A 60,948-nucleotide genomic window follows, 5' to 3' on the forward strand; every position below is an offset into this window, starting at 1 on the left:
AAAGAGATTTGATCGAAGAGAAATAAAGATAAGAAAAGAAATAGAGATAAGTAAAAATAAAAAAGAAATAATATTCTATGGGTCTCATCATTTTTAATACGCATTTTTTCCTTTTCTTTTTTTAGTATAATTTTTTTTTGTTTAGTATCTTTACACTTTTTTATATCAGTATCTTCACACTTTTTTAATTTGACATAAAATGACATAAATAGGCCCTCCCGAATTTTGAACCTTTATCTTTCCAAATAACATTTTTAATAAAGCCAAATATCAATTCTGATATTTTGATCAACTTAACTTTTTGAACAGCTTAATTTTTTGAACTTGTCGTCACTCTGTTGATAAATGATAGTAAAGTTAGGATTGGGAAGACCACAGACAGATGTAGATACCAGGCAAACGTGAGTGATACACTTCTTTGAAATTCTTTTACTAATAGTAAAAAATTTGTGAATCTCACTAATTATTATTATATGAATTTGTTTATAATTTTGTAATTTTAATAAAAGATAAAGATTTTATTAGAATGAAGTGTTAAAAAATGTGTTATGAAATATCATGACCACATACTCTCTAACACACATTTTTTAAGAAATTATCTGTTAGTTTTTTTTACTGAATCTATTATTAGTTAAACTATGAAAAAAAAATTGTAGATGCTACTAATTATGAATTGTGAATCATTCACCAAAAAAAAAATTATGAATTATGAATACATAAATTTGGAGGCTTTTTGAGTAAAACAATAACAATATTAATTATTTTCTGTGAAATTAATTTCATGAATCAATTCTTCCACAAATCATAGAGATTGTGCAGGAGTCTAAACGAAAAAGAAAACACCATGTAATATTTCAAAACATCTCTAGTAGCAAGATATTACCCTAATCGGAAATCATGAGATTAATTCTTGGAATCGTATAAATCACCAAAATGAATTTTGCTTCTTCTGAACAGATTTTTTTTTCCAAACATCTCATATTAATATAAAGAATATAACCTAACTTAAACAAATATAAAACTAAAAATAATAATAGGTCACCTTAGACAAAGCCTAACCAACCTCTGTTACAACTTAAATCTAAATCAAAACATAATGATTCCACTTTGTTTCTTTGGATCCTGATGTGATTCTAATTTTCAAAAAACAAAGTCGGTGCAATTAAACCTCTTAGCTAGCCAGATCAACCAAGTTAGAATTAAAAAAAAAAAGAAAATTAAATTATTTTCTCCTGGACTTATTGGGCCCAGTCGAGTACGACTTGCCTTCAGAAAGGAGAGGTTGCGGTGGAAAATGGCCATAAGTATTAAGACTTGCATGACTGTATGGTCTGTATACCAAAAAGTGGGGAACTCTTTGTCGTTCCCTTTAATTTTATTAAGCACCTCTTCAGAATCTTTGTACCACAATATCTTTTTCTGAGTAATCATAATGAGTGTTGTGCTCGTGTCTAAGCTTTTCTGAATATATGCATCTATCTTCAAAATCATATAATTAACTCTGGAATCATTTCATTCAGTTCTTAAGTTCAAAGACATTACAATTAATCAAGGATTGGTCTAGTAAAATAAGACAGAGTCTCACATGATAAATCACAAGTTTGAACCATTTTTCATCTTTTTGGAGTAAAATAACTATAATTATATCTGTTAGTGTTCTTTTAAGTGTGGAGATTTTTCTTGTCTTGGATTGAGACACCATCTCATTTCCTAAATCTTTTGTAAAGCAAAAAAAGGACATTACAACTTGTTAAGCAAAATACCTAATTATGGTAAAATCAAATGCGCTATGTTTATTTTTATTTTTTGGGTCAACAATGCACCATGTAAAAAGGATGAGTATCATTTTCGGTCAAAGATTGGTCCTGATTACCTTTTAGCCATTTTTAAGATATCACCAATTATAAGCAAATTGTGCTACTAGCTGAAAATATATTCTTTTACCCTCAGCCTTTTGTAATGAGTAATTCTGTGGGTGACAATTGTGCTAGAAATTTTGTTAGGAATGATGGATATGTGGAAGGCGATCCGCAAAAGTTGGCCACGAGAAGGAGCACAAGGGCTCGCAGGGAGAACGTGCATTTAAGAGGTTATGCTCATTGAGGAAGGGCATGCTGTTGGTATGATTCTCTCTCTTCTGCACCCATCTTCTTCCTGAGCTCATCTCCTTTCTCTGACCCTTCTGTAATTCTAATTATTCTTCTTCTCCTTGAACCAGGTTGATTCGAGTGAGCTGTCAGTGACTTGCTTCAAAATTCTAGTTTCCATATTTTTATTTCTGTCTCAATATCACAAAACAATCCCACAAACAATCGTTACACTGTATTGTCCTTAGTTCATACTAGATATATTACATCATTTCTCGGTTACATTGGTGCTTTCATTGTCATCAATGGCGAACAACAACAACGATCGTACAAGGCTTCAACATATGCAGACTCAGATTAATACCTTGAATTTGTGGATGGAAGAGCAACGCAAGCGCGACATAGAAAATCAGGATCATTTTGAGAAGCTGCATAAATCTATGGATCTGTTACTTCAGCACCGATCTCTATCCATTGGTGGTTCGAACTCAGGCAGTTCTTCTTCAAGTGGTATTCCGGTAACTCCAATTTCTTCATCTGCGCCTGTCAAAGACATTTCTCTATGATTTCCCCATTTTGATGGCCATACACCTGTTCTGGAATGGATTTTCAAAGTTGAAAAGTTCTTCAATTATCATCATACTCCTGACTCTAATAGAGTGGAGATTCCTGCGATTCATTTTGAGAAGGATGTCATACTATGGTTTCAAATGCTGCAGCGCATGGAGTCGGTGAATTCCTGGTCCGATCTAACTCGTGCTTTGGAGTCTAAGTTTGGACTATCTCCTTTTGATTGTCCTATGGGTGAATTGTTCAAACTTCAACAAACTGGTACAATTTCTGACTACTATTTGAAATTCATGGCTCTAGCTAATAGATCTGAAGGGTTGTCTAATGAAGTTGTTTTAAATTGTTTATTGAGTGGGTTGAATGCTGATATTCGTAGAGATGTGATTGCTCAGAGGCCTACGACATTAATTTGAGCTATGTCCTTAGCCAAATTATATGAGGAAAAGTATCAACCAGTAAACTCTAATCGGGCCCACAATTATTCTTATAGATATTTCCCCATTTCTGCTCACACTGTTAATTTCAATTCTGCTCCTTCTAATGCTGCTAAAAATACTATCAAAACATATTTGCCCCCATTGTTGCCTACTCCTAATACTCCCCCTCTTAGAAATAATTCTGTTAAGAAAATTTCTCTTGTTGAGATGCAATTATGGCGTGAAAAAGGGTTATGCTACTTTTGTGATGATAAGTTCACATTTAATCATAAGTGCCCCGACAGGCAGATGTTAATGTTACAACTTGAGGATGATGAAGGTGAAGCTGAGATGAGTTTTGATGTTGTGTCCAGAGATAATAATAGTATTGTCGAAACTGGGATTAACAATCCTCACCATCTTTCCTTGAATGCCTTGAAAGGAGGTCTTGGTGTTGGCACTATTAGATTTGTAGCTCATATCAATACCTTACCCGTGAGGGTACTTGTTGATGGTGGTAGTTCAAACAATTTTCTCCAGCCAAGAGTGGCCAAAATTTTGAAACTACCTATAGAACCATCACCCTTGTTTAAAGTTATGGTTGGTAATGGTAATTACATGACTGTTGTAGGCATGATCAAAGAACTTAACATTCAAGCTCAAGGCAACAGGTTTCAGTTACCTGTATTCTTGCTGCCAATTTCTGGTGTTGACTTGATATTAGGAGCTAACTGGTTGAAAACACTTGGTTCTCACATTGCGGATTATGATTCCTTGCAAATTAAGTTCTTACATGATGGGAAATTTATAACCCTACAGGGTGACGATGATGGTACTCCTACTCAGGCTCAATTACATCATATTAGGAGAATGATTTCTACTGATTCTATTGCTGAAGTTTTCAGTATGCAACTTATTGAACCTTTCAATTTTCAATTTCCTTTATCTGAATTACCTGCTGATTTAGAATCGGAGTTGGCACTTCTTTTGCATACATATGAATCTGTTTTTTAGACTCCCACATCCTTACCACCTCCAAGGTCTCATGATCATGCTATACCCTTGTTGGAGGGATCAAAACCGGTTAAAGTCAAGCCTTACCACTATTTACATAGTCAAAAAGATGAAATTGAGAAATTGTTGCAAGGAATGCTTGAGGAAGGCATCATTCAGCCGAGTAAGAGCCCATTTTCTTCTCCAATTATTTTGGTTAAGAAGAGGGATGGTTCTTGGAGGGTGTGCACTGACTATAGAGCATTGAATTCTATTACGGTTAAAGATACATTTCCTATTCCAACAGTTGATGAATTGATTGATGAGCTGTTTGGAGCTGAATTTTTCTCCAAGTTGGACTTAAGGTCTGGTTATCACCAGATTTTGTTGAAACCTGAGGATAGGTATAAAATAGCTTTCAGGACTCACCATGGACATTATGAATGACTAGTTATGCCATTTAGGCTCACTAATGCCTCTGCTACATTCCAAAGTCTTATGAATGACATATTAAGGGGAGTCTTGAGGAAGTTTGTATTGGTTTTTTTTTTTAATGACATTCTGATATATAGTTCTATATGAAATTATCACCTCTCTCATTTGGAATTTGTGCTAAAAACCTTACAATAGCATAAGCTTTATGCTAGATTTTCTAAATGCTCTTTTGGTGTTAGACAAATCGATTACTTGGGTCATGTTTTGTCAAGTGTAGGAGTGACTATGGAAACCACTAAGCTGGAAGCCATTACTGATTGGCCACAACCAACTATTATAAAACAATTGAAAGGATTTCTAGGACTCACTGGTTATTATAGAAGAGTTGTAAAAAATTATGCTTCTATTGTTGAGCCACTCACTGATTTATTGAAGAAGAACTCCTTTCAGTAGTCTGATTCTGCTTCTCAAGCATTTGTGCAGCTCAAGAAAGCTATGACTTCAGCTCCAGTGTTAGCAATTCCTAATTTTAGAGAATCATTTGTACTTGAGATTGATGCTTTTGGTTCGGGTATTGGAGCAGTACTGAGTCAATCTCAACATCCTATTGCTTATTTCTCTAAGAAGTTGTCCCCTAGAATGTAAAAGCAATCTACTTATACTAGGGAATTCTATGCTATCACTGAAGCCATGGCCAAATTTAGACATTATTTGTTAGGCCATAAGTTCATTATTAGAACTGATCAGAAAAGCCTTAAGGACTTGTTAGAGCAAACATTGCAAACTCCGGAACAACACAATGGTTACCAAAATTCCTTGGTTATGATTTCACCATACAGTATAAACCAGGTAGGGAAAATATTCCTGCTGATGCATTGTCTAGAAGGTTGTTCATAGCTTGGTCAGAGCCTACTAATCATTGGTTAGCAAAAGTTGCATCAATTACTAAGGAGGATAAGTTACTAAGTGAATTGATCAGTCACTATGCTCATGGGGGAACCATTGATCCTATGTATGATGTAAAGGATGGATTAACATTTAGATTGATGATTCCTGAAAATTCAGCTTTAAGAAACTAGATTTTACAAGAAATTCATGACACTAAAATAGAGGGCCATGCTGGAAGGACTAAAACCATTGCTAGAATTCGTAGTCAATTTTATTGGCCTAAAATGCAAGAAGATATTAAGTCCTATATCAGATGTTGCAGTATCTGTCAACAGGCTAAGGTGGATCAAGCAGAACCTGCAGGATTGTTGCAGCCATCACCCATTCCACAACAAATCTGGGAGGACATTGCTATGGACTTCATCACTAATTTACTATTTTCTCATGGCTATTTGACTATTATGGTCATAGTTGACAGGCTTTCTAAATTTGGCCATTATATTGCTTTAAAAGCTGAGTTTAATAGCAAGTTGGTGGCAAATGCATTTATCAATAATGTGGCAAAGATACATGGATTTCCTAAGTCTATTGTGTCTGATCGTGATATAGTCTTCATCAATTCTTTTTGGTAGCAGTTGTTTAAAGCTCAAGGAACCACTTTAGCTATGAGTTCATCTTACCATCTTTAAAGTGATGGCCAGATGGAGATCCTTAATAAGACTCTTGAAATGTACTTAAGGTGCTTTGTGTTTGATAATCCTAAGCCGTGGTACCCTATGCTAGCTTGGGCACAATATTGGTACAACTCTTCTTATCATCACAATTTAGGTATGAGGCCATTTAAAACTGTATTTGGCAGAGAACCACCTGCAATTGTTCCTTATCAAGTCCATCCTAAGGATCCTGTATCTCTCCAGGAAACTCTTGTTAACAGAGACAAACTTCTATAGAAGCTCAAGGGGAACTTGGCTGGAGCACAAAATTACACGAAAATTCAAGCAGACAAGAAGAGACGAGACTTTTAGTTGGAGGTGGGAGATTTGGCTTTGGTGAAATTAAAACCATATAGGCAACACTCTGTTGCTCTTAGAAAGAATCAGAAGCTAGGAATGTGTTTTTTTGGACCCTTTAAAGTGGTGGAACGCGTGGGACATGTTGCTTATAAGTTGAAATTACCTGAGGCTACACGCATACATCCAATTTTTCACATTTCATTACTTAAGAAGTTTCAAGGAAGTCAGTCACAACAGTACTTACCAATGTCACTTACAACAACAAAATTTGGCCCAATCATTCAACCTGAACATGTTTTGGATACAAGAATTTTTAAGACGAATGGTATTGAAATTTAGCAAGTCCTGATTCAGTGGGAGTCATTTGATGCTAGTGAGGCTTCGTGGGTGGATTTGGCAGCTATTAAACAATCTTATCCTCGATTCAAACTTGAGGACAAGGTTGATTGCAAAGGGAAGGGTATTGTAATGAGTAATTCCATGGGTGACAATTATGCTAGAAATTTTGTTAGGAATGATGGACACGTGGAAGACGATCCACAAAACTTGGCCAGGAGAAGGAGCACAAGGGCCCGTAGGGAGAACATGCATTTAAGAGGTTATGCTCATTGAGGAAGGGCATGTTGTTGGTATGATTCTCTCTCTTCTGCACCCATCTTCTTCCTGAGCTCATCTCCTTTCTATGACCCTTCTGTAATTCTGATTATTCTTCTTCTCCTTAAACCAGGTTGATTCGAGTGAGCTGTCAGTGACTTTCTTTCAGAATTCCAGTTTCCATATTTTTATTTCTATCTCAATATCACAAAACAATCCCACAAACAATCGCTACATTGTATTGTCCTTAGTTCATATTATATATATTACATTGTTTCCCAGTTACACCTTTTTACCCTTTTATTTGTTGAGCAAAGGTGTAGGGAAAGATTCGTGTGTTCTCTTAGAAGAAAAAATAAATATTTTTCTTTTGATTGTGTATATCATATAATAGGACTTGCATAATTAGTGGGACCTTCACCTCCCCGAACAAAATATTGAGTTATGTGTTTTTTTGGAGGCGAAAGAGGAGAAACGAATATTTCGAAATAAAGTGGTTCTAGTAAACCTAGCATTGGATCAAAATGGAATCAATGTTTATTGAGAGAGAATTTCTTTCCATTTTAGGAAGGAAAAAATAGGATATTTAATTTGATTTACTGAGAAGCATCTTTCATTCACGGTTATGGGTATGTTTCTGACTTAAACCCCTTTTAAAATCATAAGTATAAATAGATGATTTAGTGATTGTTTTGGGATGTTGAAATCTCAGAGAAAGTTTTGCCAGAGAAAAATAATAATTGGTTTATGAGTCAATGTGATGGATGACACATATGTTTGAATCCATCATTGGCAGAAGACCCTAACTAGTTAGATTTCAAATTCATTTGCATGTGTATACTTTTTTTTCGGGTATGAATATAATTGAAGACATATATAAAGGATTTATAATAATTTATACATGGTTTTTAACCAATTAAGATAGACCTTTTTAATATATTTGGTATTTATGCTAACAACATGTGTAGTTCAAGTTTGATATCATATTTTGATTATTAATGTATACTTGGTATTTATGTCTAGCAAAGGAGGCACAAGATGTTCCAATAATCATTTGTTAAAATTGGATCGATTGATTCAAGAAAGGCATGAAAGGTGAAGAAAAAAATATACAGTTCGTGTTTTTGGGTACAAAATATCATAAAGGAAGGCATGGAAGGCGAAGCAAAAAGATATAATTCATTTTTTTGGAAGCTAATGCCTAATGTGTCGGGTTATCGTTACCAATTGTGTCATGATTAATTTGTGGTTGGTAATTATGTTCATTGCCGATTTTAAGCGAAGGGCAGATAAGAATCAATTGCAGAAAAGTAACTTCCTTCGAGTGTTTTAAACATTTACGTTGTGTTGCAATGCTTCATAATATTGAAAGCCACTAATACAAACTGATGACACACATTTACATGGGAAGTATTAGGGTATTATATTAATTGCTACCACGTAAGATGAAAATAGTAGTATTCTCCCTCTTGCATTTGTTGTTGTTCATGGTGAGATGCCTGACACTATGTCATGGTTCCCAGCAAATCTATGTTTACATGTGAGTGTGTGACAAATAGATAAGGTATATGTCTGGTTTTTGTTTTTTTATCACCGTTATAGCATAAAATCTATCATGGAAAAAGAAGTACTAGACTCACAACCCCTACATGTGTATCATGTAAATTGCATTTGTTATATAGCAAGCAATTTGAACCATATCACCATATAAAAGGAGAAACTGTTGGAATTTTAGTCTTTATTCTTTATGTGAAAGCTAAAAATTCACAAGTCTATAATTTAGGACAATTCACCAAAAGTCTTACGATCTACAACATGTTTGATTCTTAAGAATTAAATAAAATACCTGTATGCGTAGTTAATTTTTAATCTAAGTGATATTTGACATTTATTGTAAGATCTTTGTGGTTATCCATCACAATCACAAACAAAGGCATTATGGTTCTTCCTCAACTGGAATCTCTTTACTCCTAAATGGAACATTCGTATCTCTTCAGATTGGAAGAAGAGAAACTATATGTGACGACACGGTATATTGAGGACCATAGTCTTTTATAGTGTGTTAACCTAATAGGGTTCTCATTATCCCCTAATGAGTCAGCACTGACATATGTTCATTTAAGTTCATATCATCTTATTTAGTTGTCTAATGGGATTACTTAATTTGAGTACATAAAATAAACCCATTAATGATAAAGGGATAATATAATTGTCTTATAATATTAGCCCAAATTAATTATTGGAATAGAAAATTACAACAATCTTCCACTTGGGCTACATAGTGTAACAATTATATCAAAAATCCTTAGATGCGCATCTATACACTATTTACATTTAGACTTTCACCTTAACAATCTGGTTCATCTCATGTATCAATAATGAAATCATTGTGGCTTTCGTCACTACAACAAATGTGACTAGACCCCATTAGCCATCACATCAATACAGTCAATGACGTAGGTCAATATGGATAAACAACATGAAAATTACATGCAATGTGATCTCAATCATATCTATTTTCAATTGGTCCAACTTAAGTCTTTAGCGAGATCAATCTTAAGTCCTTAAGTACAATTTAAATATTGCACTTAAACGAACAAGTTTCATAATAAACTTATAAGTTGTAATCTTTATTTATGTAAAAAATCAAATACATGAATTTTGAATCCAAACATAGAACATAAAGACTCCTACTAAACCAAGGCAACAACTGAAACATCATCATACGAGCAACATATATGCTCACATTTTAAGAGTCAACCATTAATTAGTAGGTCAGCTAGCATACTATCTTTTCCTATATGTTCTACAAATATCTTTATTTTTCTTAATTCTTTCTTAAACAACCATAAACTTTATGTCAATAACCTCTGACCTGGTTGAACTCCTCTTATTGTTAGAGTATAATACTATTGAGTTATTGTCACAATAAATACTTAATGGCCTCTTAATGTTTGTAACAACAGGAAAACCAATGAAAAAAATTATAAATTATATCACATGGTTTGATGTCTCAAAACAAGATATTAACTCCATCATCATGTTTAAAGATGCATCCTAATAATGTGGAGTCTCTTCTAGTTAGACATCCCACAAAATCGGAATAAGAATACCTTATGATTTCTAAACTTCTAGACTTCCGATCTGTAAGCATGTAGTTTCTTATTTTCTTTAAATAGCACATCATGCACTTGACTAATTTCTAGTGTTGCATACCATGATTACTCACATATCTCCCTAGGACTCCCACTAAAAAAAAGTTATTTAGGATGAAAACAAACTTAAACATACATAAGACTCCCTACAGCTAAAGCACAAGAAATCATTTGAATCTATTCTTTTTCAAGATTACTAATGGGGCATTGTTTAAGACTAACTTGTCTCCTTTACCAACATGTGTATCTTTTGGTTTATTATCTTTCATGTTGAATATATCCAAAACTGTATTATGATTAGAAAGTTTTCATCAACATATATAATATCAAAAAGACACTTTTACTCCCATTGAAATTTTGGTATATGCAACCATCAATTGAAATTGCCTCAAAACCATAAGAGGTAATAACTTGATGAAATTTGTAATACCATTGACGGGAAACCTATTTAAAGTAGATGAATTCTGTTAGTTTGCACACCATAAACTTTAAATCACCTTAACAAAGTTTTCTAGTTGCACCTTATTGTTTCATCAATGTTGTTATTTAGAAACATAGTCTTTACATTCATCTAATGCAACTCTAAATCAAAATGAGTTATGAATGTCATTATAGTCTTAAGAGAATCTTTCTATGAAACTAGGAAAAAGTCTCTTTATATTCATTACCTTCCTTTTAAGTAAAGTCTTTGGCAATAAGACGAGTTTTATATATCTCAATATTACCCTTTGAATCCCTTTAAATTATAGATATTTTTTTACAACTTATAGGATTCGCACCTTCAGGTAATTTGACAATATGCTAGAAAGTCATTGTTAACCATTAATTTTATCACATAACTAATAGCAATATTCCATTTTTTAAGGGTTAGAGCATCCTATGACTTGACTAAAGATTATTAGATCTTCCTCAATCAACCTAATGTCATATTCATGTTCTTAAAGAGATGCCCCATAATAATCCAAAGTTGCATTTCTCCTTTTTTCTAGTGGATCATCTAAATGACACTTCTTAAGGCTATTGAGTTTGAACTAAGGTGGTGCTTGTAGAGGAACCTTAGTGTTGTCTTATCCTTGAATGATGTCAAGAATAACATCATTATTAATTATTATATATGTTTCTTGAACAATGGTAAGTACAAAAACTTATCCATTGTCAATAACAGGTTATTCTTTAAGGACAACACTCCTTATGTTTTCTTCCCCTCCAAACTCAATTTCCTCAAGGAATTTTGCATTTCCGTCTCAAAGAAGGATTTTTAGCGGGATTGTAAAACTTACACTCGCAAGAGCGTTTAATGTAACCAACAAAGTAGTAATTATATCTTTAAGTCTAGCTTACCTTAATGCGACCTATAAGGCCTTGCTTCGGCTAGACATTCCCAAATGTGCATGTGCCTAATGATCGACTTATTCCCAGTCCATAGCTCATTAGGGACTTTAGCAACTACTTTAATTGGTACCTTGTTGAGGATATAAACTGTGATCTTTAATGCCTTTTTCCCAAAGTGACATTGGTAGAGAAAAATCATATTTCTTATCATATCCTTAAGAGTCCAGTTTTTTCATTTTGCAACTTTGTTCATGCTAGGTTTATCAAACATTTTATATTGCATAACAATTTCCCTTATTGAAGAAAGAGAAAAAAATGTGAAGAGTTCTAGACGTTGCTCACCTTATTTGTCATATCTACCGTAGTATTCACTGTCACAATCAGATTTGACAACCTTAATTTTCTTTCCTAATTTAAGTTCAACTTCAACTTTGAAAGACTTGAAAACATCTATTGACTGAGACTTCTCATCAATTAAAGAAAAATTAATTGTCTATGAACATAATAAAATACATTTGTCCATTCTATGTGTCAGACCCTAATTTCATCCGGGGACTATTATTCACTAATGTTTTGGTTATCGCTAGTCGAACTGCGTTGTTCGACACCAGTTACCACACAAGACGAAAGATCATTCAATTTTTTGATCAAGAATAAGAAAGATACCAAAAACGAGGGGCAAAAGGATCTTTTTATTGAGTTTCCTAGACCCCAACTCCCTCAGGCTAGCCTTTGGCTCGCCTGGGCCCTCAAATGACTTCAGGCTGAAGGAACTAGCTCGCCTGGGTGAGCCAGTTACTTCAGGAGTAAGTCTCAGCTCGCTTGGGCGAGCTCCCATGGTCCCAAGTGCCTTTGTTTCTATAAATAGGTGTGAAATGGAGCTGAGGAAGGGGTTCCAGCATTGAGGAGTGATGGAAGTTGAGAGAAATAAGGGAGAAGAAGAAGAAAGAAGAGGAAACAAAGTCGAGGCACTATCAAATCGTGACTGTGATCAATCTCTACATCATTCTTGGTTCGGTGGTCTTCGTACGACCATCAGTTAGTTTTGTTATTTTAAGATTTGAATGTGATCTATGCACCTTAAGGGGTCCCCTTTGTTGTTTTGTGCATATTCATCTCATCCTTCAATCATCCGTAATCTTTTTTCTTTTGTAAAGTTTAATCTTAACCGATCATTAGCACCGTAAAGTTGTCTTTTAAAGTCATTGGAAGTTAATAAAACCAACGCATAACTGATTTTATCTCCATCAAAGTCAGTTGAAATTGTTCAAGGTCCAACGCCTTAACAACCCTCTTTTTTTCTTATTAATTAAAAAATAATCTTTCAAAAGCATAAAAAAAATTTGACACATAAACTTTCTCATTTTAAAGAACTACGTAGGTCTGAATTCCTTATCGCACCTAAGGATACGTAGGAGCAAGGACAACACCCTTGTCGACCAAAAAAAAAGAAAAAATATAAAAAGTAAAAATACACAATTTTGAAGTCATGTTTTGCATACTCGATCAAAGGTTGTCGTCCCTTGTGACGGGCATGTGAGGTGCTAATACCTTTCCCATGCGTAAACAACTCTCAAACCCTTATTTTCAAAATTCGCAGACCTTCTTTTTGCTTTTTTCTAACATTTTCCTCGAATAAATATTGGTGGCGACTCCTACGCATTTTCCTTGGTTGAAGACGCACCTTTGGCATTTCACCTCGCTCTCCCGCCGAAGGGTAGGCTGCAACACATGTTATGTTGCCTTTGTCTATGCAATGTTCTGTTACTTGTGGTAGTATGAATAGACCTTTGTGGTGAGAGAAATCTTTGACGTCATAGGAAGCAATACCTTGTCGATGTGGAGGCAAGATGTTGGTGGTCTTGTGCGAAGTAGGGAAGTAGATAAAAGCATCTCAGGTTTGATTTCAACCCGATTAAAGGTTTTGACACTCATGTAGTGGTGCTTCTTTGTGGAGCTTCTCCTCTTATGCTTATGAGGAGTTAGTGTGATTTGCACCTGGTTGAAGGTCTTTTCAACCAGTCTGGTGATAAGTCGTCTTGGCCTATAGAGCTTCTCCCTTGATGATTGTGAGGAGTTGGTATGACTTTCCCTCAATTGAAGGTCTTGTCAACCATTATGGTGGTAGTTAGTCCTCTGGAACTTGGACTTTTAACTGTGGTTGTCGTGGTTCATAAGGAGTAAGTTGACCAATGGGGTGTCTTGGGTTTTGAAAGAGTGCTTACCAAGGGTGAACCTTGGGTTTTTTATGTTCTTGTATTCCTGCACAGATAAGAGTTAAGAATAGGAAAGATTGCCATGGGTAGACCTTGTGTACCTTGAGTTCCTGTGGAGATGGAACTTAGCAAAAGAAGGGCTTACCAAGGATGAACCTTAGGTTTAACAAGCCTTGGACCGGGGACATGTTTGCCTTGGGTTTTGAAAAGCCTGTAGAGTTGCGTTGAGGCTTACCAAGGACGGGCCTTGAGTTTTGTCAACTTGTGAAACTCACCAAGGGTGGACCTTGGTTTTGGCAAACCTTTGGAAAATCGACCAATGACGTGTCCATCCTGGATTTTGGCAAGACTCACCAAGGGCGGATCTTGGGTTTTCAAGCCCTTGGAGAACCGAGACTCACCAAGGACAAACCTTGAGTTTGACGAGCCTGGTGTATGTAGCGCATGCGCTGTGCTCTTGCATACGTGTCACTTTATGGAGTGACATGTACTGGAGACGTGGTGTCATTCTCTTGCATACGGTTACTCGTGGAGTGACACGTACTGGAGACGTAGAGTCATGCTATTGCATACGTGTCACTCGTGGAGTGACACGTATTGGAGACGTGGTGTCATTCTCTTGCTACGTGTCACTCGTGGAGTGACACGTATTGGAGACGTGGAGCCGTGCTACGAGTGACATGTACTAGAGACGTGGAGACGTGGAGTCGTGGAGTAACACGTACTGGAGACACATACTCAAGACATAATGCCATGCTCTTTCATATATGTTACTCGTGGAGTACACGTACTGGAGACATATTTTGTGCTCTTACATGCATGTCACTCATGGAGAGACACATACTGAAGATGTAATGTCATGTTCTTGCATATGTGTTACTCGTGAAATGATACATACTAAAAACGTAATGTTGTGCTCTTGAATACGTGTCATTTATGGAGTGACACGTACTGAAGAAGACGTAATAGTATTCTCTTACATTCACCAATGCTCTTACCATTCTAACATTGACTTTTATAAATCCTATTTTTGCAACCCAAAAAAAAAGTATCGTGTAGGTACGATGTAATGACTTAAGGAATTTGCTCATTATGACCATTACGTGTTGGGAGGACTTGCCTCACCTATAATTTTCGACCCAGCACACTGTTTCAAGTATGTTGGAAACATCTTTCTGTTGAATCCACGACAAATCTTCTTGGTTTAGAATGAATGTTATGTGAGCCAAAAGGTGACAAGGATGCCATTTTCGCCGATATACGTAAATAATACTACATATATGACCATAATAAATTATTGATAAGTGAATAAACAATAACAAGATCCCAACAAAGAAATAAAAATTACAAGCATAAATAAATGATAAATATTGCCATAGTAAATAAACACCATAATCGAAACACTATAATTTCACAACATTCATACCATAAATGTAAATAACGCTATGCTTCAAGTGCTCGTGAATTTTCAAATAGATATTTTTAATTTAATTTCACAACAATCATACAATTCAATCAAGAAATTGAATCTCTCCCAATATACTTAAAAAAGTTCTGTCATCTATCAATTATGATGGATCTATAAACTAAACAAATCATGTTACTTATAATCTTCCTATTTATGTGATACGAAAAGAGAGCCATAGTAAGAGCTTAACATAAAGCATAGGCATCACGTATGGTATGTAGATTAGTTGGAGGCGTCAAGTGATATCCAGTGATTAAAAAAATAGTATGTGTTTAATACGGTTTTCGTCAAGAAAATAATTCTTATGGGATAGTAATAACAATAGTTAGTATGGATGTTTAGAATCGACCCAATCCGAGCATAAAATAAAAAATTGATTCAAAAATAAAAAACGATGTTTGTTTGGTTTGATTTTTTTAAATTTTTTAAATCATGTAATTTGATTTGGTTTGTGATTTGACAGGTAAAAATCAAATCAAGTTAAAGTGATTCCATTAATATATTATAGGTTCATACAACCGCGGTCATGTTAAACGACAAATACTCAGAACTAAAAGTCTAACACGCTCAACTCAATGAAAAAAAATTGAATGTTGTTATATTATTTTTTAAAAGTTTATTCATTTAAACTTATTAAGTTAAATGATTTTATTATTTAAGTTAAATAATTACTTTTAAGTTAAATTATTATTATTAAAAGGAGAGGGTTGTGTTAGGCTTTCGATAGCCAACGTTAAACTTTGTCGAATCTCTATGACATGGATCAATTACGTAATAATGTGAATGTTAGGTCGTTGCCCGGAAGCAACGCGCTGTATGGCTCGAGTACAGTGTTAAAAGAGCAAGGGCCGCTGCATCGCCGCCCGGATGTAGTGAAAAGTAAGCAAGGGTTCCCACATTTTCGTGAAGGGGTGTGGGTAAAGAAGCTAGTTCATGACAGGAGGATTCGCTTTGGTACATGGAATATAGGCACACTTACTGGAAAATCTATGGAAATAGTGGATGTTATGGTGAGGAGGAAGATCAATTTTATGTGCCTATAAGAAACTAAGTGGACAGGTGAAAAAGCGAAAGAATTAGACAACTCGGGATTTAAGCTGTGGTATACGGGAAAAATCAGATCAAGAAATGGGGTAGGGATTATTGTGGACAAGGAGTGGAAGAAGGATGTCGTGGATGTAAGAAGAGTAGGAGATCGTATCATAGTCTTAAAATTGGTAGTGGGACAGGACACCTTTAATGTTATTAGTGGGTACGCACCTCAGGTTGGGTTAGCAGAACACTTTAAGGTAAAATTTTGGGAGGATCTAGAAGGGGTACTTCAGGATATACCCCAAGGAGAGAAAGTTTTCCTAGGAGGGGATCTCAATGGACATGTAGGTAGCGTGGCTAGAGGTTTTGAGGGGGTGCATGGGGGTTTTGGCCTAGGGGAGATGAATGGGGAGGGTAAATCCATCTTGGAGTTTTCGGAGGCTTTGGATCTTTCTATAGCCAATACATGGTTTAAGAAAAGAGAGGAACATCTTATCACTTACAAAAGTGGAGGGACATGTTCTCAGATAGATTTCTTCCTTATCAGGAAGTATGATAGGAAGTATTGCTTGAACTGTAAAGTTATCCCGGGAGAGAGCTTGACTACCCAACATAGAGTTTTGGTTATGGATGTAAGAATTAGAGATAGGGCAAAGAGAAGAAGTCCTCTGGTAGCACCAAGGATCAAATGGTGGCACTTGAAGGGGGAGAAACAAGGAATCTTCCAACAAAAGATATGGGAGGGTTGGTGTGGACAATCACAAGGAAGTGCAAATGATATGTGGAACAAGATGTCCCAAGAGATTATTAAAGTGGCTAAAGAGACGTTGGGTGAATCTAGAGGTTTTGGACCTAGGGGTAAAGAATCGTGGTGGTGGAATGAAAATGTTCAGAGCAAAGTTAGAGTAAAAAAGGAGTGTTTCAAGGAGTGGTCTAGGTGTAGAAATTCTGAAACTTGGGATAAGTATAAGATAGCTAGAAATGAAACCAAAAAGGCGGTGAGTGAGGCAAGAGCCCAAGCTTTTGACGGACTATACCAAGCTCTAGGAACCAGGGACGGAGAAAGATCTATATATAGGCTTGCTAAGGGTAGAGAGAGGAAGACTAGAGATTTGGATCAAGTAAAGTGTGTTAAGGATGAAGAAGGCAAAGTCTTAGTGCATGAAAAAGATATCAAGGAAAGGTGGAAGGTGTATTTCCACAACTTATTTAATGATGGATATGGATATGACTCTAGCAGTCTAGACACAAGAGAAGAGGACCGGAACTATAAGTACTATCGTCGGATTCAGAAACAGGAAGTAAAGGAAGCGTTGAAAAGAATGAGTAATGGTAAGGCGGTGGGGCCAGACAACATACCTATTGAAGTGTGGAAAACTCTTGGAGATAGAGGTCTTGAGTGGCTCACCGAACTCTTTAACGAAATTATGAGGTCAAAACGCATGCCGGAGGAATGGAGGAGAAGCACGTTAGTGCCAATCTATAAGAACAAGGGGGATATACAAAATTGTGCAAATTATAGGGGAATCAAGCTCATGAGTCATACCATGAAATTATGGGAAAGAGTGATCGAACGGAGATTAAGAAAGGAGACTCAAGTTACTGAGAATCAATTTGGTTTCATGCCGGGAAGGTCGACCATGGAAGCGATTTATTTATTACGGCGGGTGATGGAGCAATATCGCATGGCCCAACAAGACTTGCACTTGATTTTTATTGACTTGGAGAAAGCGTATGATAGAGTGCCTAGAGAGATTTTGTGGAAAGCTCTAGAGAAGAAAGGGGTTAGGGTTGCATATATTCGAGCTATCCAAGATATGTATGATAGGGTATCGACTAGTGTTAGGACACAGGGTGGAGAGTCAGACGATTTTCCCATCACAATTGGTTTACATCAAGGGTCAACCCTTAGCCCCTACCTTTTTACCTTAATTCTGGATGTCCTCACGGAACAAATCCAAGAGATAGCGCCGAGATGCATGCTTTTTGCAGATGACATAGTCCTCCTTGGAGAGTCGAGGGAGGAGTTGAATGAGAGGTTAGAAACTTGGAGACGAGCTCTAGAAACACATGGCTTTCGCCTAAGCAGAAGCAAATCGGAGTATATGGAATGTAAGTTCAACAAAAGAAGGAGGGTTTCTAACTCAGAGGTGAAAATAGGAGACCATATTATCCCTCAAGTCACACGGTTTAAATATCTTGGGTCTGTAATACAGGATGATGGGGAAATTGAAGGGGATGTGAATCATTGCATTCAAGCAGGATGGATGAAATGGAGAAAAGCATCGGGAGTGTTATGTGATGCAAAGGTACCGATCAAGCTAAAGGGAAAGTTTTATCGGACTGCGGTAAGACCGGCGATTTTGTACGGAACAGAATGTTGGGCGGTCAAGAGCCAACATGAGAATAAAGTAGGTGTAGTGGAGATGAGGATGTTGCGGTGGATGTGTGGTAAGACTCGACAGGATAAAATTAGAAACGAAGCTATTAGAGAGAGGGTTGGAGTAGCGCCTATTGTAGAGAAGATGGTGGAAAATAGACTTAGGTGGTTTGGGCATGTAGAGAGAAGACCGGTAGACTCTGTAGTGAGGAGAGTAGACCAGATGGAGAGAAGACAAACAATTCGAGGCAGAGAAAGACCCAAAAAGACTATAAGAGAGGTTATAAAAAAGGATCTCGAAATTAATGGTTTGGATAGAAGTATGGTACTTGATAGAACATTATGGCGGAAGTTGATCCATGTAGCCGACCCCACCTAGTGGGATAAGGCGTTGTTGTTGTTGTTGTATTATTATTAAACTTAAAAATAATAATTATTTTATTTTAAGTTCAATTGATGAAATTTTTACTATTCATTTATATCGTTAATGATTAAATTAGTTATAATTTAAGTTTTATTCAATTAATAATATTTTTTAATACTTACTAACACAATTTTTTAAATTATAAAAATCAATTAAAAAAAATATTTGATTTGATTAAAATTTCATAAATAATTTAATTCAAACCACACCAACTAATTTGTTGTTTGATTGAAAGTAATTTTAATCTAAGGTTGAGTAAGGTTGGGGAGAGGTGACCGGTGATGCGCACGCAGGCAGAGTCGCCAATGAAACATAGTTACGTGGCGAAATGTCACGTCGAAGTGAAAATGAGTGACTGACGTCTACAAATACGGCCTATACATGACTACTGTTATTATGAGCACACCTTAACCTTGTCAAATCCATTCAGAGCACTTGCCATTTACACGCACACAACTCTCTTTCACTCTTCCCTCTCTCCTTTCCCCCACCTTTTATTGGAAAAGAAAAAACAAGCTCTAGTCGCTTTCTCTCCCCCTTCTGCCTCATCAACCCTTCCTTCTCAGTTCTCAGTTCACAGTTCAGAGTTCTGCTTACACCAAATCTTCTTCTTGTTGGATTCTTCAAAAGAAACCTGCATGGTTTGCACTCTATCTGTGCTAGATCTTCTTTTTTTTTTCTTTTGTTTCAGTGGAGAGCATATATATATATATACAGCTAGCTACGGATGGAGGATATTTACAAGATGAATCCTCTTCTTTCATGTTCCGGCGGGGATGTTGTTAGGGAAGTTAACGTTAATTCCGCTACTGGTGCTTCTGAATTGAATCTTGGACTGGTGGCTAACAACTTCTTTTCGGATATTTCGGATCGGTTCATCAAGTCCCAGATCGCCACTCACCCTCTCTATCCAAATCTAGTATCCGCTTACATAGAATGCCGAAAGGTTTTGGTTTTGCCGCACCAGCTGCCATATTAATTATTTTTTGTTAGTTTGTTAGTTTTTGTTAGCTGGAATTCCAACACCTATCCCTTCCTCCTTTCACCCGCTGACATAATATTACCTTTTGTTGTTTTTTTTTTAATTAATTGGCTTTCTTCTCTTCTATTTATGCATTTTTTTATTATTATTGGAAGGTTGGAGCACCACCAGAACTGGCTTCACTTCTTGAAGAAATAGCCCGTGAAAGCTACCCAACGGATGCTCTTCGTGAGATAGGAGATGATCCTGAACTTGACGAATTCATGGTATTCCTTTGTTTTTTAATCTGAAACTGTTTTGCTTAAATTGAATAAGATTGATAGACTTGTATGTAGATATTTGAAATGAATATTTTAATTGTTGTAATGCTCGCATGTCAGGAGTCATACTGCGAAGTTCTTCATAGATACAAGCAGGAGTTGTCGAAGCCATTCAACGAAGCGACCTTGTTTTTGTGCAGTATCGAATCACAACTCAGCAATCTTTGCAAGGGAACACTGACAATGCCATTGGATAACAACCACTCAGGTAAAAGACTTGATTTCGTAAACAACTCAAGATTCATGTTTATTCTGCGAAGCTCGACTCGTCGTGTAAAAATGGCGTTGTGCCTTAAGGATCTGGGATATGGACTTTTTCCTTTATTATTTTGTTTTTAGGTGAGGACGAAACAATTGCCCTCTTTTGTACGTTGAAGATGGAAACGGGTTTTGTCTTATTTAATCAATTTTAAATAAATTAATAAATTAAATATTTACAATGAAGCCCACGTTACGACCATCTGACTTCTGTTAAATTGGATTCTCCCAATACACGTTCCAAAAATAAATAATAGTTAATTTACGGCAGTGTGCTTTTTTTTTTTTCTTCAGCTTAGTGTGTATTGGTCATGTGTGGAGTGTGCTTGCGTGTATAAATGACTAAGTTACTTATAAGAATAAGAAAATATGTACATACATGCAATTGCACACTCAAAAAAGAAAGGAAAAATGGAAATTTTTTGCTGCTGAATTTAGAATTGGGATATGGAAAGAAAGAGAGAAATGATGAAGAGGAAAAAGTGATATATGTGATGTGAAGAAAGTTAAGAAGAAAATGTGATAAAAATTGATATAGAACAGAAAAGGAGTGCATGGATATAATATAAATAATACTAATAAAAAAATAATGAGGTTCATTGATGTCTTCATAACTTTTAACAGTAGTCTAATGTTCAAGTGTCAGTCTCTATCTTGCTTTTGTTAGTAACCTGGATTCAGTAATTAAAATCTTGTGATTATCTGGATTCAGTATTAAGTCTTGTGATAGTCAAAGTCGTCTCTAGCATTTACTTACTAGTAGTTTCAATGCACTACCATCTTGATTTAGTTCACGGAGGTGGCCCTAGTATTTGACTGTGTGTGTATTTCAACATTAGATAGGGAAGAAGTTTATAGATTGTTATTTTGTTACTTGCAAATTGCAATGCTGCTGCTGTTAGGTTTGAACAGATGTCCATTATGTGGTTTTAAATCAATGTTGACTGTTTTATAGTATATCAGGAATTTATAAATGCTCCAAATAATCCCTTGCCCAGTTGTTAACATTTACTGCTTATCTTTGCTGCATCCTAGCATTAAATCATTTAGTTGAGGTGATAATAATTTCTCGAATAATTCTAGATTACTGTACTAATATCTTCTACTTACTTATTAGATAAAGAAAATATTGAATGTTTTAAGTTTGTAAGACTTGGAATATGGATGCATTTACTTTTACTTTTACTTTTTCTTTTAATAGTTTGGTCGCAAAGTATTATGAAAATTTGTAGGAGGATATACTCTAGCTCTTTTTAGTTTCCTGTCCATGTCTAAGCTGCATTATCTTTTCAATTTCAATATTGAATTTGTGGAAAATAGAAGTTGTTTGATTGGCTTCGGGAGCCCTGGCATATATGTTATGAAATGGAAATGTTTTAAGTTTTTGGGTGGTGCAATATGTTGGCATAGTTACCTGAAAATCTAAGGTGAACTTTACATCTTGTTTGTATATATAGAGTATAAGGCCATCAGCATTGCGCTTTTTCGTACGTGAAAGCGAAAGTGTCATGTTGGATCTTTTGCTATAAATGAGAAGAGTCAGTCTCCAATTGAAAATATTGAAGTGGGGGACCATTTTGATCCGATATCATGAAAGGATGAAAAAAAAGCAACAGAATATGTTCAGAAAGGCCTGACTTCGGCTTTTAATAATTGGTGTATAATTTCTAGTACTGCCACTCAATGATTATAGCAAATTTTTCATGTCATCTTCAAGTTTTCAGTGCAAGCTTTGGTTTTCACCATCAATATTCTTCCTCTGCACTAACCTTGTTTCCCTCCTGTTCTACTTCCCTCCTACTTGACCATTATGAAACATACTATCAACTTTCCATTCAATTAAGCCAGCCTCCTTAAAAACTAGAGAGTTGTTGCTAGTATTTCTCTTTAGGATGAGTGCAAACAATACTCTCCAACACATTCTCTCTTATGGGTTATAATTTTTTTAAAACTACTAAATCATGAGTGAGATTCATTAAATATGGAGTGTGAGTCACATTCTTGTAATATCCATTAAGTTTTAGTCAATAAGAGTATGTGTTAATTAGAAAGAGTGTTGCTAGCACTCTTAAACTAAACCACCCAAGCATATATTGCTTTTTGACTCCCGCGGGTGGCTTAGTGTCCACATTTAATGTTAAACTATGACTCGAACAAGATTTTCTTCGAAGGAGAATACTTTGGGAAGCCAGAAGAAAGAATTATATATTGCTTTTTGACATTACTTACGTTTTCTATGTATGTTTCATGTGCTTTAATTAGTCCCTCGTTTTCCATTTTATGATCCTTTTGTTTTGTGCACAAATTCAAGAAAGACTGCTAAAGTAATTTTAAATTAACATGCTGTTTGGTCAGTCATTCACTAATCACTATCTCTTAAACTGAAAAGTTAGACCATTTGTGTCCTGGAATGTTTAGAACCCTGGTAGTGCTTATTCAGTTATTTGTGGGAAGCATTTTGATTCTCTTTTTTTGCATTTTTGTCAGATGAGGCCGCTGGAACATCAGAGGATGAATTGAGTTGGGAGAAGGTGGAAGCAGTTGAAGGTCACGAATCTTCTGGCCCACGTCCAGGTGATCAAGAGCTTAAAGAAATGCTCCTTCGTAAGTATGGTGGTTATCTTAGCAGCTTGAAAAAGGAATTTCTTAAGAAAAGGAAAAAGGGTAAGCTACCAAAGGATGCAAGGATGGTACTCATGGACTGGTGGAACACCCACTATCGGTGGCCTTATCCTACGGTAATTGAAATTAATATCATCAAGTATATATCTACATAGCTATATAGCATACCTTATATGGTGTATTGTTAACATTATGTGATCTTATTTGAAATATGCCAAAATCAAGCCACGGCCTTGAATATATTTATATATATATGCCCATCAGCAATGATTTGAAATCCATTTTTTTATTATGGTCAAGTAGTGTGTTTGTTATGTTAACACTGCCCAAAACATTCAAATTGCTTATTCCTGAAAATTTGAAACTTGGTAAATTTTGTGGCTGATCTGTATGTTGTAGTGATAGTGATTTTCTTCTGAAGGTAGTCCATCACTGGAGAACTCATGCCTGACATATTTGTACTGCATTCCCCATGCCTTTCCAAAGGGAAAAATGTGTTTTTAATCCCTATATTTTCACTTAAACTTGGTTTTGTTCTTGTACTTCTAAACTCATGAATTTAGTCTTCCAACTTTTGAAAATATATCAATTTAGTCCCTTTTCATGTTTAAACATAACATTCAGTAACCGTTTTTGACTGCTACAAAGTTGGAGGAAACTAATTTCACATATTTTCTTAAGTTATATGACTAAATCAATTTACAAGTATAGGGACCAAAACTAAGTTCGACCGAAACTACAAGGATCAAAAACATTTCTTCCTTTTATATATTTCCTAGTAGAGGATGAACTCTACAAAGTTTTGTATGAACTTCTAAATTTAATGTGCGGTCATGAGTAATTTGATTTGTTAGTAGCAGAAAATGTGGATGAAATTGGGTAATTTAAGTATGCCTACTTCAATTTGCCCATGCAACTTACCATGAGCACTTGTGGCCAATTAATTAATCAAGCACAGTTTCCATTTAAACATTTATTGCTAAATCTTATATAAATGCCTTGCAACAAATCTTTTGTTAGGAGGAGGAGAAAGTGCAGCTATCAGAAATGACTGGACTTGATCAAAAGCAGATCAATAATTGGTTCATCAATCAAAGAAAACGGCATTGGAAACCATCAGAGGACATGCGATTTGCCATTATGGATGGTGTAAGTGGCAGTGGCTTTGGAGGACCTATCTAATATATTTCTGGAGATGGACCGTGTTGATTCCTGCTACTTGTACCTTCCTGCTCGTGTGATGTGTGTATACGTTCTTTTCCACGAGATATGTATTAATTTTTTGAACCTGCATTTGTATGCTAAGTAAATAGGTCCTTCAGCTTATATATATATGCAAGAGTGTAAAAAACCTGTAGCTAATATACGCGACAGTGATAATCGATCAATGCTACTGAATCATTATTTCATGACAATTTACATTATAGTAGTACTATTGCTTATTTTTTTAAATTCGATAATCATTATAATATTAAGACACGGATGGTAATATAGTTATTTTATATTTGCTACTAAAATACGCTTGGAAGTTTTTACTTTCATCTTATCCGTGCATGTTGTTGAACTTTGTATAGCTGTTCCAAATTGATGTTGCGGATGAACATGCAAATGCAATGAAGTGAAAATAATCATCAATGATTTTAGCAACTTGCCAACTTGACCTATTATGGGTGATGTTTCTGCCTGAGGCACAAATGCTCAATTAGTCCTGTCAATTTGTCTTGTCTTATAGTGATATTGATGATAGTGAAAAATTATTTTGTTATAAGATGTTTTTATTTGGAGAAAATCTTGAAGAAAACTTTTACATAGGTATATTGGAATAGAATTTTAAAAGATTATTTTAGTATAAAAAGTCTTATGAAATTTAAAGATTATGTATCAATATTATGAATTATCATATTAATTTAAAAAAATGAAAAAAATATATTGGGGAGGAGTATACATAACATATTTTTATTTCAAAAAAACAAAAAAAAAACATATATGACACACATTTTGAAAAATATTGAAAAGAGAAGAGAGTATATATGATGAGAGAGAGAAAAGAAAGTTTGATAACCAATAGAAAAGAAAAAAAATTCTAGCAAAATCTTAAGGATTTGAATGTGATTGTTTGATAGATATTTTATATTAAAAAGTCTGATAAAATTTATCAAAATCTTTCTTAAAAAATAATCCGTTGAAATTTTTTATATTTTTGGATATCAAAAGAATTTTTATAAGTTAATAAAAAACATCCTAATTCAATACACCCCCTAAGACTTTTAAGATTTTTTAAGGAAGACAACAAAATTCGATGGTATTCAATTAGGATTTTTTCATAACTTATAAAAAGTATGTTGGTATTAAAAAATATACAAATTTCGATAAATTATTTTTTGAGAAGGATTTGATGGATTTCATCAAACATTCTAGTATAAAACATCTATCAAACAATCATACCTAAACCCTTAAAATTTTGTCAGACTTGTTTTTTTATTATTGGTTACTATACTTTCTTTACTCTCTTTAGACACACTCTCATTTATTTAATATTTTTCAAGATGCGCGTGTCATATATATTTTCCTATTCTTTTGAAATAAAAAATGTCAAATATACTCTTCCCCTCGATACTTCTTTTTTGTTTTTAAAATTAAATTAATGTTTATCTTATCTGTTAAAATTAATCATGTTTTTCTTATACTGACTATGTCTATCATTTGTTCAACATAATATTTTCATAATTTTCACTCTTAATTTCATCATTCAGATAACCCAGTAATCCCATACCAATTTTTCACCCTCACTATCCCTTTATAGCATATGTTTATTATTACATCACATTTAAATATGTCATTAGATTCATCATGAAATAATTGTAGTAATTAAAGAAAATCATAAAACCAACATATAATTTAAAATCTATTATTCAAATCCAAAAGTGACAATAAAAAGATGTTATTGCAAGAAATATTAGTATATGAAGATATATAAGTTATAATCAATATAACTATTAAAAGATTAAAAAAATTATATTGGTTTTACTTTTTTTTTATCCAAACATCAACATTTTTTTTTGTTAACTCTTATAATTTTGAATGTGTTTTTAAAAATTCACAAAATCCTTTCAAATCTTATAAATTTATAAAATCCTTTCAAATCCTTTAAATTCTTATAATATAAATTCATTAAAAATCAAACTATCATAAAAGTCTTGTAAAAAAATATGATAAGTCATAATATTCTTACATAATTTTTAAAATTCGCAATACTTTTTTATACTAAAATAGTCTTTTAAAATATTAATCCAATATACCCCCTTAATTAAATATCACGAAACTTATTTGTACCATTTAAAAATCCTGATTGAATATCACAAAATTTTTTTATAAAAAAAATCTTTTAAAATTGGTTGAAATCCTAGTCCAATACACATGTCTTATTTTTCATTCTAAGATATATATTTTTATTGAGACTTTAAATCAAATAATCAATTGTGGGTTCAAGTACTGAGTACCCAGTTGTGTTAAATGCTTGGAGTGAGGATTCTATTGCCCGACCCAGAATGATTTTACCCGGCTCAATGATTGTCTCTAGGTGAAGGATACATGTATTTTAAAAAAATCAATTGTGGGTACTTTTTAATTAATTTGATAGTATTTAACTTTCAATTGAATGACATAGAATTTAGTTAATTTAATTAACCTTTGAAATGTGAGCAAGTTTAGAATTCGATTTGTCAATATCAAATTTGATAGTAATCTTAACATTGCGATTTTGAACAATTATATTAACTTGTACACAACGTTTAACTTTTTCTTTGCCGTGGATGTCAATCGAAATACAAATCCAAAGTACGAGGATTTCTAAGTTATGAATCTAATTTGAATAAGTTCTTAAAGAAACTTTATTTAATTGAACTCTTTGAAACAAGATTAAATGGAAAGCTAATTCCAATGCAAAGAAATTAATTTAGATGAAAGTAAAAGAACTTCAGGTAAAAATGTATAAATTTGAAAGAAAAAATAAAAGTACAAATTGAGTATGATAAATCTCAAACCCAATGCTATAATTGTAAAAAGATTGTCCATTATGCTTTAGAATGTAGATTTACCAAGAATAGAGTTGAGGAGGAGAGTAACTATATGGAGCAAAAAGATGAGAAGTTTGAAACAGTGCTCCTAGCACGTGGAGGCAATGAAGGTAGCCAAGAAAACACATGGTACCTTGACACTGGTGCAAGCAACCATATGTGCGAAAAAAGAAGCATGTTCGTGGATCTTGACGAATCAATAAGTGGCAATGTCTCATTTGGTGATAATTCTAAGACTCATGTAAAAGGCAAAGGTAAGATCTTAATTCGTTTGAAAGATGGAGGACATGAATTCATATCAAATGTTTACTACGTCCCAAATATGAAGAACAATATTTTGAGTTTAGGACAATTACTCAAAAAAAGCTATGATATTCACATGAAAGATTCAAGTCTTTCCATCAGAGATGGGAGAAACAACCTAATCACTAAGGTGTCAATGTCAAGAAATAGGATGTTCTTGTTGAATATCCAGAACGATGTTGCAAAATGTCTTAAAGCTTGCTACATTGATGCATCCTAGCTATGACATCTTCAATTTGGGCACTTAAATTTTGGAGGCTTAAGTTTCCTATTAAAGGAGAAGATGGTAAGAGGACTACCCTCTATTAACTACCCTGATCAACTCTATGAAGGATGTTTACTTGGAAAGCAATTTAGAACGAGTTTTCCAAAGGAGTCAAACTCAAGAGCTAAGAAGCCACTCGAGCTAATACATGCTGACGTCTATGGGCCAATCAAGCCAAGCTTACTAGGTAAAAATAACTATTTCCTTCTTTTCATTGATGATTTTTTAAAGAAAAACATGGGTCTATTTCTTAAAACAAAAATCAGAAGTCTTTTTCACCTTCAAGAAGTTCAAAGCTGTAGTAGAGAAAGAAAGTGGTCGAGAGATCAAAGCCATGAGAACTAACCGAGGAGGAGAATTCACTTCCAAAGAGTTCTGAGAGTTCTGCGAAGAGAATGGTATCAGACGTCCCCTAACTGTTCCAAGACACCCCATAAGAATGGTGTGGCGGAAATAAAAAATAGAACAATCCTTGATGTGGCTCGAAGCATGCTCAAAAGTAAGAAACTGCTAAAAGAATTTTGGGTAGAAGTTGTGGCGTGTGTAGTTTATCTGTCCAATCGATCTCCGACAAGAAGTGTATGGGGAAAGACACCACAAGAAGCATGGAGTGGAAGAAAGCCTTGTATCTCTCACTTAAGGATCTTAGGGAGTATAGCTCATGTTCATGTCTCAGACGAGAGAAGAACAAATTAAACTTAATGACAAGAGTGAGAGATTCATCTTCATCGATTATGATTCAAGTGCAAAAGGGTAGAAGTTGTACAACCCCAACAACAAGAAGATGGTAATCAGTCGAGATGCGGTGTTTGACGAAGAAGGGCAATGGGACTTTGAGACTCATGAAAAGGAATACAACTTTTTTTCCTCAACTTAAAGAAGAGAAGACACCTCAACATGTTCAACAAGAGCTCACCCCATCAACATCAACCACTCACGAAGACACTTTGCCATCTCCTAAGAGTGAAAGGGTTGTGTCACGCACAAGAACCGTCCAAGATCTTTATGATCAAACTGAGAGATTGGATAATATCACACTATTTTGTCTCTTTGCAGACTGTGAACCAGTGGACTTTGAAGAAGTTGTGCAAGATAAAAGAAGGAGAGATGCAATGGACAAAGAAAATAATCCATCAAGAAGAAGAACACATGGGAACTCATCTCCCTTCCAAAAGGGCACAAGGCTATCGGTGTCAAGTGAGTGTATAAAACAAAGAAGAATGTCAAGGGAGAAATTGAAAGATACAAGGCAAGGCTAGTTGCAAAAGGTTACGGTCAAAAGGTTGGGATTAATTATAATGAGGTGTTTGCTCCGGTCGCTCACCTGGAGACCATAAGACTAATACTCTCTCTTACAGCTCAACACAAATGGAGAATTCATCAAATGGACGTGAAGTCTGCCTTCTTAAATGGAGTCCTCGAGGAAGAAGTGTACATCAAGCAACCGTTGAGATACAAGGTGAAAGAAGAAGAAGACAAAGTTATCAAGCTAAAGATGGCGCTTTATGGACTAAAACAAGTTGCTCAAGCAAGAAGACTTTATCAAGTTAAGAAGCTTACTTGGAATGATAAATCAAGTTTAAGAGGGGATGTTGAATAATATAAACTTGACTTAGCTCATTAATCAAGTGTTAGGCCCATTAGTTTGTGCTACTACTCTAAAGAAACTTCTAGAGAAGTGTAAAAATAAGTAAAAGTAATATTTAAGTAAAGAAGTGTGTAAAACTAAGTAGTTGGGAGAAGTGTGTATAACTCTCCCTTGAAATATGTGGAAACTTTCTTGATGTATCTAGAACTTTTCCTCTTAAAAGGGGGAGAGGTTGTCATTTGTAAGGGGATCAAAAGAACCAACGAAGCCAAAACAAAAATATTTCTCAAGAAATAAAAATTAACCTTCTTTCAAATATTCTCTCTTCCTCCATTTCTCTCAAATATTTTGTATAACATTCTCCTTTCCAACAATTGAATCATATCAGAAGATATACAGTAGTATCCAGAATCCTATGGACTCCTTTTATTCTAGATTCCAACTCCTTCTTCCGCCTGAAAATGTTGCCAAAGGTGTCCTTCTTGAACTGGATTGCTTTTTCCTTAACCCCCTTTAATTTGCTGAGAGTATCCCCCTAAACTAGGCCCCAAGTCTGGGATACAAGGTTCCTAATTAAAGTCAGGGTGAGTTGTCCAAGCTGCCTGAAAATGAAAGTTTCCTATCAGTCTGGGATATAATTGACGAATATGTCGTTTCCCATCACGTCCCAACTTGCCTCGTATGTTCCATGCAAGAATATAAATACTATTGAAGCTATTCATAGGAAACAAAACGAGAGTTGGTGAAAAAAAGGGGTAACCCCCCTTACGTGACCATTGCCGAAGTGGACCCCTCCTCGGTCTTTGATGGTGCAACACTTTCTATCATCATATCATTCCCTGATGGTGCATGGGTTATAGTTGCATGTTCGTCAACTAGTGGCATCTTATAATGTGTGTTGGAAATAGGAACAAGTGGGATAGAGGACTTGGTACCATTTTCAAGGTCAAACACATTTTTTTGAGGTTGAATGGAGCTAACCTAGTCAGGTGATGGTGGAGTATCTCCATGTGGGGCCTTCCCTTTAGAGTTAGCACCACGAGTTGATAAAGGGAGCATACTTGAAGAATTTGTTGACCTTGGCCTCTTATTTTGAGAGGAGTAATTACTTGGCCCACTTTTACTAGCAGCACCAAAAGTGATCCCACTCTTAGCAATATTCTTTTTACGATTTTTATGCCTAACCACCATCCAATCACCATGTAACGGCTGTGTATCATCATCATCAGTGCTTTTTTTGGGTAACCGAATTGGTATGATTGACTCTCCATTATTGCATGATTCCATATTAATTGTGTTATCCGAATCAGTTATGGGATTTGCGTAAGGTGATCGACCGTAGCAGCCACATGTAGAACATATACGGTGAAATCCCTCGTACGTACTCAACCTTGTACCAGAAGCCTCTCAGCTAAACACGTCCAACAACCGGCTTTGTTAGATCAATTTCCACATGCTCTCATCTTAATAGAACAAATTCAAGCCCGAGAATCGAATCCACACCATCGTTCTCTCTATCTTCGCCGTCAAGTAGTGATCAAACACCATCCACGATCGAATTTGACCATATAGTAGTCATTGTCAATGTCCAACATGTCATAACCTGCTTTAAGCTTCCACTGCCTCGTCAATCTTTCCTTCGGGATGGGAAAAGTCACCCTTGATCACAAGAGCGTCCAGCCAAGGTGCGCAGATATCTTCGAAGACAGAGTCGTCAATATGCACCATCGTCCGGTGGTTCATTGCTGGAGCCATTGCCATTCATAAAACCCGTAGTGAACTCGTAGCCCTGCGTTGAAGCCATTATTCACTTGGAAATAAATTAAACCTCTTTCGATTAGTGGTGGAGGTTTTAATTGTGGAATTATAGGTTCTAATCTGCGTAATATTATTGTTTTTTGAAATTCAATCTCAGTAATATTATTGTACATAGAAAAATGCGGCAAATCATTTCAAGTCAGCAAGGGTGAATCCTGCTCCCCTTAACTTCTCTCTTAAAAATATTTTCTATATAATAAACGTATAATCTCATAGTTTATTAATTAATTGATGTGTTATACATGTTAAATTTTATTAGTTTTTATTGGTTCTTCCCATGTTTATTTTCGGGACATATCCTTTGTCTTCTTAACCAATCGGTAATAAAAAAGTGATTTTATATTATGAAATCACCGTCAGGGTTTCACACAAGCAACCCCTATTATTGATTTCATGCAACGGAGTGTAGCCAAGTCTTCATTCTAATGATTGACATGCTCCTTTCATGTGACCCATCTACAATCACAAGTAAATATACCCTAAAGACCATGTGTTTAATTTAATTAATTGCTATTTGCAACCATTGTTGTAAAGGAGTGTTTTTGTATACCCCCTCCCCTCCCCACCCTCGAATGAATTTCGTCGCAACCAATTTTTGCTATAAGATTAAGGATACGCTTCAAGCCTACTGAAAAAACCATTTTCACTATATAGTTTCAACCAACTTCTCTTTGTGACTTCATTTTTTTATCCATTGAATCCAAGCGAAGCTATTTAGAGTTTCTTGAAGGCTGAAGGCAACAGATACATTGAACAATAGAATAATTGGTGGGACCTTCTACATTCGCCAATTACAAGAGGTGGAGCACTTATAAAGTCTCCAGGGGTTAGCAATCCCTGTTATATTGAAGCAAAGACATTAAAGAAAAACACCAATAATCGACCTAAAGTTTGAGCAAGTACCAATATATGAACTTAAAAATTTCATCTGTTCAGAATCTTTTAATGTTTCATGGCTCTGAGGTTCAGTAGAATAGGCATTGGATTCTTTCTTTGCTGAGAGATGATTTTGTCAACACTAAAGGCCCTCGGAGCAGCCTGAAATTTTATCAATATATGAACTGCAAATTTTCATCACAGTTCAGAATCTTCATATGTTTCATAGCTCTGACGTTCAGTAGATTCATAGGCATAGGATTCTTCACTGGGAGGTGACTCATAAACACCAGAGCCTTCAGAGCTGTCATAAACAGGAGTTTCCCCAAAAAAGGAGGAACTTTCAGATCGTTTGGATTTTTCATGAACTTCAATTTCTCCTGTCTGAACAAATTGCAACAACAAATGCACTCCATTGACCACATCATAAACCATTAATCCTATTCTACCACCAACCCAACTGCCCAGGTGACTTCCAAGAAGATAGCCAATTCTACCAAGCCTTTGCTCCCCAAGGAACCCTCCAGCATAAGTACCAAACAAAGTACCAGTGCCTCTAAGGAACCCTTCTGTGACAGTACCACCATAGTAAATAGCTTCAAAAAAGTCCCATCCAGAGGAAATGATGGGACCTATAATCCGCTTGGCTTGACGGGAAGCCAATTTTGCTGCCTTCTTACCTTCTTTCTGTGCATGTTTTGCTGAATCTGTTGGGGACATCCCCTGAGTAACAGCATCAACGAGGGCAGACTCAATTGCTTGACTCCTCGCTCTTTCAGCATGAGAAGACCTAATATTGTAAAAATAGAGCTTCACACCTTCCTTGACAGCACATGCTACAGTTCCAGAACCCATATCAAAGCAATTTAAGATTGTAAACTTTCCACTCTGGGATGACCCCTCCTCCCCAACAAGTTCCCTGCATTTTTCAGCTGAAAAGAGCAACTTACATTAGCATAAACAGACACTTGAATTACCAGACGGGGTAATTTCGAGGTTTTCAACAATCAAACATGACAATCTAAGGTAAGAAATGAAAAGGAATAAACCGTCAATTTGGTCCCTTATGTATTACCCTCTCATGTATTACTCATTCAGTCACACTCTTGAATAGTCCGTGAAGTAATAAGAAAACAAGACTATATAACTATACAAGTAATCATTCAAGTATTGAATATCTATCAAATTTAGCCTCTAAGTTGATATATTTTACTAATGTTTTGGGGACCGGTTTTTCAATTTTGAGAGATTACTTAGCATGATTTCTAATACTAGGAGGGATTACTTATATAACTTTTTACTTTGAGGACCATTTAGGAAAGAGGATAATGTTTAGAGGATGAAATTTAGGGCTTTAGATATAATAAAGAGACAGACAAATTAGCGTGAACTAAAATTTTCAGATAGGCTTTGTTGATAAATGTCATGTAATTAAATTTAAATATAAAAGAATTGTAAGGTCAAAACAAGCAGCAGAAAATTAGAAAGATTTGCGATCTGTACCAACCCAGATCTTAAATTTATAGAATAGTTTGAATTTGAATAAAGTAAAGTACCTGTGAAGCTAAGAGCAATGATGGCAACCACGGAGATGAGCAAATGAAGCCTCCTACTCTCGAAATCCATGGCGGTAACAGAAAACCCTAACTAAGCCTCTAGTCTAGATCATAGAGCAACTATCGCGTATAACAGCCAATTTGAATGGTCTTACTTTTAATGCTTGAACAACCGTGTGCCTTCTCCGCGGCCTCTTCACGGCGATGACATTGACCGTTGACCACAATACCCAGAAGAAAACCAACCGTCTAGAAGACTAGAAGGAAGGGCTTTGCTAGGTGCACATATTGCCCAATCCCCAGCATTAAAATAAAATTTCAAAAATATCCTTTTTGTTTTTATAGATTACATAATTGGTATAAGGATTATATCATTCCTAAGTATTTTTTTTAATTTTTCAGTAAATTAATTTTTTTAATAGTAAATATTTTTTATTTATAAAAAATATACATATTAAATAATTAGTATGAGTTATATCAAAATTAATTATCATAAAATTTATTATTTAAATTTACATATATATTAAATATACATTAAAATTTTTAGTGTTATATATAATAATATTATTTATTTTATAATATAATTAGACTATTACTTCAGTTATTTAAAATATTATATTAATAATTTGAAAGTCATATGTTTGACTCTACTTAAATTATTAATTTTAAATTAATTTACTTCTTCATATCCCTTATAAAAAAAGATAAAATGAGAAAATTATAAAATTAATGGGTGTACATAGATGGAGGGAGGAATCATGAACCAGTGGGCCAAACCATTATAGACCAAAAACAAATGGGCAATTGCTATTTCCACTCCCCCTTCATAGTGATACACTCCTTTTTAATACACACCCCTGATAGTGGGAAGAAGGATTCTCCCGGCCACACCTCCCTCTCTGTACGTGGCTTGATCAAACCAAGTTCACACAAAGGCAAACACCATAATATTGTCACTTCTCCTCCCCGGGAGCAAAGGTTGAAATTTAAAGGGATGACGACAACAGTGAGCCTGAACAAACAAAAGGGAATACGCCATCTATTGCCAAACACTTTACATATTATTAGCCCGCATACCCAAAAACTGCAAAAGCAAAATCTGAACAAAATTAAGAATATGCAGTTGAAGTTTCACGTTGCCCATTTGATAAATCAAGAATCTGACCATAAACCATCACAAACAAGACCTTCTTACCATGAATCAACAATAACAAACATATAGAGTTTTCTCCCATCAGTAGCAATTGTTGGTTGTATAATTTTAGGAGAGCCTATTGGATTAGGATTTTAAAAAAATTTTAAATTTTTTTATATAAAAAAGTCATGTGATATTTAATCAGGATACTTTACGGTATTTAATTAAAACTTTTAAAATTTTGTTAACAAGAATAATAAAATCCAGTAATATTCAGTTAAATTTTTTTTATAACTTATAAAAAGTCTTTTGGAATTCAAAAATATATATATTTCAAATATTTTTTTTTAAAAAAGGACTTCATCATACTTTTTAATATAAAATATTTATCAAACAATTTCATCCAAATCCTTAAAATTCTACTAGTTATTAAACTTTCTTTTTTCTCATCACACATATTATTTTAAGATTCTACTAGTTATCAAACTTTCTTTTCTCTCATTATATATATATATTATCTTTTCTCTTTAATCTTCTTCCATATGCATGTGTCATATATGTTTCTCATATTCCTTTGTAATAAAAAATATCAAATATATTTCTTCTCTCCGAACTTTCTCATTTGTTTTCTAAATTAATGTTTGTTTTATGGGTTAAGGCTAACCATGCTTACCTTATATTGACTATATTCATCACATGCTCAATGTAATATTTTTATAACTGTGACTCTTAATTTTGTTATCCATATAACTTAGTAAGCTTCCTACAAATTTTTCACCTTCACCACTCTCTTCTATCCCATTTAAATATATCATTAAATTTATCATGAAATTATTTTATTAATTAAAAAAATTAACATATAATTTTAAAAGAATAAGAAAATATTATTGGAATAATGGTTAGTATAGGAAGACATAAAACTATAATCAATTTTGCTATTAAAAGATTTAAAAAATTATATTGGTTTTATTTTTTTATTTATTTTTATCAAAATCTCATCATTTTTTATTATTTTTTTACTAACTCTTGTAATTTTGAATGTATTTTTAAAAATTCATAAAATTCTTTTAAATCTTATAAATCTATAAAGTTCTTTCAAATCCTATAAATTCTTATGATACAAATCTATTAAAATCTAAACTATCATAAAAATTTTATAAAAAAATCTAATAAGCGATAATATTCTCACATAATCTTTAAAACTCACGGGATTTTCTTATAGTAAAATAATCTTTTAAATTCAATATCTTTGTTTAAAAATTGATACCAGTACTGCATAATTGTGACAGAACCAGTTTACCAAGATAATATATATCCATCTAAAACAACTTTGCACATCACATGTTTGACAAAAAAAACCTGGCTCAAACATGTGACTCTTGGGACAAGAGGCAAAGAGGGTTGATAGGTTGAATGATGATAATGTCATGGTAGAGTGAAATTGAGAATAGCTACAACAGCCAATGTTGAAAAGACAAAGTTCAGTTCATTCAACCCAATATTAGGTCTTGAAGCCTCACAAAGATTGAAACAGCGCAGCGTGGACGTAGTAAAGAGACTAGAGCGAAAAGGGGGAGTGGATTTGTCAGGTTATTTTTTGAAATAAAAATTAGAAGGGAAGTGTAGTAGCAAAAAGAGGGAGTGGATATTGGAACTCCCAACAAATGCTGCAAATGTGGTGTGGGCACGGTCTAAAATGGCTTTTACTTCCCTTACCCACAAATTTTCATCCTACACCCCTTTTAATTTTCATAATTTCCAACAATTCCTTCTTTGTTTGTTTATATTTTTTTCGATATCATAATATTACCAGATCAAGGAAACTTTCCGAAATGCAAATAGGGTGTGATTTTACGGATTAAGTCAAATTAATATTCTCGATTAAGTTTTCCGGAACACACAAATTGCAATATGCAAAACATAATTTGGATAATGAGTTGAATGTTGCGTATTACTCAATCTGTAAATACACACTTTTTTTAATACATTTAGGATTAGTTATTCCATAATATATAGTATTATATTTTGGATTACTAATTCTAAAAGGGTTTATTTAACTTTCGAGAAGGTTTAGCTAAATAGGTCACTTCATTAGATTTAATAGACTTTTTTTTAAGATTTATTGACCTAGCTTATTTGACTAAAAAATGTTTTTAGAAAAGCTTATATCTAATCTTTATTATAATGATCTAAAATGATGCAGACCCACCATAATGAATTAAATATTAAACTATATTATTCATGAAAATGCTACTCATTTTTATATTATTTAATAAGAGAATGCTAGTGACACTTTTTAAATATTTTTTTACGATTGATTAAAATTTGTTAAAAATTATCTATTTTAATAGGTTTTATTTTTCATTTAATGATTCTCTCTTTATTTATTTAGGAGTATGAGTATGACCCACCAAATTTGGTGATACTTTTCAATACATCAACTAATTATGAGGAGAGGGTGAAAAAGAATATTAAAGAGAATTAAAGAATATTGTTAGCATTTCTATTGTAATTCGTTATTCTTGACAAAATTTATGTCATAATTAAGTCCACAAAACCACACATTCCTAAACATGAAAAAAAAACAAATTTTCAAATTTAATTTTAAACAGACAACAATTGAAGCTTGATTTTTTTTTGGTGTATAAATGAAATATATAATATATACATGTGAAATATACAATTTTTTTTTATCTAATCTATAAATTATAATATTTTTTTAGAATAATCTAATTTTATATCTTATTATTCAAGACATTAAATATGTTTAAAATATACATAATAAGCTGATAACTTCACCAACAGAGTTTTATTTTACGTTTCTTAACCCAGTTTTATTTTACTAATAACAGAGGACTAAACAGTACTTCCGCTGCAAGAAAAGGTTAGTTTGGTAAATAGGGTAGACGAGGGTTTATGAAGGGCTTTAACAAATCTGGAAGCACGAACACAACACAGCTCAGCCCTCTCCGCGCGCACAATCTTTTCTAATCCAATACTTAATTTCTATACCTCGCTAGGGCATAAACCAACCTTCAATTCTGAAAATCCCATTGCCAATGTTGAAGCTCATTGCATCCTCGCGCATCCACCGGGTGCACCCCACGGTGCTCCGTCCCGCACACCATTCCGCCTCGCCGCTGCTCAGAGTGCTGAGTTCTCTCGGCGGGTTAAGCTGGAGAAACGCTAATGTTGGAGGCAGGTATTTTTTCTGTTCCGATTCCAGCGACGGCTCCGATCACGTCGTTGACGCCGGAGTCCAGGCCGCCGAGGAGTCCGAGTCAAAGGCCTCCGCTATCGTTCCCACATATCCCAGACCCGAAGATTATCTCACTGTTAGTTTCGGATTCTACTCGTTACTGTTATTAGTTGCTGGATGGGGCGAGCAAATTGTGATTTGTGGCAAAATTTAATAAGCTAATATTAACTTATGGGAGAAGCTTAATTCACTTTACCTTCTTGTTTTCTTCCCTTATAAACACTCATGGAAAAGTTTGACCTAACATGACAAGGATTTGCTCTTTGTATGTGTTTTAATTTGTGAAGTGTAGCAAAAACTGTTAGTTTATCGTTGTCTGAAGTCTGAAATCAACAGTTGTTTTAGGCTTTGGGGATAGGGATTTTATTTACTGAGCCAAATATAGTGTTTTTCCTTCAGCTAATATGTTAACATCCTTGAGTTTTTCTGCTCCTCATTGCCTTGATATGATCTTCTTGGAAATGTTGGCTCTTATTCGATTAGAGGGTGATATTTTTTTGTTAACCTGTCCTTGTTATACTACTTCATGTCTAGGCTATTCTCAGTTGTGTTTCGGGGTGCATCATGTGATTCACACACCCCAACGTGGAAATAAATCGAGGACTGTTTCGTACAGTTTTTCCAGTATTTGTTATTTAGATATGTTTTGTAAAACAAAATAATTGGAGCTTGTGATGAAGTCTCTTTTCTACATTGTTTTATTTTCAGTTTTCTTGATAACTCATACATGATATTCTGGATGCTTATTTTTTCTCCTTACCTTTGGAACAGGTTTTGGCATTACCATTGATACACAGACCACTTTTCCCAGGATTTTACATGCCAGTCTTTGTTAAGGTATGGTGAGTTGTCTGGAGTGAGGAGTTAAACATATTTCTTTGCTTTTTACATGCTTCTGGATTAACCTTTATGGCTTATGCAAATTGTAATCTATGATCAGTGCATGTATGTGGCAAGGACTTGGCTGAATGTAACTTGAAACTCAAATGTATGGTTATCCAGATTCTAATGAGTATTTTACTATGTATCTAGGATCCCAAATTATTGGCAGCTTTACAGGAAAGTCGAGAACGACAAGCCCCGTATGCTGGTGCTTTCCTCCTTAAGGACGAGCCGGAGGCTGATCCCAGTGTAGTATCTAGTTCTGACGCAGATAAAAATGTATATGATTTAAAAGGAAAAGAGTTGTTTAACCGTCTTCACGAAGTTGGGACTCTTGCTCAGGTATGTGATTGGTACGTAGCTTACTAGTTGCTTTATATCTTCGATGGATTGCTTGTATAACTTTAACAAGTACTTCATATTTTGTAACTATTCCCCTTCTCAATACCAGATTTCAAGTATCCATGGGGATCAGGTGATCCTGATTGGTCATCGGCGTCTACGCATAACAGAGATGGTTAGTTGAATGTGTTAAAATTAAGAAAGACTAGTGTTTACTTTTTAATTTTATTATTGTGCCAGTATCTCCATATTTGTGTATATCTTATAGGGGCTAAAGTAATTTTCTGTTTATTTAGCACTGAGAACTTATCTTTTCTGCAGGTTAGTGAGGATCCACTTACTGTAAAAGTCGATCATCTCAAGGTATGTCTTTATCTACTGTTTCCTCATTTTATATTTTCATTAAACTGAAAGATTTCTATCGAATTATCTATTCTCTTATTGGGTTTTACTTGGTGCTGCAGGATAAAACTTACAACAAAGACGATGATATTATAAAGGCCACATCTTTCGAGGTTATATCAACCCTAAGAGATGTTCTTAAAACAAGTTCCCTTTGGAGAGATCATGTTCAGACTTACACTAAGGTTTGGACCCTTCTCTGTATGTGTTTATTGGAACATGGAATCGGGGTAAGGGATTAGAGTTGTTTAGATGGCTAGGTTGCTAGGTTTGTTTGCATTAGTTTTCTTGAAATTTTGAAAGTTGACACACACAAATATGGAAAATAGTTAAAGTCAGTCTTTGTGATAATTTTAACCCCAGTGGAATGGTAGTGTGAGAAAGAAATATAAAAGGATTAATCAAGAACAGAAAATATTAGATAAAGAGTGAGTAAGTCATTATTATTTTAACTTCTAAGAGCCGTGTTTTAGATATCTTGATAATGAACCTTTAGACATCTTGTTAAGTGACAAATGTAAGTTTGATGAAGTTTTTGGCTGTATTTCAAACAAGTTTCTTACAATTGTCTTATAGAATGGTTCCTAGTTGGATTTATGGATTATTGGCATTTCTTCTTTCTTCTACTCAACATTCAACATATCACCACAAAAATTAATATTATTTTCATATGATGTGATATATTACAATGTGATACAAGACATAAATGACTAACCTGTTCTTATACTAATACTAGATCATAATTCTATCTAACTAAGGAAACGAATCATAAAAGGTAAGGAAATATGAAAACCAAGGAAATAGGGAAACTAATCCTAAGAGATTATATCTAAGATATTCTAAATTATTCAAGATATAATAAAGATACTATTGGATATTATAGATGTTAATGCAAGAAAGCATTTTACTCTGAACTTCAAATTCAATCATTTTGCGTGCTTGCATTTTCGGAATGAGAAGTTTTCTCTGAAGTAGTGGTGCTTTGTAGCCTTCTCCAAGTATCATATGGTATTGTGAACCCAAAGGTGATTTCAACAAGTGTAGAATATACAGCATATTGGTGATATGGAGTATGGACATGTTAGTCATCTTTGCACTATGGCTGAGGTTTTATAATAATTATTAGCCTTTAGCCCCTTTTCCAAGGAAACTTAAAGGGTGCTCTATGGTTAATACTTTTTCTTCAATTTGGCATGCTCAATAAAAGACATAAATGTTGTCTATGTAAGTCTACTATCTACATAATATTTGAGCTGCTTGCTTTTGTATTGGTTGGTTAGACTTGGAGTAATCTATGTTTGGTATAATGGCGAGTTTACGTTAGCTGTTGAGGGCCTATCACTACCCTCCTCCTTAACCTGGGCTTGGAACCGGCTATGGAAAACATAGATGGAGTTGGAGAAAATCGTCAAGGAAGATCTTAGGCTAAATAATATTCCTGAAACCTTGGTTATTAACTGTGCCAAATGTGTGATCAATGTAGCCGACCTCACCTAGTGGGATAAAGTTTTGTTGTTATTGTTGGTTGGACTTGGAGTAAAACACTCAATTAATTAATTTATTGATGAGTTTTTTTCTCAGTTATTGTATTTTTCTGTTACTTGCTCATTAAGAAGATCCCGAAGTCTGTCCTTTCATGACTATATAGCAGTTATTAGGGTCAACCAGCTTGTTCCTGATAAATACTTTGATTTTACTTATGTTTCTGAAACAATTTTTCTGTGTAATAGAATAGGAGGATAGTAAAACTATTATTCTATATAAATACCCACAAGCTATTATTATGTTGTTAATTTTTCAAATAAAGTAATAAATTAACAGATCGTGTATTATGATTCTTCCCATGTACAGATAAATGAGTATCTCAAAACAATTGCTATAAGTGCCTCTCCTGTATTTTTTTATTGCTTTAAAATATAGAAAAAAAAGGACTACGCAGTTAAAGTACTTATATTCTGGTTGTTACATGTAATATTGGATTACAGTTCAATACTTTACTTCTATAATATTATTATGACTTCCTTTTTCTTAAATTGTGCAGCATATAGGTGATTTTACTTATCCAAGGCTTGCAGATTTTGGTGCTGCAATATCTGGGGCAAATAAATTGCAATGCCAACAAGTTCTTGAAGAGCTAGATGTGAGCACCTTACCTTTGACACTGACCCTGAGAAACTCTGACTTGATGTAGTGAGACTACATTTTCCATTTTTGTACAGTAATAAGTTTTAATTTCTTGGGTCAAATCTTTTTGGAAACTGGATGTTCTCTATCACTATAGAATTAACATATAAAAAGGTGAACATATGGAAGACTGAAAATTTCACATTTGGAGGTGGATTTTGTGTTGCTGAACAGGTGTATAAGCGATTAAAACTTACACTGGAGTTGGTAAAGAAAGAGATGGAAATCAGCAAGATTCAGGTAATAATGTCTTTGGCTTTCATGTATGTATTGCATTGAACTATTCATTATATATTAAGGCATGTTGATTCTTGTCAGGAATCAATTGCAAAAGCAATTGAAGAAAAGATAAGTGGTGAGCAGCGCCGTTACTTGTTAAATGAGCAGCTTAAGGCCATAAAGAAGGTACAAAGCCCACATAATTTGTTTACATCCATGTGCTGCAAATCCTTGACAAGTTGGTTCATTATGCCTTTTATGTAGCTTCTATTATACAATTCTTTATGTTAACTTGCCAATGGGGTACTATTTGAATTTTTTCTTTCTGTACATGGTTTCAATGCATGATCTCTTTCTGCTGAACTGGAGTTCATGAATTTATTGCTGAGAAAATGCTGGTTTAGCTTATTTATTATGTCATTGACTTCATTCTTTGGAAGTCTTGTATGATGTCCCATCAGAGGACACATTTCTTATTTTAATTAGGCTTTATAGTTTATCCCGTGGTATTGGAAGTTTAGGTATCGACCTAGGCATCTGATCTTGCTGGTGGCATTTTCCTTTATCCTATCACGAGTGCAATTATATTTATGGGAAGGTTTTTATTTAGGATTATGGCCTTTCCATAAGCTCCTTTTAGCTTATTCCAGCCTGTTTGGATACAAGGATGGAAGTGCTTTTGAGAACTTCTCTACTGGAAAAAACTCTATATTTTCTAGTAGAAAAGCTCTCAAAAGCACTTGCGGCTTGTATACAAACAGGTCCTCTTTATGAATAAGCTCATATTTAGTAATTTTGAAGTGCTTAATTAAGTTGTTTATCCGAAATTCCGAATGTGCCAAGCCAATGATATGTTTTGCTGAATGCTCTATTATTCAAATTGGTCTTAATTTTATTTTCTTTTAATTTTCATATTTGCAGGAACTGGGACTGGAGACTGATGACAAAACAGCTCTTACTGGTTGGTTCTGATCTATAATGTCTGCTTTTAGTACAAGATAGTAGCTTTCTTTTATAACCCGTGTCATGACCAAAGGATTGCTGTTGTGTGCATACATGTAGGCAAGGTCATTTAGCTTGTAGGACTTACGACTATGTGATTGAAGTCTGATTACTAAATTACTAAAGGTTCACCTAACTTCTTTTTTTTTTTTTTTTAAACTTGTTCTCCTCTTTATGTTTCCATGCAGTATCCTTCAATATTTTTTGTACAATACTATAGTGGGTATAGGAATATTCTTTGTATTCTGATTGATATTTCTTGTCATCAGATCAAATTTGAGTCACAGCTTCTAGTTGTTAGTCCATAAAATGTTTATGGAGGTATACTTTAGTGTAATTTGTTTTTTATCATAACAATTTTTTTGTTCTTTATTGCAGGTAAATTCAGGGAAAGGATTGAGCCAAAGAGAGAAAAATGCCCGCCTCATATTTTACAAGTTATAGATGAAGAACTTGCAAAGCTACAGCTGTTGGAGGCTAGTTCTAGTGAATTCAGTGTTACCCGTAACTACTTGGACTGGTTGACTGCACTGCCTTGGGGTGAATACAGGTTTCCATATATGGAATTTCATTCTTACTATTGTTGCTAGAGTAATTTAAATTTATTTAAGATTTCAATGCTTACTTCATATGGAGGACACCACCCATTACCATTCATGTGGGACAGATGTGTTTGACAGCTTAAATTTAGGACAGCTGCCAAACATGGTTTTTGGAAAGGCCCTTTGGTGACAAATAAATGCATAAACATAGTTTTCAGAGGCTTTTGGATGTACTAAGGGTTTTTATTCTCTGAATTACTGTCCTTTTATGTTAACTACAAATTATTTCAAATCTCATAAATTTTAATCAGTTAATTCCCCAATCCAGTGATGAGAACTTTGATGTTACTCGGGCACAAAAGATTCTTGATGAAGACCATTATGGATTAACTGATGTGAAGGAAAGGATACTGGAATTCATAGCTGTTGGGAAATTAAGAGGGACTTCACAAGGTAATCATGGTCCATCTATATAATGTATCCTGTAGATTTATCTGGGTTTTTAGTATATGCCAAATGCTATATTGCTATATTGACCTGGCTATTCAATGTCTACAAAATACTAGGTTAAATAAAAAATTTGGTCCTTACACCTTTTTGTTTTAGGGCCCACATAAAATATTTAGAATCAGTCTCCGCCATTTGCTGAAGTTATAATGGTGTGTTAGAGTTCTGTTCATGTAGAGATGAAACAAAAAAATGTGTCAAGTGTAAAGAGTATAAAGACCAAAGTGTTGAGTTTTATTTTATTTCTATGTTGGGAGTTGGGACTAAAATGAAGTGTAATTTTTTTTTGCACGGAGACTAAAAAAACATCAAGTATAGAGATTAAATCTAATCTTGTTATAACGTCACAAACAATGATGACCATTTTGTTAACGGTTTTACATTTAGGGACCAAAATGTAGGTTTTTTTTCTTTTCATGTGGGCACTAAGATGAAGAAGGGTGTCAAGTGTAGGGACAAAATTTATAATTTAACCCAAATACTCTATTGCTATCAGTTCTTTAGAATTCCGATAGGTGAGATGCATGATTATAATTCTATATATGACTGTGTGAGGTATTTTATGGCAGGGCAACCTTGCTATGTAGTAATGAGTTTGGTATTAATTTTTTTTTAACTAATATATATTTTCTATGAAATTTGAGTAATAATTTAAAATGTTCCTGACTTTGTTGACTGGTTCTGGCTTTAATCTGGATAAACTTGCCCTGGTTTATGTATTTGGTGTTGATTCTTGTTAAATGGATTTAAGATTTTGACTGTAGTATGCTAATCCATTTGTTTAAAGTTTAAGCTTTTGGTGCTTAAATCTTTGCATGTTCAAAAAGTGACATGGTTCCTGATATTTCTGATATATGCCAGGGAAAATTATCTGTCTTTCTGGTCCACCTGGAGTGGGCAAAACAAGTATTGGTCGTTCAATTGCACGTGCCTTGAACCGTAAGTTCTTCCGATTCTCTGTAGGAGGATTAGCTGATGTGGCTGAAATCAAGGTAGCTACAGTCTCTGTTTCCTTGTCACAGTTGAATTATATAAACCAGTTTAATGGCAACATATGTGGTAATCTTTTGAATCATTAATTTTATTTTACAGGGTCATCGTCGAACTTATATTGGTGCTATGCCAGGGAAGATAGTACAATGCCTTAAGAATGTGGGCACATCCAACCCCCTTGTTTTGATTGATGAGATTGACAAAGTAATACATCTCTAAATGGTTCAATTTTTTGGCGAAGTAATTGTATTTTCTGATTTCCTATGGGTCGTCCTGGCCTTGGCTCTAATAAATATAATGCATGCATTTCAGTTTCATTAAATTTACTATGGTTTCTAATCTTGTAATTATTCAAAGAAAAATGCTGATTTTAATATTAATATGTTTTATTCAATTGTTAGTTGGGCAGAGGACATGCTGGTGATCCAGCGAGTGCTTTGTTAGAGCTTCTGGATCCAGAGCAGAATGCTAATTTTCTTGACCACTATCTTGATGTTACCATTGATCTATCAAAGGTATTAATTTATAATCTGGAGCCTTTATAGTGAGGTTGTGATATAGTCAGCATTTGTACATGGTTTATTAATTGTGTTCATTGCTGATAGGTAGTTCATAGGATGGTCAAATAGTTCTTGAATGTATTCCTTTCATTCAGTTCCCTGTAGGCAAAGTAGGCTTGTTTTTACCATAATTACTTAAGCAGTTATGCGCTGGAAATCTCACTGCAGGTTCTTTTTGTTTGCACTGCAAATGTTGTTGAAATGATACCTAATCCCCTGTTGGATAGAATGGAGGTTGTTGCTATTGCTGGGTATATTACTGATGAGAAAATGCACATTGCTAGAGATTATCTGGAGAAGACCACTCGTGAAGCTTGTGGAATAAAGCCTGAACAAGTATTTATCTTTGCTACCTGTTTTGCAGTCCATTCTCCTGCAGAGAATGGGATTTTCAAAGTCTTAACATAGTGTTATTGCAAGCATAATGATGCCAGCTTTTATCGCCTTTCTTGCTGAAAATATTGACTTTAAAAACTATCCTGCTTCAGGTGGAAGTGACTGATGCTGCTCTTCTTGCCCTAATTGAAAATTACTGCCGAGAATCAGGGGTCAGGAATCTTCAAAAGCACATAGAGAAAATTTACCGAAAGGTCTGTTAAAAGTTTCAGTTACTAACACAGTGAAAAGGCTATATGGTGTATATGGTTGAAAAGAGAACCACTCATGATTTGTTGTTTTCAATAGTTTTGGCTGCATTAGTTCATTACTAATTCACTATATCTGAATTTGAATATATAGTGACTGTGTCAGTTACCTGTGACCAAAAATGTTCTGTTTGTGGAATGGCAGATAGCGCTACAACTTGTGAGGCAAGGGGAGATGATTGATGCTACCATGCTACCAATAAAAGACAAAGTTGACTCTGATGAATTAGGTCAAAATGCAGTTCAAAATAAGAACTCTGAGTTGGTGGAGGGTATCGATCCTGAAAAAGAGAGTGAAACATCTGATGAAATTCATAAGGTGCAATCATCTGATCAATCTCAATGTCTCGAGGTAGTTTAGCCCTCTGGAAGTACAATCAAATTCTCTCTTTTATAAAAAAAACAATATTTTCTATGATATATAAGAGCTATGTAAGGGTAAGTTGTGCCTTGGTGACTTGTTGGTCATGGGTTCGAATCCGGAAACAGCCTCTTTGCATATGCAAGGGTAAGGCTGCGTACAATATCCCTCCCCCATACCTTTGCATAGCGAAGAGCCTCTGGGCAATGGGGTACGAAGTTTTTATATATAAGAGCTATGTACATGCATTTTAGTGTTTTACCTGCTCTTCTTTGACAGCAGTACAACCTTGTGGTTTTGTCCAAAAGTTTTTAACTGGTAAAAAACTATGCTCACAAACTTTGTAGTTTGATAATTTTCTCTGAAACCTGATAAGTTTTTTGTGGTCCATTAGCCACTGGTTCATTTATTTGATATATATATATATATATATTAATATATATGGATCGTAATTTTGGCAGGTTGCAAAAGAAAGTGGGGGAGATAAGGAAATTGAAACAAAGACTATTGAACAAGTATTGGTTGATGAATCTAATTTAACTGACTTTGTTGGCAAGCCTGTCTTCCATGCTGAGCGCATCTATGATCAGACACCTGTTGGTGTTGTTATGGGTCTTGCCTGGACTGCAATGGGTGGTTCCACACTGTATATAGAGACCACATTTGTTGAAGAAGGGGAGGGAAAAGGAACACTGCACCTCACTGGTCAATTAGGAGATGTGATGAAAGAAAGTGCTCAGATAGCTCACACGGTTGCCCGAAGAATACTACTGGAAAGAGAACCAGAAAATCCTTTCTTTGCAAATTCAAAACTACACCTCCATGTCCCTGCAGGGGCTACACCAAAGGATGGACCAAGTGCTGGTTCCACGATGACCACTTCATTGTTGTCCCTTGCCATGAAGAAACCTGTGAAGAAGGATCTAGCAATGACTGGGGAAGTGACACTTACGGGGAAGATTCTTCCCATTGGCGGCGTATGTTGAGAAATACCTTCTATTGCAATATGTTGAGAAATACCTTCTATTGCAATGTTATTGTTCCTAACTTTTGGATGCAGAGACTTGTGTGCATCTTTCGATGTTGGTTTTCAAGCTTTCGGAATTTTTTTGTTTTGAATGCTGTTACATTTGTTTCAACAACGAAGGGGTATTTCCTTGATGGGTTGGCCCCCTTCTTTCAGTATCTATTCACTGACTAAACTACATTCAGAATAAAAAAAAAAGAAAAGTCCTCTAGTAATCTTTGCCCAGCCAACGGATTATTCATCAGAAGCTACCCCTCAACAGTTTTTGCTGTGAATTCTTTTTTGTACATTTTGTGTCTGAAACTGTCACTCATGCAATGCTGTGAAATTTGCAGGTTAAAGAGAAAACCATAGCCGCAAGAAGGAGCGAAGTTAAGACTATTATATTCCCTTCAGCTAACAGGAGAGATTTTGATGAGCTAGCACCTAATGTGAAAGAAGGTCTTGATGTTCATTTTGTTGATGACTACATGCAGATCTTTAATTTGGCTTTTGATGATGAGCAATCTCAGAATATAAAGTAAGTCATTAATGCCCTGTAGGATCTTGAGATGAAACTTGATTCTTTGTTGAGCTGGGAACCAGATGAATTTTGTACTATATGAATTTAGTACCAACGGTTTTTGGAGTTTCTATTCATCTCTTGGGCTCAAGGTCTTGTTCTATCATTTCCATTTTTCAGACATTCCAATTGTAATAACATGTATATTTGTATTCGAGGGATTTTTTTGCTGAGGCAGGGCCATGGAGTGTTCACAAGGAAGAATATTCTAATACATACAATAATACAAAACAACTTTGCAAATTCAAATTCATTTTTTTTACACACATAGGGTGGGGATGAAGAGTCATTCTCAGTAGAATTACTCCACTTAATAACTATGTGTGTATGTATGTCTCTCTCTGTCTGTATATATGTGTGTATTTGTGTCTCAAACTCTAGCTTCGTTGTTTATTTATTATTATTATTATGGAAGGGGCTAGGGATATGGAGAAAGGGATGTCAATAATACATTGCTTGTTTTTCCAAGAAAGGGGCTATGAATTATGTAAAACAGTTATTATAAAAGTTAACAAAGTTTTATGAATTTATTATATATGACAATTGTTATCGGATGATAATGTAATTTTCTTTTATTGTGTTAGTGCATTTATTCAATTTTTTTTGGGTGAATCTTGCATTTACTAATTTGATATTTTTAGAATTGATCTCACTAAGTTCTTTAAGTTGTTGACCTAAGTTGCGTACATGTTGTGCATCATAAGATAAAATAAAAGTGAAGGAATACACTCACTTTTTTTCGTACTGCTGATGCATATATTGCGTAAAGGGCAAGAAAATTTAAAAAGATAAATAACTTTTTTTCATTTAGAAATATGAAGCATGGAGAAATACAAAAGGACATGTTCAGAGCATAAGGGAGTAGGTATAGGCAATGGCATGTGGATCATGACCAAAAGAAAATTGAGTCGTTCCTTGATCTAAATGTGAACTAAAATAAGCAAAATGTGAACTAGGAAAAGGTCTTAGGCTCAATTCTAACAATCGATTATCGCTTTGCAATAGCTTTATGTAGTGTTGGTCAAGAACTCCATGAGGAAATTGAAGATAGTGCCTCCTGAATAGAAATGTTTGTCAGCAACATAGATTTGGAGAAAAAAAATGAAAAAATAAAAGAGAGATGGAAAGTTATATTTTTTTTTTTTGTTTATAGCAAAAAAGAAAACTAAACAGCTACTAATCTAGGAGTGGAAATTCCTATGAAAAGTTATATTATGCAAACAATTGTTTCAACTTTTTTTATGAAAAAAATACCTTAAAATATGTTAAGTGTGTAGATTTAAACTTTAGAAGAAAAAAATATAAATATAAAAAAGTAATCATTTTGAGAAGTTATTTCTAATAGTTCCTAAAACAAGGTTGAATTATAACTACTGTTTAAAATAAAATAAAATTGTATTTATTTTTTGTTGTAACTAAATTAAAAACAACTTTTGTTTTATATAAAATCTCTAAACAAGTTTAAAGCTTAAACTAATGGACCAAATTTGTGAGCAAATTGTATCATTTTTAATTCAACATAAAATTAAAAAGAGGAAAAATGTAGAAAGAGTAAAAATATGTACCGGTATTCTGAAGCTTGACCATCGGTGAAGTCATGAGATATAGTCCACGTAGTATGTTTTTTAGGCTTTGGATCAATCTCGCGAAAGAACGACGGTACTTTGTCTAGCTGCAGGGAAAATAATTTTATGGACATAAGAGAGGCATAAACTATTTTGAAACACTTAAACTGTTGGGTGAATAAAATTTATTTGATTTTACTATCTGAATATGCATGCTTCTTTCCCTGAAAGCCGTATGAACTTCAAAGTGTAAATATTGCATTAGTTTATATTTTTCTGTGTACTAAATTTAATATCTATTTATAAAAAATAATTAATTTAAAAAATCAAATAATTTATTATGCATTTCATTTTCAAAAACATGACAAGATTTTTATTTAAAATTTATTTTTAATTTATAATTTTTAAAATTTTATCTAGCAATTATATATATATATATATATATATATATATATATATATTTATATATATATCTTCCTATAATTTTAAATATTCTACTCTTTTAATTTACACTTTTAAATTTTACATTTATTCAATTAAAATAATCGTAGAACGAATGAAATTGTTGATTGTTTAGTGATGATCGTTGGATACTTGGATTCGTTATCCACTGAGCTTGATTTGTGATTATGTTAACCTCCCTACTTTGTACTTTTTTGTGATAGATATTATCTACTTAATTATTTAATTTATGTAATAAAAAACGAAGAGCTCAAGTGGCAATGCGTGACATTGCTATTTCATTTTTTATTTATCTTGGTCCACTTTCCACTTCTTTACCATCCTTAGCCTACTACTTTATTACTCGTTTTGTAACAAATAATAAATAAAAATTAACATATTATGAATGATCAATTATCATATCATATATACCTATGCTTTTAAAAATAATATTTATTACTAACTATTATATTAATATACATTTAAAATTGTAGAAAAATTACTTTTTTTCCTCACAATAGGAGTAATTTTTTAAAATGAAATCAAATTTTATATGTAAAAGTCCAATGTATATTTTTTTATTATAAAAAATTATCGTATACTTTACTGGGTCATCATTTTTTTTTCTTTCTAAAATACTGGTATATATAATGAGAAATATACCTCAATTTCCAGTATTCCAGGTGAATTTTCCTCCATAACAGCTCGAATGGCCGATATATTCTGGCAGTGTATTTCAATCTTGAACTTCAAACCATCATGTAATATCTCCCAGATCAATTTTTGTCTTGCATAATAACACTTAGCTACCAATTCATAAGGATACTTAGCCTCAATCTGCACGTGATTAAATTTGTATAGTCGATAATTTAATCAAGACTAATATACTGACCTTTTATATATGAATATTATTTGAAAGAAAATGGTCATCCAATTTAGTCTTTAAGATTATCAAAATCTGTACAAGTTGGGAAAACCCCATATAACAAAGGGTAATTTTCTTTGTTTATAAATACAGCAGTTTAGGATTCACCATGGATCTTCTAAACTCATTTAAAAATTTACTAAATTAGGTAATGTTTAATTTCCAACTATATATCCCAAGTGAATTTAGCAGATTTGTTTCTAGAATGCATGCAGTTGAAGGTTCTAACATAGATTGAAGGAAAAAAAAGACTCTAAACTCAGCTAAGAAATTAAACAAACGTTGGTTGAATAATAGTATATTTTTCCCTTAAAAAAATCAACAATATTCACAGAAAATGATTTTCTAACTACATTACAGTTCAACATTCAATATTCGACCTATTATATATTTCTTACCTTAAAATAGCCGATCCTGAGCATATCCATTGGAAACTGCACAGCCTTTAGTTTCTCAACCTTGTTATTGGCTGCAACTTGGCTTGTCTTGGTTGGCTGCAGCATTTCAGGTGTCATAGTGATTTTCAACCCGAGGAGTGGTGGAAGCTGGGAAAACTCTTTCAAGGCCTGTAAAAGAACCCAAACACTAATGTATAACCATGAAAATCATTTTCTGCACAAATAAAAACAAAATGGAAATAGATTCACCCAATCATTCTCTGAATGTGTTAAGTGATGAGATATAAGATTGGTTGGATGATTAAAAAGAAAAAAAAAAGTCATGAATTTTATTTTTTACTAATAAAAATTAACAAATAAAATCTAACAAGTAACATTTATGATAAAAAAGAGAGTGTAACTGATTGTATGTACAAGGTGCATATATGGAAGAAATTAATTAAATATTCCGTTAGCATAGGTGATCGCATGCATAACAAAAAATAAGTACCCTTTTATATGCAGTTTGTTCATCATCATCATCATCAATATATTGGTGGTGGTCTTCGTCGCGAAGGTATGAAAAATACAAAAACTGATTATCTGAAGAGTTATATTGATATGAATTAGCCATAGCAATCTCCTGTTGAGTAGTGAGGGCGAATCCTTGGCAAACACTGTCATCGGATCCAGTGCTGTGCGCCATAGAACCGGTTTCAGGTATGGATATAAACAGCAAGCTTAATTGTGCTGCAGATGAGTCTGAGTTCTGTGGTTGGCTTGTTCACGATTTGTGTTATATTACTTGTGCTTATTTATATTCTTTAATTTGTAGGGTGCGTTCATATGTATTTTAATTAGTGTTTATCGTTAAAGTCTGAACAAAGTGGACTAACTTCTTTTTTGGTGAAAACAAAAAGAAAGTGAACTTTGTTTAACTAAAGTAGAAGCTTCCTTTCGGTTTCCTAAAATAAGGCTGATATTCAGAGGCTAAAATTTGTACTCTAATTAATTAATGCCCAATTTATATATTCCTTAATTTTAAAAAATTTTATTCATATTTTATCCATATTTATGTTTTTTCTAAATTAAAGTTATTTAAGTTTGTCCCTTTCATCAATATTGTTTTTAGAGGGAATTTTATTTAAGCTGGATGAAACTATTATTAGAAATAAAACATTTCTTCTAAATACTAACACATCTACGTGCCTATTGATCTAAGCAATAAGTAGTTTTCATTAATATGATATTCAATCTACTTTATTTTTTTAATTCCATGTTTTAAATCTATCCCTTATTTCAGCTATTTTTTTAAAAAGTTTACTTCATTTATATATCATGCAGAATACTGAAAAAAAATAAAACTTTATTTACACAAAATAAAATGTATATGTAATTATGAAAATATAATTAATGAATTTATAATATTTTTAATGATATGGCACAGGAATTTAATATAAAAATATTTTATTTATAAAAAATAAATATAACTTTGACAAGAATGCAATTTTTTTACCTAAATAAATTAAAATTTAAATTAATGAAAAAAAAATTGAAAGGAGAAAAACACTCTTTGTTTTTGTTTTTGTATAAAACAAAAAATGAAAATTTAGCTTGTATTTGGATGAGGAATTATAAGAGAGCTAGTAATTCATATTTTAAAAAAAAATACTTGAGGTGAAATATTGTTAGATATATAAAGAATTTAAGAAAAAATGAAATTCTATAAATTTATGAAAGCATTTTGATTATTTGAAATTGTAGTATTTCAAATTCCATAAAAAAAATTAGAATTTAAAATTCTTGATGTTATCTCTTCTCTGGTTTCTTTTTCTCTGTTCACTCTATTTTCCTTCTTCATTCCTCTCTTCTCTAACCCGTATCTCTCTCTTGTCTCCCTCTTTCTTCTTTCTCATTTATCTCTCTTCTTTCTATCATTATTGACGTAAAAAGTGCCAATGTTAATTTATATTTTGAATTATTAAATATTATGATATTATTTTTTAATCACCAAATACTTAAAAATTGGGTAATGTTTGTATTCATTAAGTTTAATATTAAAATTTCAATTTTTAAATATCTATTGTTTACATTATCTTATAATTTTCAATATTTTTATTGATATTATCTTCTTATTTTACTTGAGTTAAAAAATATTTATATATTATACAAAATATTTACTAATTATGTATATTAAAGCTTGTTTAATTTTTATCTTTAATTTTTTTATATGGAGGAAGATAAGGAATAGGAAAAGGGCCCGTGAGTGACTACTATAGTTGTAATTCAATTCATTACTTATTTTTTTTCTTACAAGCTAACATGTTAATACCATCGAGGCAAGATAATTCTAGAAAAGTCAAACAAATTCAACTTCTTAACAATTATTAAATCTAGAGTTAAAGTGGTAAATATCAAGACTTTAGTTTAATCAAATCATATAGAACTAGTTAATGATTACATGACTTCTTTCAAAATGGCCTACACATAACTTTCCGACTTCATTCAAAAAAAGCACATGCTACACTGCTACTATTGCTGTGTAATGTGCTCTCTTTCCACTCCAACGAGAATGACAGAAAGTGATCACATATCTCTCAGTTTACGACGGCTAATGAATGAGATGCTTCGAGATTTTGTGACGTAACAAGAGCTGGGAAATCTTTATCCATGCTCACGCGTATCCAAATTTTTCCTATTACTTTATTAATTTTTATTCTTATGTTACAAAGGCGCCCAATTCAACTGGATAAGAATAATATCTCAAACGTGACGTGACTCATATATTCCATTTTGTTGGCAGTTTATTAAACTTTGATGAGTAGGGTGCCGTCATTTGAACCTGAAAGTGAAACTAGTTGATCACATGATCCATTATGCATATGGATGAATGTTATAATTATCGTACAGAGTATAATGATTTTAATTTATTGAGTTGATAATAATTAAGATAAACCTATATATGTCCAATAGTTTTAACACGAAACAATAGGATTTCACATTTGTAGACGATAGATCAATGTGCTGATTCTTACTCTAACTAGACTAAACTTTGTGCATGTCTAAAGTTTTCAAGCCATATCAATTGATTTCATGATAATGTCAATAAGATTATAGTGATGCTATTGATGTTCCAAATCCGAAATGATTTGCACTTGCCTTCAAGTAATGATTGGGGAGTATGACGACTATGGTGCAATGGTTTGAATTGAGAAAACGCAATACTGACTTCACATTTGAATTCACGAAAAGTCACAAATCCATATTGAGACTAAAAGAGCCGCTAAAAAATACTGAGGAAGAAAACTACCCCAATTGCATTTTCAGAGTGGATAGTGGAGAGTGGAGAGTGGAGACCCACCATATGAGATTGAGAGGTCACACCAAATAACAGGGTTTCAATGCTAATGCATGAACCTGCATTATAAGAAAGTAAAAGGGTAATCATATTCACATATATGCACAGTTCAGAGCGCACGCACGCATAGATTTTAATATTAGTAAAAATCTACGTGTGAGATTGTGTTGGTGAATTCCCTGCTGATAAAAGCCATCCACGTGTTAGGTGTGTGATTCTATTCTATGATCTGGTTGAGAAGCAATAGTGATTTAGGAAATGAAACTAACCAATCAAACTATAATCCCGTTTAAGAAATAGCAGGGTTCCTAAATAAAAACATTTTCATACGTGGATCCCACCCCACTTTGCTTTCATACGTTTCTTTATATTTTTAATGAAAAACGCATGTGACTGTTTCATGTAGAAAATCTAACGTCACCTCATTTCTCCACCTCAGATTACCATTGTCCTATTCCTATATATCTAAAAGCCATCACATATTGCGATGTCATGCTACCAATGGAGAAGATGGAGATAACAATAAAAAGGTTGGAATTACGTTGAGTCATATTTTATAGTTTATATATATTCAACCTGATCGAAGATTTCGTCTCATACATTTAAAAATAATTAGCATAAAGTTTGTGATTAGTCTTCTAGAAAATATAAGTATTTTTGGCCATGTGGTATATATTCTCAAGTTTATTTATGATTTAATTTCCCTATCCATGACTAGGAGGAAAAACACATTGATCTCTTCGTTCTTAACTATATATTTTTATGAAGAAGTGTAAGGAACTAAACCCAATGGTAATTTATTATCAATTTATCATCGTCACTACTTTCCACAGAACAAAGATTGTCCAATTCATACAATATCGAAAGCCTGCCCGACTCTAACTTAAGTTGGCCACTGAAATTGATAAAGATAAAGGAAAAAAAATGGATTCATTAGAGTATAGAATAAATGGTTTGTATTTACGGAGGTAATTTGATTTAGGTGATCTTTCATTAAAAGCATTAGATGTATTTAAAAATATTATATCGTTATATTTATCAACTATTAATAGAGAATCACCAATAATGCACTACTACAAAAAGCAGTTTTAACATCGGTTTATTAACATCGGTTTTGGACAAAACCGATGTTAAGTTAAACGCGGTGGCATATTTATAAATAAAGTATTATTCTTAACATCGGTTTTCCAAAAAACCGATGTTAATGCATACACATTAACATCGATTTTTGAAAAACCGATCTTAACATCATTAGTTAACATCGGTTTTTGAAAAACCGATGTTAACGTGTCACATGTTAACATCGGTTTTTCAAAAAACCGATGTTAATATAAACTTTTTTTTAATTATTTATATATTTAAAAAAAAACATATATTGCGTTATTAATTATATTTTAATTAAAAAAATAATAATTAATAAACAATAATAAATTCAAAAGGTAAACATTTAAAAATTAAACTAAATTTTTAAAATGAATTTCATAATTTTAATTTTATTATTTCATGATTATCATTTAAATATAACACACATTTATATAAATTATTTGATATTAGTTAATTTGAAAAAAAAACTGTTTTTAATAATAGAGTTTAACTTTTATAGAATTTTTATAGAATGTTGGTAAAATCAATTATATCGTAAAAAAATTAAAATTTATTACTAATATATTTTGATTTAATTATTATAAAAATAAAAAAAAAATCTTCATAAAAAGGTAAATGGAGAATATTGTTTAAAAATTCTATGAAATCCTACTATATTTATGTTATCGTATTATCTTTAAATTAAAAATAAATTAAAATATTTGTATATATTAATTTGATTTATTGAAAATATATGTTACAGTGGTTTAATTTAAATAATTATAGTTATCTCATATATTTGTAGGATTTAAAAAAAATGATATTTTCATTATTTCTAAACAAAATTTTCAGAACAAAAATAAAAATATTTTCATGAGACACGAAAATTATGTTTTAAGTCTTTAAATTTAGAGTTAATTATAATCCACATGTAATTTATTTTTATTACATTTGTCATTTTTTTATTATTTTTAACCACATTTGTTAATTATGTGAATTTTTTGTTAATAAATTTAATAAAAAAATCATTTAGGAAAGAAGAAACAAAGAAAAAGAATTATATTTAAATAGTGATGAATTTTTAAAAGAGAAATTAAATTAAAAAAAGTTAAAAGTAAATGTTTTAAAATATTTTTTTAGCTAATGAAAGAAAAATTTAAAAATTAACTAAAATAGTATGTCAAGACTTATTTCGAATACACTTGACAACGCATTGCCTTATGACTTATGTGATGCGTCGAGACAGTGTAGAGAAATAATATTACAACATAAATTTTTGCATCAATTTAATAATATAAAAAAATTCTCTATAATCAAACAATTTTCTATGCACGTATAGAAAAATTGTCACGCTAAGCTTACTATAAATAACAATTAATATTTATTATCAAATAATAGTGTAAAAATAATTTATACTATCTATATATGTATAAACTATTTGCTCTTAAAATTTAAAACAAAAGAAGGAAGATTAAACTCTTGTGAGAGCACGAGAAATAAAAGTATATAACTGAATCAAAGGATGTATGCTTAGAGACGAAAGTATATAATTGTTGATAATTAAATTATCAATACCAAAATAGTTTTTTAAATAAGTAAAGAAACACGATGCTTTGCATCTATAAAATTACTTATTAATAATAATCTTTTGGTATAAATAATTTTTTCTTATTCGAAAAGTCTGGACTTTGTTTAGTTTGGTTGCCTTTGGGCGTTGGTCCTTCAAATTTGGAAACAAAGACTGACTATATTGTGAGTCAATTTATGAATAGAAGTGCATTTCAATTTTTTTCTTTCCTTATTTTTTTGAATTAAAACTAAAAATAATAATTAAGATTGGAATTTGTCTCTTTCTTCAATGATAATCATAATAAAAAAATTCAAAAGATAAGATTGATTTAGGAATATAAGACATACGTTGTGGGAAGAGAACTCTTCAGCAGATTGTTGATACAACTCCGGGTTCCTTGGTGCTTTTGAATTGAGAATTTTAATCTTTGGTTTCGTTTTGTTGTTTCTTATCTCTTTCTACCAAAAAATAGAAATAAAAAATAAAGGAACCGTGTAGTGAGAGGGATTAAGAGAAAAAGGCACCTGTGAGAGTGACAGATATTAAGATTAATTAATATGATATTCGATCTAACAGATATTAAGATTAATTAATATGATATTCGATCTAGAATCTTCGGTTTATTATAAAATTAAATATGGATTCATTTGCACCGATTACATGTATATCAAGATAAAAGAGGAAGTGAATAATTTTATATAAATAAATTATTACTACAATATTTTAACAAATATATTGCAAAAAATAAATATTTATTTCATATAACTAAAATTTATAATTTATAATATATAAATTATATTCTGAATAAAATTTATAATAAATAAATATTTTTGAACATAAAAGTTATATTTTAAATTTATAATAAATAATTTATATGTGATATATTATTATTTTTAATGATTCGTAATTTCTTTTAAAAAATTGAAATTTAAATTAGAACTAGAGGTTGAAAGAGATGGAAAAAAAAACTCTTAAAATACTCACGCTCAAGAATAACAACTAAAAGAGCTTTCATTCACGCTATAGAAGGATTTATAGTATTATTTTTTATCAAGGGAAAATAATAGAAAGGCAAGAAGCAGCCAAAAGAAAGGCAAGAAAGGAAGGGGCACCAAAAGGCAAGAAGCTTCCAGAAGAAAGGCAAGAAGTAGCCGATAACGCCACAACACAGTTTCTTTGTATTTCACAGTACAATCAAGTAAACTTGTTTTTCTTCTCTTTTATTCTGAACTTCATTGATGCCTTCATGTTGTGTTTTTCTGTTACTGATTTCTATTGTTCGTTGTGTTTCGTTGAAATGAATGCTTTGTTTCGGTGGAGCTTTTTCAATTGAAAAGAAGAAAACAAATTATGGATAAATAAAAAGATTGAAAAACTGATTCAAAGAGGTAGAGATATCTCTGCGAAGAGGATTCGTATTTCATATCATCGATATCGTTGCGAGGGAAATGGATCCTCTTCATATTTCTTTTTTCCTTGATTTCTTCTATTTTATAAGGCTTTGAAAAAATAAATAAAATGGAAATGATATACACTTTGGTGGAGTAAGATTTATTTTCTAAAGGAGAGGATCCGATCCCCGTTATGAGAACTCCTGTGTATGTTCATGAAAAAAGAAATTTATGGCTGATAATGCAAAGCAATGTTCAAATTTTAATTTATTTTTAATCATATATATATATATATATATATATATATATATATATGACCATTCATTAATTTTTCTTTTCTAAGCTTCTTTACATTTTTTAACAAATTGTTGAAATTCAACTTAAAAATATATATGTGAAGTTGTGAACCATGTTTTACGGGAGTCAACCTAAAACAGTTTATAATTTTGAAATATGCTTCACAAGACTATGTGCACCCAAAGTGATGTTACGATTTCTTATGCAGGTAGGAGCTACTGCATCAATGCTGGTAAGATGCCCCTTTGCATCCAAATCTTAATTGTTGGATTTTATGTTTAAATTACAATATTGTGTTTACTTTTTTAGCTAACCATACAATTTATATAAATAAGTTTCCTTTTGATATTTTACCAATGCAAAAGAATATCTAATTTGTGCATGCTGATAAAAAATGAGTTTCTACTCATCAATATTGGTCTTACGTCCCTCATTTTTTGTCATCCTACTGGTATGTATCAATTTGAGACCTTTTTATCCGCACTTCTTTTTTTTCTTATTAAACCATGGTGCTAACATCAACTAGGGGGAGAAATAAATTATGCAACACATAAATTGTTAGTTTATTTAATCATTTTTATGTTTTTTTTCTCTCACCAAGAATATGTTTTGACCAACCAATAATTAGAGACTAATTTTTTGTATTCACATTGTCAGGGATCAAACTCCTACTAATACGCTTAAAAAATTGCTATAAAAAAGGACGAGTCAATATGTGGGCGTGAACTTTACAATTACGTGGCCATACATGGCTAGTTGCCAATATGCCATTGATAGAAATTTGAACCGTTCAAAATCGTTGATGCAATCAGAATGCATTTTTAATACAAGTTTGTTAAAAAGATTTTGTGCTTGTTTTTCTTCCCATCCCATGAGAACCAAACTTCTAAGTTCTAACCTTATCGCATCTCATTATTACCATTTAGGCTGGATCTAAATTAAAAAATCATGGTAGTGGTAATATAGCAACTATGTTTCACTTTTTTTTTAATCCGTAAGAATTAAAAAGAAATATCAAAATATTTACAATTATGAATCTGTTAATATACTTTCGCAGAATGATTGAATGTACATCTTTTCTAAAGTGTATTTTATTTCAAAATTTATTTTTCCAAGAGTCAAAAAATATACTTGCCTCCAGCTTGTCATACTTTATCCAGAAAGGAGAAGATCAGTTTGTGCCAGCGTCTGCGCCAGGTTAAAGTACCACAAGGATACTCTTCAAATATTAAGCGCCTTGTGCAGTTCAAGGAGCTTAAACTGGTGGGGTTAAAGTCTCATGATTGTCACGTGTTGATGCAACAATTGTTAGCCGTGGCCATACGAGACATTTTGCCTAACAAAGTTAGGTTAGCCATAACTCGCCTGTGCTTTTTCTTCAATGCCATATGTAGCAAAGTCCTTGATCCGGTCAAGTTTGATGACTTGGAAAACGAGGTTGTAATTATACTGTGCCAGTTGGAGATGTATTTTCCTCCTGCTTTCTTTGACATCATGGTCCACTTAATTGTTCACTTGGTCAGAGAAATCAAATGTTGTGGTCCTGTTTATCTGCGCTGGATGTACCCGGTTGAGCGCTACATGAAGATCTTAAAAGGGTATACCAAGAATCTACATCGTCCAAAAGCATCTATTGTTGAAAGGTACATCGCA

The 60,948-nt window shown here is 33.1% G+C and overlaps 4 protein-coding genes across 6 annotated transcripts; 2 read left to right on the top strand and 2 right to left on the bottom strand.

The window, feature by feature from the left end:
* Window positions 1-19,396: 19,396 nt before the first annotated feature.
* LOC100786114 (homeobox protein knotted-1-like 10) lies at window positions 19,397-24,660 on the top strand. Of its 2 annotated transcripts, none has more exons than XM_003535996.5 (5): window positions 19,397-19,949; window positions 20,141-20,251; window positions 20,366-20,513; window positions 23,051-23,301; window positions 24,206-24,660. In XM_003535996.5, exons 1-5 carry the CDS (start codon window positions 19,731-19,733, stop codon window positions 24,365-24,367), a joined length of 891 nt encoding a protein of 296 aa, XP_003536044.1. In that variant the 5' UTR covers window positions 19,397-19,730; the 3' UTR covers window positions 24,368-24,660. The 2 variants fall into 2 exon arrangements, with proteins under 2 accessions (XP_003536044.1, XP_006589119.1); XM_006589056.4 differs by having other exon boundaries at window positions 19,397-19,644.
* Window positions 24,661-31,959: 7,299 nt separating this feature from the next.
* On the bottom strand, window positions 31,960-33,892 carry LOC100786994 (uncharacterized). The gene is made up of 2 exons (NM_001252969.3): window positions 33,668-33,892; window positions 31,960-33,043 (listed from the first exon to the last, which is right to left on the bottom strand). The coding sequence occupies exons 1-2, from the start codon at window positions 33,735-33,737 to the stop codon at window positions 32,310-32,312; spliced, it is 804 nt and encodes a 267-aa protein (NP_001239898.1). The 5' UTR covers window positions 33,738-33,892; the 3' UTR covers window positions 31,960-32,309.
* Window positions 33,893-37,738: 3,846 nt separating this feature from the next.
* On the top strand, window positions 37,739-48,823 carry LOC100802878 (lon protease homolog 1, mitochondrial). Of its 2 annotated transcripts, none has more exons than XM_003535273.5 (20): window positions 37,739-38,137; window positions 38,833-38,898; window positions 39,094-39,285; window positions 39,395-39,460; window positions 39,607-39,648; window positions 39,750-39,872; window positions 41,729-41,827; window positions 42,046-42,111; window positions 42,190-42,276; window positions 43,012-43,051; window positions 43,471-43,642; window positions 43,963-44,087; window positions 45,003-45,133; window positions 45,234-45,338; window positions 45,536-45,649; window positions 45,863-46,030; window positions 46,183-46,284; window positions 46,484-46,690; window positions 47,161-47,676; window positions 48,062-48,823. In XM_003535273.5, exons 1-20 carry the CDS (start codon window positions 37,862-37,864, stop codon window positions 48,248-48,250), a joined length of 2,886 nt encoding a protein of 961 aa, XP_003535321.1. In that variant the 5' UTR covers window positions 37,739-37,861; the 3' UTR covers window positions 48,251-48,823. The 2 variants fall into 2 exon arrangements, with proteins under 2 accessions (XP_003535321.1, XP_006589120.1); XM_006589057.4 differs by having other exon boundaries at window positions 46,484-46,657.
* Window positions 48,824-48,977: 154 nt separating this feature from the next.
* Window positions 48,978-52,378, bottom strand: LOC100787534 (uncharacterized). Its single transcript, XM_003535999.5, has 5 exons — window positions 52,108-52,378; window positions 51,618-51,785; window positions 50,958-51,131; window positions 49,854-49,960; window positions 48,978-49,345 (listed from the first exon to the last, which is right to left on the bottom strand). The coding sequence occupies exons 1-5, from the start codon at window positions 52,300-52,302 to the stop codon at window positions 49,135-49,137; spliced, it is 855 nt and encodes a 284-aa protein (XP_003536047.2). The 5' UTR covers window positions 52,303-52,378; the 3' UTR covers window positions 48,978-49,134.
* Between the last annotated feature and the right edge of the window lie 8,570 nt (window positions 52,379-60,948).

The sequence above is a fragment of the Glycine max genome, chromosome 10 (assembly GCF_000004515.6).
Source record: "Glycine max cultivar Williams 82 chromosome 10, Glycine_max_v4.0, whole genome shotgun sequence".
NCBI lineage: Eukaryota > Viridiplantae > Streptophyta > Magnoliopsida > Fabales > Fabaceae > Glycine > Glycine max.

What these genes read in the sequence shown, in the direction of transcription:
- LOC100786114 (XM_003535996.5), top strand. Translation starts at nt 19,731, where the DNA reads ATGGAGGATATTTACAAGATGAATCCTCTTCTTTCATGTTCCGGCGGG. An exon ending in CTTACATAGAATGCCGAAAG is followed by an intron (nt 19,950 to 20,140) that starts GTTTTGGTTTTG and finishes TATTATTGGAAG; the next exon opens with GTTGGAGCACCACCAGAACT. An exon ending in ATCGGTGGCCTTATCCTACG is followed by an intron (nt 23,302 to 24,205) that starts GTAATTGAAATT and finishes ATCTTTTGTTAG; the next exon opens with GAGGAGGAGAAAGTGCAGCT.
- LOC100786994 (NM_001252969.3), bottom strand. Translation starts at nt 33,737, where the DNA reads ATGGATTTCGAGAGTAGGAGGCTTCATTTGCTCATCTCCGTGGTTGCC. An exon ending in CATTGCTCTTAGCTTCACAG is followed by an intron (nt 33,044 to 33,667) that starts GTACTTTACTTT and finishes TGCTCTTTTCAG; the next exon opens with CTGAAAAATGCAGGGAACTT.
- LOC100802878 (XM_003535273.5), top strand. Translation starts at nt 37,862, where the DNA reads ATGTTGAAGCTCATTGCATCCTCGCGCATCCACCGGGTGCACCCCACG. An exon ending in TGGAAATCAGCAAGATTCAG is followed by an intron (nt 42,112 to 42,189) that starts GTAATAATGTCT and finishes GATTCTTGTCAG; the next exon opens with GAATCAATTGCAAAAGCAAT. An exon ending in ATTAAGAGGGACTTCACAAG is followed by an intron (nt 44,088 to 45,002) that starts GTAATCATGGTC and finishes GATATATGCCAG; the next exon opens with GGAAAATTATCTGTCTTTCT.
- LOC100787534 (XM_003535999.5), bottom strand. Translation starts at nt 52,302, where the DNA reads ATGGCGCACAGCACTGGATCCGATGACAGTGTTTGCCAAGGATTCGCC. An exon ending in TCAGGATCGGCTATTTTAAG is followed by an intron (nt 51,132 to 51,617) that starts GTAAGAAATATA and finishes AATCACGTGCAG; the next exon opens with ATTGAGGCTAAGTATCCTTA. An exon ending in GGTCAAGCTTCAGAATACCG is followed by an intron (nt 49,346 to 49,853) that starts GTACATATTTTT and finishes ATTTCTATTCAG; the next exon opens with GAGGCACTATCTTCAATTTC.